The sequence below is a fragment of the Oryzias latipes genome, chromosome 19 (assembly GCF_002234675.1).
Source record: "Oryzias latipes chromosome 19, ASM223467v1".
In the NCBI taxonomy this organism is placed as follows: Eukaryota; Metazoa; Chordata; class Actinopteri; order Beloniformes; family Adrianichthyidae; genus Oryzias; species Oryzias latipes.
Window position 1 is genome coordinate 23,395,083 of NC_019877.2, and position 69,617 is coordinate 23,464,699.

Below are 69,617 nucleotides of genomic sequence, written 5' to 3' on the forward strand. Positions count from 1 at the left end.
GTCTACAAGCACAAGTCAGTATTTTAGTCGCTAAGTTGAATTTCTTTTGTCTTTTAGCAGATGTTCGTGTGCTTCTGGGTCTCTATTTTTTTCTTTTTTGACCCCATTAGGCCAACAGAAATGTAAAGACCCTCTCCAACTTAAATTGTGTTTTTGGTGTTTTTAACATGTTTTTGTGTCATTATTCCAATGATGGAGGAGATATGTAAAGAAAGATTAAGACTAAAACTGCATTTCTGTGTGTTTCTTTGATCAAATTATTGTGGATTATGAGCGGATAAAAAAATGCAGTTGGAAAAACATCATATTTGTGACGTAGAAAACACATTGGGCGGGGCCACAACCTCCCTGCTCCATTCTGATCATCCACTGTCAGACAAATAGATCCGTGAACGTCTTTGTTTTCCTGGTCTGAGCTGGAGTCTGGATCAGAACTGGACGGCTGGATTAATCTGATATTGATCGCCTTTTCTGCTGCTTTGCTAATGTTAAGGTTGGGGGGGTGAAGGGCTGTAAGCTAGAGGAAGACAGCATAAACAGCGAGCTCTCAGCAACAGGGAGGGGAAGAGGGACGGGGTTGCTCTGCAAGTCCCACCCTCAACTCAGAGGTGACAGCACTTTGAAAATAGATGTAAAGATGATCGGAGTGGGAATTTAAATACTGTGTGTTTTTATTGGATGTTCAATGGGATCTCTTGATTCGAAAAGGTGTGTTTTTTTCTATGTCTGAAAGTGACAAACCTGATTTCATGACCAATTAGTCTTTACTCTTTGGGTAAAAGTACATTAGCCACACACAAAAAAAAACAAAAACTGGCAAGCTGGTGGCCAACATGAGAGTAACAAGTATAAGACGAGAGAGTAAAAGACGTTCCGGGTTTTTTAAGAAAAAAGTTGAGGAAAGTCTAGATCCATTGGGAGGGGTTTTTCTGACAACAGTCAAACAAAACCAGCAGCTGAAGAACAAACAATGACTGATGATAATGAGATTGTACGATTAAAAAAGCTTCATCATGGATTAACCAGTTTATGATCAAAGTCCTCTCAGAAAGAAGCACAGAAAGAACAAAAAAAAACTAGATGTTTTAAGGCAAAGACTCAATCAAATCCATTCCAATCCTGCTGAATCATTCCAAGACTCAAACAGATTCAGAGTGACAAAAGAGGAAGACAAACACACACAAAAACACAAAAATAGTGTCACTACAATCACATCCAAGGGAAATGGAAGGAATGACTCTCAACTACGACGTTTGTTTTCATGCTAACTTTTAGTTAATCAACCAACTACAGGGTCCCTCTTAGAAAAGTTAGGACTATATATGCAAATACAAGCTGCTGCTTTGGGTTTAAACTAAACGAGCGCTGCAGGCTGATACGGTTTCTGAAACTTCTCAAAAGTTGAATTCCAGCCTTTAGAGGCACGTTAACGTTGTGTGTGGGGTCATCTGGACCCCACATTATAGCACAAGGGTTAATTGTTCCGAATTGTGTTTGTCTTCTTTAGAATTTTGGCTTGAACTAAAGCAATGAAACCAATAAAGTGCTGAGGACTCGTGGCAGAGCGGACCGGGCATCAGCTTTGACCCGCTGTAGAGAAGCTTCTGCTGCAGAAACGGATGCAGCCTCAGCACCGCTTTCAGTCGGCAACATCTTTTTGCACCGAAATCTGCGAATCCTCATAAAGATTCAGAGATCCCATCTGGGAGGGGGGGCTCCCGAGGGGGGGCTCCCAGTTTTGTGACTCCTAAAGGTGACAGGAGACTGGCTTCAGCAGATCCTAGGAATACTGGAAGTGTTGAGCAACCTGTTTTTGTTTGCTACAGATTCACGATTTAAATGAAGAAATGATCAGAAATGGATTTTTAAGATTAAATTTTTTTATCTGTCCCCCATCATCAGAAAAATGCTACAACAACATGTTTAAAACACCGTTTTTCATCGTGTGTGGGTCTCTAAATGCGGCAACATTTACCTTTTTCATTGAAAATTGATTTTTCTTCTTTTTTTTTATCATTCTAGTTTAAATCTTAAACCATTGCACTGTGTAAACTCTTGTTCACAACATAAACGTATTGCACAGACAGCTGGGACACAGAACGTTGATTCTCCCTCCGCTTACACACAGCTAATAGTTTCCATCAACGTGGCTGAGGAATGAAGAACGACCCGGTTCTGCTCCATTGTTTTCCTCTTCGCCGCGGCTCATCTGAACCGTGATGGATAGAGATGCACTTTTATCATCAGCTTTCAGTTTTCCTCCCTGGATTTCTGGTCAAACAAACCCAAGGAGCATCCAGCACCAAGACGCAGGTTAAAGAAGAGTAATGGACCATCATCAAGTCCTGCAGCTCAAACTGAGCAGAGGTCGCTGAAGGAGAACGCCAAAGCATTTACCAAAGACTTTGACCCTCCTTAACTTTGAGATTGAGACGTGTTCCACACAACTCTTACTTCCAGACTGTAATACATCATAGATACCTCTATTACTGTTAAGATAAAGCAGTTCTTTGCCTTGCAGTGTTCCTGCCACAGAACTGCAATGAGTTCCAAGACGTCTGGATTACTTTTGAGTTCCTCCATTCTGAAATGACGCGTACCGCAGAACAGCTCAGATTTAGGAGGAGGCGGTTTGGTTCAATGATGACTTTGGCAGTTCAGCCTTCAACAGACAAAGGCCAAGATGACACTTTCAATCATACATGTCCGCCAAACTTTATCCAAATTCTAGAAATGTTGACAAAACACAATTTTGCTATTTGACATTTTCTATTCAATCCTAATAATGCGAATAAACACAAACCGACCTCACGCGATAAGTCGTTCAAAAACACGGCGACGGATGTGAACAAGACTTTGATTGACAGCAGAGACATTTAAAATTCTGCCACGACACTGGCGCTCATCATCATCTATCCATGGAGACGTTGGCGTCTGATTCTGACTGTGGAGCGGCGAGTTCCTTACACGTGGGAGGGGCTAAAGGAAGAAGGCATTTTGTGTTGTGTTAGTGACTACTATCAGACTGCTGCATCACAGGAAGACAGGTTACTCTGGAACTGCTCCCAACACTGAAACCTGTTATCAATATTCAAAGTAACAGAGAACTGCAGAGATCTCACATTTTGAGAAGAATTAAACGCTTTGGGTTTTAGTTTGACCATCGTCCTTTTTGGACGCCAACCAGTATCTGAACCTCCATCTGTCCATTTACCAGAACTGTTTGGTTCCGTTCAGGGCCGGGCTAAGGCGGGTACTTTTTGGACCAGGGTTCTGCGTCCTTGTGGCCCTTAGGCTTTAAAGAAAAATGCAAACAATTTAAAGAAACGATGAATTTGTCTATTTGTTTAAAGTTTATTGCTGTTTTTGCTTTAATATAATTTGTCATGTTGACAATGTTTAAATGGATGCTTTAATGGTCACAAAACAAAAAGAAAGATGGTTTTTCCAAACAATAAAGTGGAACTTTGTGGGTCTCGCCGGGTTCAGTGGGAGACGGACCCAAACAGTTTGTTTAGCATCAAAGGTTTAGACCCCGTCTGGACGGTTCACCAGTGCATCAAGCAAACCCCTCAAGATGCCTTTGAGGCCAAAACGTTCCGGGAGTTGTGGGTTTCTGGTAGATCACTGCAGTGTGCTAACCTGCTGGGGCAGATGTGAGCTCTGTTCAGCAGTGATGTGAATGTGGACAGGTTCAAAGGTGAGTTTGACCCAGTCAGTCCGTGTGTCAGCCAAGTTCCAGGTCGTTTCTGGATGAAGACTGCTGGGCTCCCTGAAAAGAGGGATTCCTCAGACAGAGCTTCCGCTTTCCTCCTTTCTGGTTCTGCTAAACCACAGTCGCTTGAGAAATGACCTCGGCGGAGGGAGGAAAAGCTGCAGCTCCAATGCCAAAGTTCTGAGACAAAAAGTCACTGCGCTTCACACGAGGGGAATCCACACAACAAAAAGAAGGATGTGAAAGCAGATGATCCACAGGTCACAGGCTGTTGACAAGCTCACTTTAGGTGTTGAAATTTCTACCACTAGACGTATCTGCTGATTCAATTTTTCCATGACATGTTGGAACAATCAGCCTTCCAGATTTGTCATTTTTCTGGAGGCTTTTTATGCAAAAAAGCACCTAATGAAAGTTCATGAGACAGACAGACAGATTCAAGTGACATTAAAACCTTTAAAAGACTGAAGCGAGTATTTTGGGTTCAGATGGAAATGACATTCACATTTGGATTCCTTCCACACCCAAACACAATCAAAAGATCCACTCTGAGGATGGAGGACATTTATGAGGAAAATTCAGCTGGAAATTACCTTTGTGAGTGTTTTTATTCAAATTGTTGTGACTTAGGGGCAGATGCAAAAATTGCTGTTTTAAAAAACTGTCTTTGTGACTTAGAAAACACGCTGGGCGGGTCCTTAGCTCCCTGCCAGGGGCTGTAAGCCAGCAGGAGAGCGTGTAAACAGACAACTCTCAGATTTGGGGACAGGAAGAGGCGGAGTTAGTCCCGCCCACAACCCAGCCTAAAAGGGTGCGGTAAAGGTGATTCTAACGACCCGGACTGAGAGGGGGTCCACAGAGGTGATGAAATGACAGAAAAAAATCATTTCAGTGAGTCAATAACCAATACATCATTACAAATAGTTGTGATTGTCATGGTAAGTATTTTAGTTTGTTTTGGGAACATCAACGCCCCCTTTCACACCCCATTTTTATTTAAAAATGGTTCAGTCCAATTGGATTGAACTTCCGCTGGAAGCAGACAGGTGGTTTGTGACACTGGTCACTTTTCTCACCACGTTAGCCCAAGAAAAATGGATTTTTACATTTCACTATTACATTAGTTCAATGATCAAATGATCAATCCATTCCAACATTTATCACGCTGTTCTTATTCAATAATAATTCACATCCCCTCCGTCAAAATTATTTTTATAAAAAAATCTGAACAGAATGACCATAAACAAATGATGATAAACCATATATGCCGTTTTAGCTGAGGTTTTTAAAAAAATCTTACATGAAAAAGTTTATTTCTTATTTAAGAATGAGTTTTGCTGAGAATATATGAAACAAAATAAAGTCTATTGCATTCAGGGAGCTCAGTTCTTCCCATACTGTACATGCCATGTTATTTAGCATAATTATAGTGAATAATACCATCATTATGCAGAATTGTATGTAAAACAGCATCATAAAAACTAGGGGCCCTGTAAAAATGTTCAGTTGTGGGCTGATGGATTTCTCCTGCCGCTCTGCAGAAACTATGTCCTAGAAAACGACACGGGTATTTAAATTTGAGCTAAAAACGGCATCACCATAACTAAAAGACCATTGGGAAGGCTTTGAAAATAGATCAAAAGATGATTGAGTGGGAGTTTGGACTTTTGCAGCGGTATAAAAAGTCGTGCAGCAAACCGAAAACATACCAATAAAACAAATCCAGACATGAACCTCAAAATCCTTCTGAGTTTTTAACAGTAATGTGAGATTCTCACAGACTCACTTCATTCATGTGTCAGTTCTGCGTCGGTTTTGTGTTTTCTGCTGGTTTTCTTTTTGCTTTTTTTGGCAAAGAAAGAAGGAAGTCATAGGATGTCCCAGACCGTTCGTGCGGCGCACTCCCACCCCCCTTCCCATCACCCACAACTGAAAGCTTTCTGTTCACATGCTCTCCCACTAGCGTACAGCCCCTCACAACCTCAACCTGACGTCACTGATGCAACACAAATGGCAGCAATATCGTAGCCATCCATCCGTCCAGTTCTGATCCAGATTCCAGCTCAGACCGGGAAAACAAAGACGTTCATGGATCTGTTGGTCTGACAGTGGATGATCAGAATGGAGCAGAGCAGGAAGACTTTGAATAAAGAAAAACTCAGAAATGATGGGGCAAAGGCAGCGTTTGAGTTGTTTCTGTTTTCAGGTTTCCATTGTGAGAACATCTCAGAGTTTAGCGCTCCTCTGAGACTCCGTGCTAAGACGCAGTCATCAAGTTTTATGGATCTGCTTCAAAGTTTATGATGCTGCTAGAAAAGGTCAGGACGTTTGTGTACACTTCTCTGACCTAAGCATGTTGTGTTGTCGTTCCACTAAAAGGCTTTACAGTTTCCTTTGTAGACTAAAAATAAATGTCAACGCTCCTGCGTGTTTCCGGTTTGTTGTGTGACATTCCTCTGTCATCGTGTTGGCACCGCAGCCCGTGTTAAGGTCCTAGCAGGAACCAAGGCCCGGTTCTGCTCCAGACGACTTCCCAGGTTTGGGTTGGATTGATGGCTGTGTAAACACGTCCGTGTGCGATCGCAGGACTGAGTCCCCGACGCATGTGCAGCATCTGCAGCCGGACGCTTTTGTTACCCAAATCCTTGCAGTGCAGAAAAGGAAACAAACAGCTTTGAGTGAACTATATGCCCCTCCCCACCCCCCCAGCACTTTATAAAAACTGTTACTTCATTGTGGTTAGCCAAATTACATTTTCCCATTCATCATGGCACTACCAGAGGAGACGTGCTATCTACGACATGCTAACTGTGGATAAACGGTGTAAAACCTGACGAATTGAAGGGATTTTGGTTCAAACGTTTAGATGTCTTTGCTGTAATTGGTTGGCCCTCACACATTTCCACCTCACCTCTGCTCTGGACTGTCACGCTTTCATTTTTAGAGGACATTATTGAGAGCGAGGGCCACACGCTGGTTTTGCCTCACAGTGAGAAGGCGACGGTTCGAATCCCAGCTGGGTCTTGTCTGAGTGGAGTTTGCATGTTCTCCCCGTGCAGGGGCGGGTTTTCTCCAGGTCCGGCTTCCTCCCACAGTCCAAAAACATGCTTCATAGGTTGATTGATTACTTTACGTTGTACTGAGGTCGGACTGTGTGACAGACTGGTAACCGGTAACCAGGTTAGGCCTTGGCAGCCCAAAAGGGATAAAGCAGGTTAAGAAAAGCTCATTATTAAAAGAATTATTTTATCATTCCAGCTGCTTATTGTGAAATAAACATTCAACCCAAATAAATCTCTTCTTCCAGGTTGATTATTGAGGATTTGGGCTCAGATCATCTCAGAATGTTGTCATTTATTGAACAAAGAACTGAACGGCGGTGGCGTTTAATTATCCTGAGCAGTCGTCCACCTGAAACTACTTTCCTGAGTGGATCAGCTGCTCCAGAGCGGATCACATGTTAAGACGGAGGTGAAAATGGATCATTGAAAGGACAAGAAGCTCTTCAGATGTAAGTGTGCACGTTCAAAGGGAGCTGGGATTTTTTTCAGAGCGCTCTGCAAATGATGCGACGGTGGAGGAGAGGATGACGTGGGAGTTTGGATTGGGGTGGGGCTCATCCCACAGAGGGCAGGAAGGATGATGGTCCTCGGCCTCTTGTTGGCTTTTCGCTCCTCCGTCTCTGCACAGCAGCAGGAACAGCTCTGTGCAGAGTTTGCTGCCATCAAGTGTTCAAACGTGAATTCTGCTGATGTGACGACAGAATCCTTTTGGGCTATATCAGTTTCAGAAACACTTTTAGAAACTATTCTTTGATTTTTCTTTGTATTTATCTTTTTTTCTTTTTAAAAAAGATATGTGCAACTTTCCCCCTTTTAAATATTTTTGTGAAAGATTTTTTTTAAAATGCTGTTTAAATTGTTAATCATAGGGTTTTATTTGTCTTTTTGTCTCTTTTTTCCATCTCTATGATTTTTCTGTAAGTATTTTTTGTCTTCTGTAAAGCAGTTTAAATCCTTCACTGCATGAATTGTGTTCTCCAAGCACACTTGCATGCTAAAAATCTGCTAAAATCAGACAGAAAGTTGAGTACTTTCCTTCTCCTGAGGATGATGGGCTCATGTCAAGGATGAGCTTTTTCTTAGAGCATGAGATGTTCGGTCTGATGCAGCTGAGGAGCCACAGCAGCAAATAAAGACCGGCTTCACTCCACATTACATCTCTGAGCCGATGTCCATCTTTAAAAGAGCTTCACAGTCACAGAATGAACACAAAAGCAGTTTCTCTTTAAAGTACCGCTGCTGACTTTGTTATCCTTTAAAAGTTTACGTGTGCGGAACATTACAGCAGTTGGGCTCCGCTTTTGCTGATTCAAACAAGAAGCTGTCTTCCCAAAACTCATGGAATTAGGTCAAATGAACATGTTTTCAGAGATCTTCAGAACTTGCTGAACCCCTTCCAGGGTCGTGGTGTTGCCGGAGCCTATCCTAGCTGCTGTTGGGCGAAGGCGGGGTTCTCCCTGAACAGGTCGCCAGTCTGTTGCAGGGTCACACACTCACCCACACGTGTGGACCTAGGGGCAGTTTAGAGACACCCGTTAGCCAATGAAACTTGTACGAGGAGCTTAGAACTCGTGTGAGGTGAGAGTGCTGACCGCTGCACACCGAGCAGCTCAGCTTCAAAGACGTTATATGAGAGAAAAATAGTTATAGATCTTGTCAGCCAAAAACGTTTTCTTGTTGATATTTTCTGCTGACAAGTTCTACACTGGTTTGTTGGATAAAATAGGGACAAAATGTGAAAAATGTTGACACAATGTTCTGAAAGACTCACTCTAATATTAATGTTGTTTTTTTTTAGCATGTAGCCTTTTCCTCACGATGGAGGACACATACAAAAGAATTTAAGATTAAAATTGTGTTTCTGAATGTTCCTTTTCTCAACTCAATGCATTTTGAAAAAGCCTGAAGTTGTTACGTATAAACTGCCATCAGTGGGCCACAGTGTTCCTGCTCTGCTCCATTCTGATCATCCACCGGCAGACCAACAGATCCATGAACGTCTTTTTCCTGGTCTGAGCTGGAATCTGGATCAGAACTGAACGGATGGATAGCCACGATATTCTTCACCATTTTTGTTCCACCTGTAATGTTGGATTGGGGGTGTGAGGGGCTGCAAACCAGCAGGAGAGTGTAAACAAAGGGATGATGGGATATCAGCGAAGGGTTGAAAACAGATAAAAATATGGTGGGAGTGGGATTTTAAATTAGTTTATCGAAACCAACAACCAATATCTAATATCCAACATAAAATGTTATTAATGTTTGCATCTGTCATTGAAGCATAACATCACATGTGTGTATATATATCTTGAGTTGCTGAGATGCCCTAACAGACAGCCTAATGCTAGGAAATTATTGACACCTTTTATAGATTGTCTATATTGTGCATATGCAGAACCAATGGCACTTTGGTTACATCAACATTATCTGATTTTATACGCCTGGGCCTCATATTAGCTGCACAAATATTTATGTAGTTTCTCCTCTTATTTTTTTCTCTAGGACCTCTCTTTTTTAAACTTTTTTTAAGGAGGATTCAAACCACTAACTTGACGGTTCTTTGGAGAGCAGTCCTCTCCAAAGTGACTGGCAAATGAGGAACAGTAGCATGCAAGTGTTGGCCAAGAACCCACACTAGATGCTGGTAATTGCTTGTGTTCTATTTCACTCTGGTCTTTTCGGTCTAGTTTGGTGCTTTACCAAATGAGCTGTCCTCCAGCCAAGTATTCAAACCCAAACCCTCCACAGCTCAAATGCTTTTCTTCCCCTTCAGTAATTCGAAGGTAATTACACTCCCCTCCGGTAGGGGGCGGTAGGGCGCCAGGAGAGGAAAAAATACTTTGGGTATTTTGAAAGAATAAAGAAGAACTTCCGGGTGAGCCTTTCATGCACACGTGAGCTGTGAACAAACTAGAATTTTACAGGTGGAAGACCGGCTGGACCTTTCCGCCAGGTATGAACCCATATTTTCTCTCAAGTCTGCGTGTTTCTGCTGCCTTTCTCCACGGAGGTCTGCGCAGGCGCAGCTGCATTCATCACTCCTCTCACTGTGTTAGCATCCGAACAAACTCAGATCGGTAGCTTGAAGACAACCGGCACAAGACCAGGACGTATTAGATTATCTAGAGGCAAAGACGCGTTCAGAGTCACCGGGAGGCTGGAGTTAAAACCAGCAGATGGTTCCGAAAACTGATCCAGATCAGAGTCAGAATCCGCGCTAGAACCGCAGAAGAACCGCCTCATGTGGAAACAAAAGACTGAAGCAGCGATTTAGGAGTTCAATTATAAAGATTTCCTTCATGTGGCTTGATAAACTTGTGGAGTTTCTGAAGACTTTTGGATTAAAAACAAACACCAGACATGGAGTGGATTCTTTTTGATGATCAGCTGATTTCACGTCTTCCTCTGTTAGAAAATAAAAGCACGTACTTCCGGTTGCTTCAGGCATTTAGCTGTGTGTGTGAGTGTGTGGTTGGGCCCTGGTGCCCAATGTGGGGCCCCTGGAGGTTGGGGTCATGGCAGATGGGGTCATTACAACCTGCCCCATTGTTGTTTTACATTCCAGATGGAAATTTCAGATTTCCTGTGGAATCCTAAAAAATAGACATTTAGAATGGTTGAGTCTGGTTTTCTGGAAGGAGTTGTGGGCTTGTACATTTGAAATGAGCTGGTTCTGGTTTGCTCCTCCCACCAGGATGGAGGAGAAAGTTCAGAAACAGAGGAAGCACCAGCAGAAGCACAGCGGACCGAAGGCACAGAAGAAGAAGCTGAGGAAGCAGGCCGGGGCGGCAGACGGAGATGAGCGGAAACGCAACCCCAAAGCCTTCGCCGTGCAGTCGGCCGTCCGCATGGCCAAGACCTTCCACAGGTTCTCACGGACGCCGCTCACATCTGACGGGTTCGCCGTTCTCCGACCACAGCTTTACCGTTGGTGGGATTTTGTTTTTGCAGGGCCCAGGACATAAAAGCGAAAAAACATCACATCCCTGTCGTGGACCGCACTCCGCTGGAACCCCCACCTGTTGTGATTGTGGTCATGGGGCCCCCCAAGGTGGGGAAAAGTACCCTAATCCGCTGCCTAATCAAGAACTTCACTCGGCAGAAGCTCGGGGATATTTGTGGTCCTGTGACGATCGTCTCTGGTGAGTGCAGCTGCAGAAATGAAGATCCACCGATAAAACACACTCCGCTGTCCCACACTGAGCTCTGCTTTCAGTCTAACGCTCTCCAGCTAGCATACGGCCCCTCACACCCCCAACCTAACATGACAGGGAGACTTTGACACAACTCACAACTGCGAGCTCGTTCAAACCAGACGTTTCTATCTGCTCCTGGTCCATCAGGATTAGAATACAGAAATCCTCAGAGATTTTTGGAGTTTTTCTTCTTGAAATTATTTCATACCTGGCCTCCACCATGAGAAAAATGCTGCAAGGACACCAAAAGCACTGTTTTGGGAGGATCAGCCGCATGCCTGAGCCCTCCTGCCGATGTTCTTAGTGGAGTCAGAGGTGGAGTCGGGGTCAGTTGGCCTCCGCTTCATTCTGGTGATGGAGTCAGAACCAAACATCCTGTTGTTCTGCCACTGAGAAGGTTTTGGCTTCAAGTCCGTCAGTCTGGACACAACAGACTGAGAGGCACAAAGCCAAAGCAGAATCGGATGTCCTTGTTCTGCCTGTGATTGTCAGGCTGGCTCCTCTAAGCTGCTGAAGCTCCTTGGTTCTGGCATTACAGTGACGGGTCGGTCTTATGTTACATTTTCAGTACATTTGCATCACAAGACGGTAAATACCCAGAAGACCTGGAGACATCACTGACTGAGAGCTTCCTCTTGGTGCTCAGGAAGTGTTTTCTCTTTGTTTGAAAACGATGTTGTGCTTCAGGAAAGAAACGCCGTCTGACCTTCATGGAGTGCAACAACGACATCAACACCATGATCGATCTGGCAAAGGTCGCCGACCTCGTAAGTTTGACTCGGGATGATGCAGACATTCCCGCCGAGCTTCTCCGCTCAGACGCCTGTGGATGGCTGTGTGCAGGTCCTGATGCTGATCGACGCCAGCTTTGGCTTCGAAATGGAGACGTTCGAGTTCCTCAACATTTGTCAGGTACACGGCTTCCCTCGGATCATGGGCGTTCTCACTCACCTGGACTCCTTCAAGAACAACAAGACTCTGAGAAAGACCAAGAAGAACCTGAAGCATCGCTTCTGGACGGAGGTGTACCAGGTGACTGCGGCGTCTGTTCCGCCGCCGCGCTCCGCCACGCCGGCTCCTCCGTGTCTCACCTGTGGGTTTGGGTTTTCAGGGAGCCAAACTCTTCTACCTGTCGGGGATGGTGTACGGGGAGTACCAGACTCAGGAGGTGAAGAATCTGGGCCGTTTCATCTCGGTCATGAAGTTCCGCCCCTTGGTGTGGCAGACCTCCCACCCCTACGTCCTGGTTGACCGGTGAGTCGCAGCGAGCGCGTTTCCACGCCGCCTTCCAGAGACATCAGAGCATGGACGTTTGTGCAAAGATGAGAGCCATAACTGTTCTAATGATGTGATAGATTTAGATTTGGTTTGATGAAAGTGTTTCTGCATTCAATGTTCGAAGAACCAGTTTGAACTGAAAAGGATGACACTGCTGAGAAATTGATAAAGGAGAAAAGACGACTCATCATTTGCCGCCTGAACTGTATGGAGTCTTATAATGTTAATGTTTTGTTTTACTGCCGTCAGTGTGGGATTTCCAGGAAACATTAATAAAACCTAAAAAGCTACATTTATTTACAATTGACAGCATCAACTTCAAATTAAATATTCACATTTGTGTCTCTACTGCTAAATATCATGAAATGTGATTTTTCACAGTTCAATGAATATTTGTTTACATCAAACTTCTTGGAAGTATTTCTTTCATGTGTTTTAAATTATCACCTGAACAGAAAAAAAGTAGTGTCGTCTGAAAATAAGATTAGATTCGCTGACCATATAATTTATGTAAAGACAGAAAGGTTTTGGGCCGAGGACTGAGCCCTGGGGTACCCCACATATTATATTACCATTATAATGGCTACTTAATATCATTTATTTGTGCGCTCTGTTTATTATGTAAATAACTTACGGTCCATAAAAGAGCCACCGATTTTTGAGTCAAGTATTATGAATTATCGTGTCTATTTTATCAAACCACTCCTATATTTTCAGTTTTCTGCAAACAATGTCCTTTTTTTAACCCTCTTCTACTGTAGCTTATGTCATTTTTCCACCCGATTTTTGTGACTTTCACCTGAAACGGCAGCAGTCTAGTTTGGTTTTGATGATCTGGAGGCCGTAGCTCCATGAAGTGGCTAAAATCAGCTCATTTCAAAATAAAAGCCTGGCAAGCATCTGCTGAATTCAGCATCTGACCTTAATCTGGAATTCTGTGAGGATGAACGGACGGTTTTTAACTTCTTCAACTCGAGTTTCGGCTGGAGTGCAGTAAGTCTGCGTTTCTTCTCCAACTCCCTCTGCAGCATGGAGGACCTGACCGACCCCGAGAAGATCCGCACAGAGCCAAAGTGCGATCGCACCGTGTCGCTCTACGGATACCTGCGAGGGACACACTTGAAAAACAAGGGCCAGGTCCACGTTCCAGGTGAGGGGGCAGTACGGAGGAGCTGCAGCTGGGACCCTGAGCGCTGGGCTGTGATTGGCTGTTTTTGCCCACAGGGGTGGGAGACTTTGAGGTGAGTGACGTGGACTTCCTGCCGGACCCGTGCCCCCTGCCGGACGCTCAGAAGAAGCGAGCGCTGAACGAGAAGGAGCGCCTGCTCTACGCCCCCATGGCTGGCGTTGGGGGGGTGGTGTATGACAAAGACGCCGTGTACATTGACCTCCCTGCCAGCCACGTCCACCAGCAGCAGGTATTGTGCCCCCCCCAGCTCCTTCTGCTCCCTCCCTTTTACCAGCTTTGAAATCCAGACGTGCTCCTCTGCAGGAGGAGATGAGACCCACCACGGAGCTGGTCCAGTCCCTCATCGACACGCACGCCACTCTGGACGCCAAGATGGCTGCCAGCAAGGTGTCGCTCTTCAGCGGCTCCGGGACCATGGGCCCCGAAGGCGCCGGAGAGCAGAGCGGGTGAGCGGCGGCAAAGGATTCATGAACAGGGTTTAAACCACTTTCATTTAATTTGGCCTCATGCAGCAGCCGGTCAGTGGACTTCATTTGTTCTCATCAGCGTGATGTGACTTCCCGCCACTAAAAAAACATTTCCAGGATGCGTCGTACGGCCGTGAGTCGTTGAACCTCAGCTAGTGAAGTAGCTCATTCAGTCAATGTGGGAAAATGGGAGAAATGGATTAGTCGTGGTTAAAACGTGTTAAAACTGCATGGTTTGTAAAAAACAAAGAGTCGCTGAGAGGCGGATGCTGGGTCCAAGTGACCCGCTCAAAACCAGGAACCTTAACGAAGTTCGTATTTTGAATTTCTAAACATGTGACCCACCAGCTGATTACTGACTCAATGACCGCCAATAGTACTATCATCAAAACGCAAACTAATGAAAACCACAGTGAATTCATGGCGCATAATTATGAAGTTAATATACATAATAATTCCATACATTTATATAAATAGGGGACATGAATCATTAAGAAAACCTAGCATATAAAGCTCATAAGTGAACATCTTCTTTTCTTCTCTTTGTGTCAAACTCAAGTCCATCAGGCAAAATACTGCAGGGTGAAGCAGTCATGATGGAGATCGTGGTGATGGAGGAAGACATGGCCGACTCTGACTGTTTGTTTTATTTTCTTTGCACAGAACTCAGATTTAAGGAGCTTTAAAAAAACGTTTGAAACGTCCTTAAATGTTACTTCTTTAAGTCTGTTGAAGCAGATGACGCCGTCTTCTTCTGTCTGGGCTCTGGCTGGTTCTCTATTCATTCGGATCAAATTCTCCTGGGATTCATCAAATGTGGACGAAGCCGACCACAGAAAGGGCAACGACCACACAGGCAGACCTTCTCCTCCTCCTCTTTGTGTCTTCAGGGGTCAGGATGGACTGCAGGAGGAGAGCGTCTGGGATTCCAACACCAACCGACAGAGGAGGAGGGTGCTCTTCCCTGGAGATGAAGATGACGGCAGCGCGTCAAGCAGCGAGGACGAGGAGGAGGAAGAGGAGGAGGAGAGCGACCACGATGAAGAGAGTGGCAAAGATCTGTCTGCCTTCCTCAAAGAGGCTCGAGGACAGTCTGAGAAGACGACTGCGGGCGGCGCTCCTCTGAGGAAGAGGCAGAGGCTGGAGGAGACGGCAGCGACGGCCGAGGTGCCGGCATTTGCCGACAGCGAGGACGAGCTGGAGGTGAGCGAGGAAGAGGAGGATGAGGGTCAGGGGGCAGGAGACTCTGGAAACTGTTCTGAGGAGGATGAAGAAACGGAGGATGACGATTCAGAAGAGGAAGATGCAGCTGAAGATGAGGGAAAAAGAGCAAAAGAAAAAGAGATGAATGAGGAAGAGGAGGAGGGTGAGTGTCCAGTTATTCCTTAAAGGCTCACTGTTTTTAGTGTTTTAACACCTTTTTCCTGATTTCGGAGGACATTGCATTCCTAAATTCAAATTGCGAATCAGGAGCAGATGAAAAAAATGTGGTTTGAAAAAACTCCGAACTGTGACGTAGCTGCTGCCATCAGTGGGCCTCCAGCTTCCTGCTCTGCTCCATTCTGATCATCTGTCAGACACAGAGATCCATGAACGTCTCTGTTCTCCTGGTCTGAGCTACAATCTGGATCAGAACCGGACGGATGGATAGATCTGATATTATTGCCATTTTTGTTGCACCACTAATGTTAGGTTGTGAGGGGCTGTTAGCTAGAGGGAGTAAATGATGGGAATCATGGGAAGTCGGCAAGGCTTACTCTACTCTAACAGTCCCACAACTCAGAGGTCATTTTAAGTTTTTTTTGTTTTTTACTTGTCTTGTCCAACAGCTGAGCAGACAGATGGGAGCTGAAAGCTCCAACAGGGGTTATGAATCTTCTGACACACCAGATGTATATTTGAATAAACCCCTTTTGGAATTTAGGCTCAACTTTATTCATATTAATTATATTTGTAACCGTTTTTTTGTTGGATCGGACGGAAAAGAAAAGGGGGAAGAAGAGAGGGGGGGGGGGGGGGTAGGAGGGTGATTAGAGAAGGGGGGTGACTGGGAACACTTTGACACCAGATGGACTTGTGGTGCTGCATGATGGGATTGCACCAAAAGAAGCAGCTTTTCTCCATCTGAGACATTTTCTATATTCTATATGAATTTCCCCGAAACGCCCACATTTCTCTGCGTTCAGCGTGGATTTGACAGGAGAACCAGGTTTCTGAAGCTGATGCTGCTGTAGGAGAAGACGAGGATCGGGGAATGTTATTCAGATTCCCCAGGAAAAATCAAACACTAAGAAAAGCAGTTTCACTTAAATAACACAATTCTGATCAAGACAAAAGAAGTAGACATTCACAAATCACAGATGTAGACGGGGGATTATTACTCTACTGGCTTTTTCACAGCATCCTCTCCTCGGTAGGGGTTTTGCGATGGAAGGACGGTTTGCAGCAGAAGGCGGCGGAGGCGTTTCTCCGACATCAGGAAGCTGCTCCCAATCTCCGAAAGCTGGTTTACGGCGCCGGTACGGCAGGAAGCAGTCAGAGCTTTTCTTTTTCTTTTTTTTTCTCGGTCAGTCCGTCTGAAAGGAGGCATCGTTTTCTTTTGCAGTCCTCGAGGCGGATAACTCTGAGGAGGACGAGGAGGAACTGGGGGGGCTGTTCCGCGTCAGCCGGCCACAGAAAAGCAGGAGGGTTCAGGCGAACGCCGTGGACTGCTCCCGTTTCCACCCGGACACCACCCACGACTGGGATCTGGAGGAGGTGAGGCTGCTGGAACTCCGCCCTGCTCTGATGGAGCTCTGCTGGGGAGGGATGAACCCATTCTCTGCGTCTTTCAGATGTTGGACACCATCAGAGACTGTTTTGTTACGGGGAAGTGGGACGACGGGCAGGACGCTGCCACCCTTCTGAAGCAGGACGGTGAGGAGAGCTGAAGCTGCTGCGGCTCACGGGACCTCCTGCCTGAACATCCGTCTCACATCCGGGTTCTGTGCTCTTCTGCGTTGTGTAGAGGAGCTGTACGGAGACTTTGAAGACCTGGAAACAGGAGAAGTCCACAAGAGCCAATCAGGACAAGAGGATGTGGCCGAGGTACCGTGTGTGATGAAGTGCTGCTTCGTCACAGAAACGTCTCTGATCTTAAATTTAAACGTGCCTAACGAATGGCTCAAATGTCGAGTCACATAATTAATGCAGCAAAAATATTACAGATGTATAAACATTCACAGTTTCTCTTTCTATATGTGGTTTTATTTATCCACAAGTTTGATTTTGTTTGCATTTCCATCTCATTTCTGACACACCTGTGAAGAATGTCCTTCATTCAGGATTGTTCCACAGCAGGAAGACTTTTTTTTCTATTTCCTGCTTTTATTTATGGTTTATTTATATTCAAACAGTTAGATTTAAAGGAGGATTGACGCTCCTCAGATGACAGGTCCTCCTTTCCAGATGTTTCATCCAGTCTGGGTCCTTTAGTTAGGACACTTCTGCAGCCCAAGTCGGGGTCTCCCTGTGCCGGTCCCCAGCCCGGATGAACTGCCGGCTTATGTCAGGAAGGATAATCCGGCGTCAAAAATCTCTCTGTGATGACCCCTGATGGGATGAAAAGTGAACGACCTCCAGATGCAGACAAACGCAAAGCTAAAAAAAAATAAAAGAACTAGAAATACTATTTGATTGACAGAATCACTCATCAAACAAACCCCCCACCCCCACCCCCCCGACTCCTAATATTCACAGTTTTCCTCAAATCATTGATCATGGTACACAAAAGCTGCAATAAAAAAATGCAAACATTTCAAACAAAAAATGAAGCAGGAAGTGTTTGTTTGTTTTTTGAGGCTGCATTTAAAAAAAGCAGTGAAAGTCTTTTCTCTGGAATCAAAAAAGAAACATTTTATAAAAACAAAAGACATTTCTATCTTTCTGATGGATCAAAAGGATTTTTTTTTCTGGATGACTTTTTTTCTGTACTTTTGTGTGTTTCCTGTTGGAGGAGAAAGCTTGGATTTATGATGTGGCCTTTTAATTCCCTCATTAGCCTTCATCCTGACACTCTTCGGTTTGGTCTTCGGTTTGGTTCGTGTCAGAAGTTCACAGATTGTTTGAAGACAGAAAACATCCACCAACAGATTATATGGAGGGGTTGTCGGTGCAATGCCCACGCTGAATCCTGACGTTCTCGTTTACCGTGTAACGGACAGAATACCGACAGTGATGAAGATGGGGAGGAGGAGGTGAAGGTGGAGGAAGAGGTGGTTCAGAGGAACAAGCGTTTGGAGAAGAAGCGGAGGCTGAAGGAGAGGTTTGACGCGGAGTACGATGACGGAGACGCCACCTACTTCGACGACCTGAAGGAGGAGATGCAGAAGCAGGCGGAGGTGAGGCCGTGGGGTGGGACGCGCCCCGCTGCGCCGCCCTGACCTCCCCCTCACGCCCTCCTTCCTGTCTGACCCTCAGCTGAACAGAGCGGAGTTCGAGGACGTGGACGATGAGACCAGAGTCCAGTACGAAGGTTTCCGGCCAGGGATGTACGTGAGGGTGGAGATCAGCTCCGTGCCCTGTGAGTTCGTCACCAACTTTGACCCCCACTATCCCATCATCCTCGGAGGCCTGGTGTCCAGCGAAGGAAACATAGGGTACCTGCAGGTGTGTGAAGCTCCGTTCTGGATTCATCCAGTTTCCCTTTGGTCATTCAGTGTGTAAACCAGAATTTCTGTCTCTCTTTAAACCTTTTGGGATCTCTTGATGACGACTGATCTGAATGTTGTGTTTGGATCAGATGAGACTGAAGAAACACCGATGGTACGACCGAATCCTGAAGACGAGGGACCCTCTGATCCTTTCCTTAGGCTGGCGGCGCTTCCAGACCATCCCCCTCTACCACATCGAAGACCACAACGGACGCCACCGCCTCCTCAAGTACACGCCACTGCACATGCACTGTGGAGCCTCCATCTGGGGTGAGTCTCCTGCTCGCTCGCTCGGGGGACACAAACTGAAACGCTCATGTCTGAGTGTTTCTGCTTATTCAAAAATAAAAAGCGTGTATTTTAGATCCAAAGGTTTATCCTGGACTTGATGGAATCTAGTGTTGCTGTTATCAAAGACGAGATTCCCCTCCTGAAGATTCGTATTCTGACCAGATTGAGCCGCAGCTCAGCAGGAACCGGCGCCGTCCCTTAACTAGGGTGTCAAATCATCCCGTTTTTTAATTTTAATGGCGTCAATGATCATTTTTGGTTTAAAACTATTATATAAGGGATCGTTCCTGGTGAGGCGTCCGTTATCATAAATAAAAGGACGAAGCGGAGGCCTGATGGCGTTTCTGGTAATGGACCGCCCCCAAAGTCCGTGGGCCCGCTTATACCGTGGTCACTTTCTTACTAAATAAATCAATAATTAGGACTGCTTCTTGTTGTATTAGGCTAGTTTTTGACAAAAAGACGGACTGCTTGATACCCAGTGCGACGCGTTGCCGTAGTAACGAGAGTAAGAAGAATGTTCCTACAGTTTTTTGATGTTACTCTGGACCTGATAATTTTTTTTAAATCAGATTAGAAGTCTGTTGTGATTTAAAAAAAACGCCTTTTTGGTTGTATTTTGATCTTTTAATGCACCACAATGTCGTACATTGAAATGGAAATGAGGCTTTTCACAGCAATCGCCAGGTTTGTTCAAATAGATGAATCTATTACAAGTGTTGATGAATTGATCGTCCTGGCTCTGCCCGGAGGTCTTCTATGTGTGGACGTAAACATTTCTGCTGGGTGTGGAAAGCATCCCGACCTCCAGCCGGCTCTTTAAGGGGAAGTGAAGCGACTGACCTCCATAAAGACAGGAAGCTTCGTTTGGCTCGGCTGGTTGTTTTTAATCTGAAAACTGTGTCAAAACGACACAAACACAGTTTAAATTCTGTATTTTGAAGTCAGGACGTGTTGAAAAGATGTTTTGCTGTCATATTTACGCGTGGTCACCGTTTAACCTTATCGTCCCAAAGGGCCCATCACCCCACAGGGGACCGGCTTCCTGGCTCTGCAGTCCGTGGCAGGAGTCAAAGTAAGTCGAGCTAAAAAGTGTTTCCCGCTCCGCAGGTGAAAGCTAAACTCTCTGACGGGGTCTTCGTCTCCTTTCTTTGTTTGTCTGCAGGCCAACTTTCGCATCGCGGCCACAGGAGTGGTCCTGGATCTTGATAAATCTGTGACCATAGTGAAGAAGCTCAAACTGATTGGTTATCCCTACAAGATCTTCAAGAACACTTCCTTTGTTAAGGTGAGAAAGCAGATGTTTGTCCATCCTCTGATGGAGGAGCAGTTCTGTGTCCGACCTGTGGATCTTTCCTCGAACTCAAAGGAGAAACCAGCTCTGAAAGATGAAAACTGAGGCTTTTTGCTTCATTGAGTCTAAATAAACGGGTCAGATTGGACCCGACTTGATGTGCAGCAGCGGCAGAAGACGCTGATGCTCCTCGTCTCCTCTGGTCTTCAGGGGATGTTCAACACGGTGCTGGAGGTGGCGAAATTTGAAGGAGCTTCGGTGCGGACGGTTTCGGGGGTCAGAGGTCAGATAAAGAAGGCCCTGTCCACACCTCCGGGGGCTTTCAGAGCTACGTTTGAGGACCGCCTGCTCATGAGTGGTGAGTTTCCTGAAAGCTGAGGATGTTGACTGCAGCAGGTGGGCTCAAAGGAGGGATTCTTTTTAGTGTTTGAGGCCTTTTGTGTGGCGTGCGCCATCAGTAAGTTATCAGGTTACCGGCTTCCTTGAGGAGACGGTTTCTCCCAATCAGGATGGAGGATTGGGGTAACCTGGTTGATCAGGGAGGTTTCTCTCTCGGGGTGTGAGAAACCGCTGCACCCCTACGGTCGCCATGTTTTCCCCAGAAAGCATTCGAACGAAGTCCGTCTTTGTGCATTTGTGGTGCAGACATTGTGTTCCTGCGTTCCTGGTATCCGGTGTCGGTTCCTCAGCTCTACAACCCCATCACCTCCCTGCTGCTGCCGGTCGGCCAGAAGGACGGCTGGTCGGGGATGAGGACGCTGGGGCAGCTGAAGCTTGACCTGGGCATCCACAACAAGCCCAACCAAGACTCTCTCTACAAGGTACAGCAAACTGAAGTGGGATGCACTTCTTTGTATAAACCTCAGAGGCTTGAAAGTGATTTTCTTTTCAGGTCATCCACGGCGTTTGTAACCTCTACAATCACTTTTGCCTCCCTTTCTAGCCCGTGGTACGAGCCCCGAGGCATTTCAACCCCCTGCACATCCCCAAGGAGCTGCAGAAAGCCCTGCCCTTCAAGAGCAAACCCAAACAGCAGCAGGCGAAGGGAAAGACGCCCAGAGACCTGCAGAGGCCCAAAGTGATACGAGAACCCCACGAGAGGAAGGTGAGAAAGCTCGAGCTCATGACTGCATCAGCAGCAGGAATGAAGGTTCACCGTCAGTCCCATGAAGGGAGGACGCCCTCCCCACAACGCTTTTCGAGAAAAAGACAATGTTGTCCTGTAAATGTGACGGTGTCCTCTGGCGGCCCAACAGGTGGCGGCTCTGCTTCACGCTCTGCGCACCGTCCACAACCACAAGAGGAAGAAAGCCCACTCAGTGCAGCACGCCCGGCACAAAGAGTTCCTCCAGCAGAAGGAGAAGGACGAGGAGGCGAAGATGAAGAGACAGAAGGAGGCCCGCAAGAGACTTTACAGAGTCATGGGACAGACGGAGCAGAAGAAGCAGAGGTCCAGTCTGAAAGGAGAGCAGAAGGACTCGTGACCCCAGAGTTGACCCGAGCCTGACGGCCTTTCTGTAAATGCTTTCATGGCAAATGTTTGTGATGGTTGCTCCCTCTTTTAATAAAACTCTAGGTAATAAAGCTGGTCTGACTTTTGAAACATGGAGTTTAAAGGGTTACCGGTTCTGGAAAACCTTTTTTCCTTAAAGTCCCACACCTGCAGTTCATTACAATTTCACCTCTGAGTTGTAGGCGGAGCTATTGGTGCAGAGTGACCCTCCCCTTCCCGTCACCCATAACCGAGAGCTCTTTATTTGCACGCTCACTCTCCTACTAGCTTTCCGTCCCTCACACCTCTGACACATGTCTGTCGCAGGGCTCTATGGATACATTTGGAAAAATATCTGAATTACGTTTGAAGAGCTTTTTTGGTCTGTTAATTCAAAGAGTAAAACTTGTCATGTGAACCAATAGTGCTGCATTTTTTTGGAGTTCATGAGACAAAGTTATTAAAATAATATATAGAGGCTTGGAATATTTCAGTTTGTGTAATGATTTCAAAATAAAATAAATACAGGCTTCACTATTTGAATTTACTGACTATAAACTTTGAACTTCTTAAAGATTTTCTGTTTGATCCACCTGCATGAAGAGCGACTTTTATTTTGAAGGCTGAAGCCGTCTATGGAATAAACTTACAAATAAAAGCGAATTCAGGTCGGATTCCAGCTTAAGGAAATCTTAAAATACATATGTTTGACTAATATTATCATTGAAATTACAAAAATGTGTAGATATTTCGGGCATAGCTCAATGAATGTAAAAGGGAAACTTTTTTTTTTTTTTTAAATACAACGGAGGCTCTTGTTTTTTCTGTTTCCGGTCTGGGGCTCAGCTAGCTTCACAGAGTCCCATCATCTCGGGGGTCGATCAGAGGAGTCCAGAGGGGTTCGTCTGTGTCATTCATTTATCTGCTGTGTAGTGTCGGCTCATTCGCGTCGCCCCCCGTAGAATAATGTCGTCTCAGCATCACAGCGGTCTGTTTTCATTTCCGGCTAACGGACCTGTCACCTGCGCGTCGAATCGGAACAAATAGCTTAGCTAATGCTAATGCTGCTAGCTTGATGGATTAGCTTGGCGCACAGCAGAATATCTGTCAAATGTCAGGGAAAAGTTCCTAAAGTTTGAGGCAAAAAAAACATCCTTAAAAACGTGGACTGGTTCTGTAGTTTGTTTAAATAAAATCGTGACTTGTGTTTGCAGATAAATCATCATTTGTTAAATTAAATCTGCAAGTTCTGACAGATTTATTTCCTCTGTTTCACAAAACCACAACAAGGGCAAATAATGTGGTAAAAAAAAACTGCATAACAGCAGCTGCCAGGCATCATATAAAGAAACAAGTCTGCTGTTAAAACCTTATTGTTTGATCTTTCTGTTCTATAAAATGGCTCTAAAGTTACCAAACCGATGATTTCATGTTTATTTGTTTTCAATCCAGTTCCATAGCAGAGTCGGATCAGAAACGACATGTCTGCAGTCAGAATCAGTTGTGTGCAGTTGTGTGTCTGACTTGACGCTCTTATTTGATGGTTTTAGGCGGATCCTCCTCCTGGGGGCAGAAACGGCATGGATGCCCTAAAGAAGGGTCATAAGATGAGCCTGAGCTCAGGAAAAGTGGTGGCTCTGGCAGCCGGGTTCTCTGTTGGACTCACCGTGGGTTACATCTTGTACCGCCGCATCAGCAGCAACCGTACGTTTCTGCCAAACGCTGAATCTGTGCCTTTTTCTTTTTTGCTGTTGCTACTTTGTTGAGTGTCTTCGTTTTTTTTTATGTTTACGACCAGCGGGTGAAGAAACGGACACGGAAGAACATAAAATGACCCTGCCTGGAGAAATCTACAGAAACATCTCCAGGTCTCAGACTGCATTTCTAGAAATGGTGAGTGACGCTCATGGATCTGTGTGTCTGACAGTGGATGCATCAGAATGGAGCAGAGCAGGAAGCTGGTGGCATTCCAGGTGGTTTTTACATCCCAGATACAATCTGTTTCATACTGCATATTTTTGTCACAACGATTTGAAAAAAAAAAAAATTCAGAAATGCAATTTGGAGCCTAATTTTCTTTATATGTCCTCCACCACCAGAAAAAGGCCTCAAGAACATGTTAAAAACAGCTTTTTGCATGTGATTGGGCCTTTAAGCGTGAAAAAGCAGCTCCTGATGATATCAGAATAAGATTCAGGATGGCAGACGTTAGCTGCAAACCTCCGTGTCTTTCTAGGAACCTTCTTGTCTCGATTCGTGTTTCCACATTTCATTCCAGCTAAATGGTTCTTGGGTTCGCCCAGGTCCACCAGTGGTGTGCGGTTAGATCAATGACAAAGACGCTGCCTTGCTCACAGGTTCTCCAAGTAGTAGTCCTTTGTGCTCTGCTATTTTCTAAGTGTGGTTAAAGTCCCACCAGATGTATGGCTCCTGGGTGTGTGGCCCTTGTTCTGTGACTCCCCCCCCCCCCCCCCCCCCCAATCCAACCCCTTTATGCTGACTGTCGGGCAGGGAGGCAATGGTTCCTGTTTAGAGTCTTTGCTATGACCTGACTCTGGATTGGAACCCATGACCTCCCAGTCACAGGGTGGGTGCAATACCTTTCTGCTTGCAGGTGGAATGTCAGACGTGGGATTTGAACCCGCGCCTCATTGCAGCACTGTGGCATTAACACAGCCTCTTGGTCCGGTCCTGACAATCGTTTTATGCTCTTATTTCAGCAGAGTTCTTCTGATGGTCTCTGTTTGGCTCTTAGGTGAACCACAAGAGCGGAGCCCGCGTGAGCGTCCTGTCCGAATCCGGAGAGCCTGGAAGCGAGGCGGGAGTGTGTTTCCTGCTCCAAGGCTCGAAGGAGCAGGTCCTGCTGGCCCACTGTGTCCTGAAGAATTTAATCAGCGACTATGAACCCGCCTCAGAGGTTCTGGAGGTTCCTCAGGTCTCTTTTGGCCGCATCATAGGTAATATATGTTGTTGGAGATGGAGCTGCCTGGCAGGAGGGCAAGAGGACGGCCAAAGAGGAGATACATGGATGTCTTAACAGAGGACATGAAGTTGGCTAATGTTAGGGTAGAAGATGTCCATGATAGAGTGAGGTGGAAAAGGATGATTCGCTGTGGCGACCCCTGATGGGAAAAGCCGAAAGAGGAAGAAGATTGGTAATATATGTTGTTATGTGGAGTCAAAACAAAATGTTTTGGTGTATGCCGGACGGCTGCATTTAGATTTAGATGATAAAATAGCAAATAACCGTCCTACAGGTGTGAGGACGAGTGGGATGGAAGCTACTTCCAAACTGCAGTACAGAACACGCTTCTTATTGTTTTCAAGGGATCCCTATCTTTTCCCTGTAAACATATAGGATGCAGAAGTGGCAGTATGCTGGGAAATGACACTGTATGATGATCAAATCAAATCGAATCAACCTTTATTTATATAGCACTTTTCAACAACATATGTCACTCAAAGTGCTGTGCATAAAATACAATAAAATTTAAAAACAAGATGACAAGACAAACCGTGGTGCAACCCCCCCACCCCCACCCCCCCGCAAAAACACACACACACACATCAAAAAATAAATTAATAAATAAATAAATAAGTGATAAAATGATAGAATGTAGAGACCAGGCTTTGTCCTGAAGTGGGGAAACGATATTTTGGGGACATGTCCACATCAGCGACCCCCCCCCAACCCAAGTTCACTGAGTACACTACCACAGGACCCCCCAGATCCGATCAAAAGAGTCAGACCCAGGAGATCCCACTGCAGCGACCCCGTTGACTGAGAAGGGTCAGTCACTGGAGTGTAATTAAATGTAAAAGGAATAAAATTAAAATATATATAAAACATGGACAAAAAACAAATAATTACATAAACCTTAATAGGCATATGAAATAGTAAGAGCGACTTAAAAATTCTGGAAGACCAGAAAGCAGGGCTTTTTTTTTTTTATTTGAAAAAAATCAAAAATACAATAATCTAATCTGCTGGTAATAAAAGCATGCATTAGCACCTCTGTACTGGCAAGAGAGAGAAACAGGCGGACTCTGGCTATATTTTTTAGATGATAAAATCCTGTTTTTGTGATATTTTTAATTTTTGGGATAAAATTCATCTCAGAGTCAAAAATGACACCCAGGTTTCTCACACACTGAGAAGTTTTGTAATTCTTTAGTTTAGATAAAACTATCTCTCTCTTGTCTTCAGAACCGATCACTAAAACCTGTTTTGTCCTGGTTTAGCTGTAGGAAGTTCTCCGCCATCCATGACTCAATGTCTAAAATGCATTTTAAGAGTGTGTTGACCGACTCTTCATCATCAGGAGACACAGCGATGTAGAGTTGAGTGTCATCAGCATAGCTGTGGAAACAAACGCCATGCCTCCTGATGACGTCCCCCAGTGGCAACATATATAGATTAAAAAGTAGTGGGCCTAAAATTGAACCTTGGGGGACCCCACAGTTGATGTCGAAGACCCTTGAGGAGCAAGTATCCATACTTACGTAAAAACTTCGATCTGTGAGATAGGAATAAAACCACTTTAGTACAGTACCAGAGATGCCCAAACCTCTCAGTCTGTTGAGTAAAATACTGTGATCTACAGTGTCGAAAGCAGCACTGAGATCCAGTAGTACCAGAACTGAGAGTTTCTGGCAATCTAGGTTACATCTAATATCATTTACTATTTTAAAAAGGGCCGTCTCTGTGCTGTGGTTTGTCCTAAAACCAGATTGATATTTTTCAAAGATGTTATTTCTAATTAAAAACTCATTAAATTGGATTAAAACAGTTTTTTCAATCATTTTACTTAAAAATGGCAAGTTGGATACTGGACCATAATTGTTATAATTGTTTGGATCTAAATGACTCTTCTTCAGAAGAGGCCTCACCACTGCCGTTTTAAAGGCAGCAGGGAAGACACCTGTCTGAAGAGAGTAATTTACTATATTTAAAAGCTCAGACTCAAAGAAGTCGTAAAATGTTTTCAACAACGATGTGGGGATTGGGTCTAAAAGGCAGGTGGTTGGCTTTAACTGGGAGAAAACCTGACCAAGTCCCACAGCATCAACCAGGACAAAACTTTCCAGTGTTTCCTCTGATAAATACAATGCTATAGATTCATTAAAAGCAACACCTTTTTGAGTTAAGAGTAGATCTAATAGCATTGATTTTACTCCAGAAGTGGTCTGCAAAACTCTCACATACAGCATCTGAGGCTGCTATGGAGGACCTTTGAGAGTCTCTTTTAGTTAAACTGTCTATTGTTTTAAAGAGAACTCTAGGATCGTTTTTGTTTTGTAAAATTACGTTGGAGAAGTGGAGGGTTCTGGCTTTTTTTATTGCATGACTGTACCTCGTTAGCTGTTCTTTAAAAATTTTTCAATATACAGTTAACTTCGTTTTTCTCCACTTCCTCTCCGCTCTCCTGCATTCACGTTTCATGGCTCTGATTGGTTCGTTCCTCCACGGTGCTGTAGCTTTAGTTTTCAACGTTTTAGTTTTAAGTGGAGCTACAGCATCAATGGCTGACTGTAGTTTGTTGTTAAAATGTTCAACTATAAAATCACATGATGCAGGTAAAATATGAGTGGGAGTTTGATGTAAAATATTGATAACATTTGCAGCCACAGCAGGAGTTATGTATAGTTTCCTCACAGTTCTCGCTGGAGCTTCCTGTCGAGTAAAACTGGTGATATTAAAAAATATCACCATGTAATGTGGAAGTGGCAGACAAATTAGAGAAGCAGCCCTCAGTCATAGTCGCTTTAGTTTAGTCCATTTGGATAAAACAGTAGTTAAAAAAGAGGAAACGGAGAAGCAGAGACTGGTGCAAAACAAGGCTAACCGATGATCTACATCAGGGGTCGGCACCCTGGGAGGGAAAGACATTGGAAAAGCATTTGATCTGTCGTCTGTTTTTATTTCACGGATTTGGAAGGGAAAATAATCGTGTTTGAGTGACAAAAGAATAGGGTCCATTCACGCAGCGCTGTTACTGTGACCCCGCCCACTTCTATCAATACAGCCGCTTGTTTTCAATAAACCTTTATAGTTTCACACAACATGACTTTCTGCGTCAGGCTTAGCGAAAAGGAAGTTTCAGGCCTGCCCACCGTCCCCGTTGCTAAAGGTTTCCTGTTTACGTTCTCTCCCCACTAGCTTACAGCCAACACTAGCGGTGCAACAAAAATGGCAGCAACATCAGATCCATCCAGCCGTCCAGTTTAGATCTAGATTCTAGCTCAGACAAGGAAAACAAAGACGTGCATGGATCTGTTTGTCTGCAGGTGGATGATCAGAATGGGGCAGAGGACTTGTGGCCCCGCCCAGCCTATTTCCTACTTTGTATGTCTTTTTGCTGGATTTATAGAAATGGAAATAATATTTATTCAAAAACTATTATTTATTCTTTTTTTTTTTGTTTTTTTTTGGATCAAGAGATCAGAATTGACAAAATATAACCATTAAAACACAAAGACTTAGAAAGAAATGATATTTATGACTCTAAACAACGTCACACTCAAAGGTTTTCTGTCAACTTCCTGGTTAACTCCACCAGGAAACCAAACAGAAACATCACTGCTTTGGATCTTTTAACAAGAAGATCTAAAAATGTTCTCCACAGTTTTTTATCCACAAAGTTTCGCTGACTGCAGTTCTAGTAGAAGATCGTAAACCAAGACGATAGAAATAGAACAACTAGAAACTTTTCATCTTGACTGACAAGTCTAGAAGAACATTTTGACGGCGGCTTCTCCGCTATGCTAGCAGTCACGTGGCGTCGCACATCCTGCATTTCTTTTTCACTATTAGTTGTCATTCAAATTGTCGACACAATTGAAAAATTGTTTTTCAGAACTTATTTCCCAAAAACTGAACTTCAGTCTCTTTTTTTTTTTTTTTTACATCTACGAACACTCGACGGTTTTATTTTGAAAATGTATTTACTTCCTGTGACAGGAGCTCATGCGGTTTGTTTAGTTTATGTACTCAAAATAAAAAAATATTTAGCAATTTTAGAGCAATAACTACTTTGCCTGAAGTGTATTTTTACTGTACTATAGAGTACAAATCAGCCATCTTGAACGTCATAAATATTCCTACTTTGTGGAACAGGAACAGAAATATCTGAGAATTCATTGCAGCCTGATGTTAACCCTTTGATATGCATCAAACCACTTTGGTTCCAAAACTACCCTAGTTTAGCATCTACATGAAAGCAAAAATATACTTTTTTGTCATAGCTGTAAAGAAATTCCGGTTAACTTTTACCTGAGTGGTGCTGACAGACACCCCCAGCGATGATGCGGGGGTTTGAACGGGTGTAACCAAAGGACACGCCGCCATCCATGTGTCTGTGTGCGTAAGGGCGTGGTGGTGAAAGCCTGAAGCTGATCACCAGGACCACAGGAGCCAAAGTGACCTGTTCCAAAGAGAAAACGCCCACCCCAGGGGCAAAAGGCTGTGTGACCATCACAGGCACCAGGCAGGAGGTGAAGCACGCCAAGGTAACGTTTGCAGAGCTCTGTGCCTTAACAAAAGCTTTTAGTCAGCTTAACTGCAGCCACCTTGATTTGTTTCCAGGACTTGATTCTGGATAAAGTCAGACAAGACACTTTGGTGAGGTCTAAGATCTCACAGTCATCCGCTCTGCGCCAGAAACGTCATGGAAGTCAAAAGCCGGACCCTGCAGCGCCGGAGGCCCCCCTGGGTTTGAACAACAACGGCCCTGTTTTCCAGCCGGAGAAGACCTTACCTCTTCATGATTGTAGGGACACGCAAGAACCAGAGGAGCAGAAAGTCACAGACGGTGAGGTGGAGAGTCTCTCCACCGAGTCTCTTAATGAAATATCCACCTTTGAAAGTCAGTTCCCTCCCTAAAACCCTGTTGGATCCACACGGGCTTCCCTCTGGGGATTGACGGGACTTTCTCTTGGTTGTTTTCTAGTTCCCAGCCCAGACCTTAGCTTCCAGCCGGATGAACACCTGGAGGTTTTTGTTTCTGCATCGGAGAACCCAAACCACTTCTGGATCCAGATCCTGGGGGTTCGCTCCTTCCAGCTGGACAAGCTGACCGAGGAGATGAGCCGCTTCTACAGCAGTGCTAACCCCACGGTACGGATGTGTCCAGCTACCCGAGCGTGATGATGATGATGATGAAGCACGCGTTCAAGCCGCCATCTACAATGAAAGGTCGCCCATGTGTGCATTCTGGGCTCTGTGCAGCCATCAAACCCGCGTTCAAAGTTCAGCTTTGACTAATCAGGGACTCTGATTTGGTAGTCACATGGGGGGGGGGGGGGTCCTTTTTAGTTCACGGAAGGACCGACCGTCTGAATATTGATCATGGAGGAGAAATGAATGATTGCAGTTTGTGTTCTACGACTCCAAGAGAGCTGTGACAGAAAAAACCTGGATTCATGAGTTTTGCATGTTCTTGAGCGTGCAACACACGCGGGGGGGGGGCTCTAATGGCGTTCTTTTACATTCACGGCTACGACTTTTCCACTAAACATCAGCCTGTTCCTCCTGTTTATTACATATAAACTATTTGTTCTGAAAGTTAACTATTTGAGGAGTTACATTTATGAAGACATGAAGAAGTAAATATTGAGTTTTTTTTTTATGTAACTAAAGTTTTTGTATGTGTGGGAAGCAGTTTTGAGGACCGCATGGGGGCTACGCGTGTAAATGTACACATTTGTTCCATACAGGTTTACAGACTAAATATAGAAAAGATTGAGGAATTATATAAAGTAAAAACCTCATCAGAAGTAAAAAAAAATGTTCATTAGTGTCTTGAGTAGTTTTCAAAAGTACTTTTATCCAGTACACATTCTCAGTACTGGCTCCACCTCTGGTGAAATGAAAATCCGTTCTATAAGGTTTTCAAAAGTTCTACGTATAATTGATAGAAACCTGGAGGAAAGCAGTACTTTGCAGTCGGTACTGATTTCAGTACTGGTTTGAACCAAACACTGTGTGTGCGTGTGTACGTGTGCGTGTGTGCGTGTGCGTGCACAGGAGCAGAAGGTGGAGACTGTTCTGGTGGGCGACATTGTGGCGGCGCCGTACCGAGACCACTCAACGTGGAACAGAGCCAGAGTGCTGGGAGTCCTGGGTTCTGGACTGGTGGACCTCTACTATGTAGACTTCGGGGACAACGCAGAGCTGCCCAGAGACCGGCTGCGCCGCATGAGGTAAGCGGCTGTCTGCGCAGGAACAGCAACAACAAACGGCGGCAGAGTTTTGAGCGATCAGCAGAATGAGATGCCGTTTGTGTGTGGAAACAGCAGCATGTTCTCATGTTCGGTTTTCATCAGCCAACTTTCTGCATCCGGGCTTAGGGGCGTGGCCAGGAGGAGCATTGAAGATCTTTGGGGCATTTGTTTGGTTTTGAAGGAGGCGGTGTTCTCCTCTGCTCATGGAACAGACCGCGTCTCCTCCTCTGCTCCTGCTGCTCCTCCGGGGGCGAAGTTCTCCCCGTCCTCATGCAGCACGGCCTCCACACACTGGCATGCCTCTGAAAAGGATGCAGCTCATTTACTAACAGCTTCTGCATTTTCTGCATTAAAATTTCAGGAGCGACTTCCTCAGCTTACCGTTCCAAGCTATTGAGTGTACCTTAGCAGGAGTGAAGCCAAAAGGTAAAGGCTTTGGCTAAATATCCATTTGATGGCAAACATGTTTGTCTGGGAGCGAAGCACAGATGTCCAGATTCTGTTTTTGCCTGAAGCTTCGGTCTAACGTGATTTGATTGTGGTCCCAGCCTCTTTCCCATTCTGTCTGCGTGATCGAAGCTCATCTGCTGCTTTTTCAGGGGAGGTGTGGACTGAGGAGGCTCTGGACGTCTTTGAACAGCTGACACACTGTGCCTCCTGGAGGCCCCTGCAGGCCAAACTCTGCAGTTATTCCCACTCTGAGATCTCCTCCTGGCCCAGTGTTAAGCTCTACGACAGCAGGGATGGACAAGTGAGACTTTTTCTTCTTTTTACAGCGAGCGCGTGCTTTCAGAAACACTCCCAAACGTGTGCTCCGCAGGCTTTGGACGTCGGTGAGGAGCTGATACGTCTGGGTCATGCAGTCGGCCACCAGGAGGTGCTGAACACCAGTGCTGAAGGGGGCAACCGTGGCTCTTTGCAGCAGATGTTGGTGGGTCCCTTCAACTTCCTGAGTTTAACTGGAGGCGTCTGAGGTGAGGGTTGGAGGACGGCAGGCCTGCACTGCCTTTGTGCACAAAGAAGTGCCGGCTGCCATGGTTACTGTTGTGGACAGGATTGACACATGTAGCCAACCCGTGGCGGCCGTCACAGGGCTACATTGCATGGTTGGAGAGGGGTGTGCATCATTATAAGGGGACGCATCTGCAGGCTGCGGCAAAAGGGACTCTGTCCAAAACTAAATTACAAAATGTGCAAGCAGTGTTTGGAAAAAAGCTGTTACAATCAAGGCTTGTTGAGTTTAAAGAGCCACAAGTGGTGACATACGCACGTTTAAAAGTCTAAATGAAATGGAGAAATCTTCGTTTGCAACGGGGTTACAGAACCTCAGAAGAATTTCCATGAATGTGACTCTTCAAGAAATTTAGAAAAATGCTCCGTGATTTTAAAAAGGCAACAAATGAGAAAGCATCCGTGTAAAATTCACCAAAAAAGACCTGAAATACGATTCAGACTTTGACTCCCTGACACTTGGATCTGATAGAATTGATAGAATTAGTATTATTTTTCCTGACTTTTTTTCTGAGAGTTATTTTTTATTCCATAAATAGTGTTATTTGATTAGAAGGATTATGAACGAATGAAACTTTATTCATGGAACCCTTTACAACTCCTTCAGGGTACCAGAGGGCTTCACAATGAAAGACAGACGCCTAAAGTTTAAAATTGTGGCCCTCACAAGAAAACGGGCCACATGCTAAACTACTGATATGTTAAATAGCTTATATGCTTAACTACTTAATATGGCTCGCCAAACTGGAATTTTTCTAGGATTGTGCTTTGCAAATAGTGGAAATGGCTTTAAAATTAGAACAAAAGCTGAAGTTAAAACTTAAAAATGTTCCATTTTAAAATACATAAATTCATTTTAAAGCAAAATTAAAGCAAGTTTTATCTGGATTTGATCGGGAAACCCTCCACACATCTGGTCTGGCCTTATTTTTATTGAACTTTAGACCCCTCTGTGGCCCAAAGGTTTGCCCACCCCTGATGTAGAGAATAGTGGTGAAAAATCGAGTTTTAGATTTAGCTTGCTACAACCAGCACAGACGTCAGACGTTTCCATGCATTAAGGAGAAACTGCTAACTCAGCAGCCACACATTTGATGGGCTTTGTTACAAATACGCTGGAATACCAAACTATTCATTTTCTCAGCTGTTTTAAAAGTGAATCAACACAGAGCAGGTTAAGAACTAGTGATGGACAGCAGACCTTCTGTGACTGCAACACCCGACTCCAATGACTCGAAGCCATGGAACCGATGGACACATTAAAACATTTTAGGCGGCCTGAATCAAAGCTGTAGGATGTCGCTCGTCGGTTTACCTGGGAGAAATGCTACTTTGATCTCAGATGCCCCCCCACCCCCCGTCTGTTGCATCATCGACTGATCAAAAGCTCTGGTTCTGCTTCTTGCAGGATGACGTCATCGGAGCCTCGTCGGAGCTCAGCATGTCTTGCATTAGTTTATCAGGTGAGAGCGAGTGCGTTGCTAAGCTTCTGAAGGAACGTGTTACCATGGAAACCACTGAGTAATCGGAGGAGGCTAACTCATTCACTTAACAGGAACTGCTGCATGCAAATCCTTCTCTGTTCTGTGTGCATCCATGCTTGATAGTAAAGTAGGACATCAAGTCAGCAAAGACGTTTCTGCATGACTGTGGCCTCAAATGGCACAGACAAGCAATAAGTTAGATTGTTAGTGGTTTTAAAAAGTGTTCAGGGGTTTTAGGAACAATATTTGCATGTTTCTGTGTTTTACCTTGGTTTATGATTAGGAATGGTGTTTGCCAGCTAAAATGTATCCCCGTTCTAGAACCGAAATAAACGTCTTTTCCCAGTAATTGTAGTTTTTTTGTGCTGTTCCCTCGTGTTCCGATTGTTCAGAGCTCATGCTAATCTTTTAACTATTTGCACTGAAATGGACAAACGGAGAGTATACGTATTTAAGACGCTGCAGTTCTAAACCTGGTCTCGTCTGCCCTCAGAAGCTGCCTCAAACTCAGGAAGTGTTGATGTTCTAGACGATGAGCTGCTTTACGACCAAACCGACAAATAATGGGGAGAGGGGAAAAATACATCAATGTAAGTTGAATGCATTTTGATTAGCATCTTCCAACATATTGACCCCACCTTTCCTCCCATCCAAACAGCAACTGTGCTGTCATTCCAGACTGGATGAAGGCGTTTCCCTGTCTCTACGCCTGAACCCTCACATGGAACCAACCGCACCTACCTGATGAATGCCCCACCGTTCTTCCAGCCGCCTTCCTTTTTGAGTTATGCCTTTCTCCCTGTTGAAAATGCAAAAGCATACGTTTTTTGTTGCGTTAAGTTTTGAGGGAAGACTAAAGGCTCGGATTTTCGGAAGTCATAGCGGCAAGAATGCAAATGTTTTGGTTTTTTTTCCTGCTGAATAGACAATGTTCTGAGCTGTTATTTTTGTGATAATATATTATAAAGAATATAATATTTATGAATGTGGTCGACAGATTGTCATCAATATGAAAAAAGCAGCGTTTACTGAACCGCTCGAAGAGAAGACAAATCTTTCCATAAAGTGTAAGAAGAAACGTGTACATGAAAATAAATAGTTTATTTATTTCCAGTGCTGTTGGTATCCGTGTCGTGTATGTGCAGACGTGGGCGTCAGAGTGCTGCTCCGCTTCTTGTTGCAGCGTTTCTCCTCTGCAGAACCCACTGTTATTGTTTCTCTGTCAATCGATGACCTCCATTTAGGACTGGCCAATCACGTGAAAGTAGGTTACGCTCGCACATGCGCAGAAGCGGGTTAGTAAATTTGTTGATATCCTGCTTGGTAGTATTCAATTGTACTTTAGTGTTTGCAGCCAGAATCAACCCCCCCAGCCAGGGGCTTTTATTTGCATCGGGTAACAGAGAGAGCTAAAAACGTCAGGTTTATGACGGGCTGATGGAAGACACACGGGATTTGGTGAGTAAAATACGTTTGTGTCGCGATGTTCCGACTGCTGTTCCTCCTTTTGTTGTTATCTATTTATGGTAGCTAGCTAGTGTTCATTCAGCTTAAATATTAAGAGAACTAGATAAAGGAAATAGAAGAACAAAGTGCTAGGAACGTAAATACCGCGCGTTTAATTTATTTTCGATCAGAGTACGCATGTGTGTTGCGCATGTGATGTGAAAAATGTCTTTTGTAGATATCTGGATAAACTGGTTCCGCTAGCCTGCTAATGCTAGCTAGCTTAACTAGCATCCGAGCTATTTCTCCCACGGCCGCCCCTCATTTTCGCCAGGTTTTTTTATTTCTTCTTTTTGTTCAAATTAGTTTGGAATATCCACGTGTAGGCGCATTATTTTTCTGAATTTTTTTTAAGATGTCTGTTTTTCCAATTAAAAAATAAACGCTAGCACAGGTGTGTGTAGCTCTTTTTAAATTGGAGCTGTGAGCTGATCGTGGAGGTAAACAGATTTTGACAGCACCAAACACTGCTCCATATTCTGAATCTTCTTGGTCTGGTGCATATACCCCCCCCCCCCACGCTAGAAATATTTTTAATGCATGTTTACGGTCACTATTCACAGATCTCACTTCCAGAAATCCGTAAACAGAGTGGCTGATGGGAAAAAGTCTGTCGGCTACCTGTAGCGCTTTAATTTGATTTAAAATGCATTTGAATGCATCCATCGAGGTATCTCTGCACAAACCTGTTTACAATTAAAAAAAAAAATACAAATTCCCTATTCAGAACTTTTACTTGAGAAATCAAAATAAGATAATTTTGCTTTCTTTTATTTATTTATTTATTTGAATAAAATCCACCTTACATGAGTTTTTTTCTTTTGCTACTTGAAGCTTAAAAAGTACAACTATGCAGAGACCAGGACTACTTTGATACAAACTACATGATTCTGTACATGTTTTTTTTCTCAGTTCTTGGTGTTGACCTGTTTGTGAGGCCCACAGTAAAGCCGTTAACAACAGAAGTCCATTGAAAAAGTTGAAAGCCAAACAGTATTTACTGCTTTTGTTTATAGTTTTATCACTATTTATGTATGTACAAAATGAAATGTATTATATTTGTATCAGAATAACAAAATAATGTGAGTTTTAGAAATTAAATGTGTTTGAATAGGTTTGCTACCCCAGTTGTGTTCCTTTCCAAGAGTATATGATCAATGTTAATCCAGTTTTGACAGAATATTATTGTAATCACAGCAGTTTAAATCCTTTCTCATTTTCCTGCTAGAATATTCTTTCACTGAACCCTGAGCTGAAAGCTTCCATGGGGTTTGTGTTAATCAATATTTATTGAAGCGAAATTTGGAAGTCTGGACAGATTATTAAAAATAAAGATGGCAAAGCATCTTATATATTATATATGCACACCTACATGTCTGTCTGTCCCGGTTATGACTGAGGCTTAAGTGAAGAGACACGTTTTTCTTTTGTGAAGGCTGAACGCACCCCACGTTCAGAGAGGAAGAGGAGAGACTCGTTCGGGATGTTTGATGGCTACGACAGTTGCAGCGAGGACTCCACCAGCAGCTCCAGCTCAGAGGACAGTGAGGATGAGGTGGTGCCCTCCATGCCTGCAAGCCTGCCCATCATCAAGAACAATGGGCAGGTTTATACTTACCCCGATGGCAAAGCTGGAATGGGTCAGTACAAGAACCATGTATTGTTGGATTTGTCACAAATGTAACTTTTTGACCAAACGGTGGAAAGTTTTTCTACTCCTCTGATGCTGATCTCTGCCCTTCACAGCAACATGTGAAATGTGTGGAATGATCGGGGTGCGAGATGCTTTTTATTCCAAAACCAAGCGCTTCTGCAGCGTGTCGTGTTCCAGGAGTTACTCCTCAAATTCTAAAAAAGCTAGCATTCTGGCAAGACTCCAGGTGAATATACTGAACACTGTTGCAGTAATGGAGAGAAGGCTCATGTGTGGTTACATCAATCTTTATCTTTCACAAGGGTAAGCCTCCAACAAAAAAGGCTAAAGTCTTGCAGAAACAGCCTTTAATGGCCAAGCTGGCAGCTTATGCTCAGTACCAAGCAAGTCAACAGAACCAAGCCAAGTCGAAAGCCGGTAGGTGGTCAAAAATCAGTGCTTGGAGGGAATGCAAACAGTCAGTAATGATGCCGTTTTGTTTTTTGATTCCTGTTCTGGTCAGTTGTCACTGCAGAGAGTTTTGACTGGGGGAAGTACATCTGCAGCAACAATGTAGTGGGAGCTCCTGTCAGCTGTTTCAAGCATGTAAGTAGAGGTTAGAGGACATGAGGGGGGGATCCGGATGTTGTGGATGCTGAAACTTTTTCCCTGCCTCAGGCTCCTATGGGAACATCCTGGGGAGACATAGAAGAGGGGGTGAGGATCGAAGTCCCCAACTCTGACATCAGCCTTCCGACCAAAGTGTACTGGATAGCAGAGATCGTGAAGCTCGCGGGTAGGACATGTCAATGCTTGAACGTTCAACTGCTTGAGGCCAGAAAAGTCCATGTTTTCTGAGGATAAATGATGAAACTAGTTGTCCTGATGGTGGACATTTATCCATTAGTGACCATTTGTTTGCTGTCAAGTGACCAAAGCAAACATGGTCTGTAATTCTCTGACTTTTTCTTTTTTAACAAACATTACATCTATAAATTGACATCAATCAGCACATCTGCAGACCTGAGAGTCTTTGTGAGCAGAACAAGTTAAAAGTCTCATCTAGTTGTTGCTTTTGGTATCTACTTTTGTCTTTGATGGATCCACTCTCCCCAGGTCTGGAGGATTTCCATCTTTCATAACTGTTTAGTTTGTTTTATGGCCAAATCCTTTATTAAAATATAATAAACACTTCAGACATATTAGTCAGTCACATTGTCTGCAATTTGTTTCACTTTAAACGCTGAGTTTGGTCTGTACTTAGCATAGATGGAGCCAGAGTGTAACATGAAAAGGAGTTTATTTGTATAAAGATAAATTCTGTCCTTCACAGATCTGTTATCTGTTAAGGAAGCTCTGCTATTCTCTCTGGGTTATCTGTGTTTAAACTGCTGTTCTTGGAAACATTGCTCTGTAATTTAATGTGATTCTTTTAAACACCAATCTTTCTACTTATTTTTGAGTCTTATTGAGGAAAAAAAGCCAGATCCTAATCATACATTTTAGTGAGCACAGCGTGAATCCTTCCGTTTTTTTGACTGGTAGTAAAAATGTAAACAATATAAATCAATACATACAGAAAGTCGCCATAAACCTATAAGTGCAGCATTAACAAAGGGTGTTTTTGCCGGCTGACAGTCAAGTCTTGAATTTAAACTCCTGACTTTGGAGCTGTCCACTCCACCCACTGAGCTTCACAAAAACGCATCACCTTTTATCGTGGCTAAAGGGTTTAGCGTAAGACAGAAGTTTGTAGCCACTAAACCAGTTGGTTCTGTCTACAGGGTTCAAGGCCCTCCTGCGTTATGAGGGCTTCGACAACGACACGAGTAAAGACTTCTGGTGTAACCTCTGCATCCCAGAGGTTCACCCGGTGGGTTGGTGTGCTTCCAACGGAAAACCCCTCGTACCTCCAAAAAGTGAGTCTTGGTGCCGACGGTGCTTCTGCGCTGTCCCGGACGTTGAGGGTCATTGTTGCTGTTGTGTGCTTTTCAGGCATCCAACACAAGTATTCAAACTGGATCGTCTTTCTTGTGAAGCGCCTGACCGGAGCAAAAACCCTGCCCACTGATTTCAATACCAAGGTAAGTGGTGTGGAGAGGTTCGTAGAGAGCCGGCTTTTAGACCACATGTGCCGTGGGCCTAACCCAAAGGAAACACCAGCCTCTTGGATAGTTCGGTTGTGGAAGAAATGCTCCATATATTTAAGGTTTATATCTCGACATATTGGTGTGCCGTCTGCTCTGCCTCTGCACTTTTAAAAGGAGGCATTGTCTATCATTATGGAGCAAGCAAAGGTAATGAGGCTGCAGGAGATATGAAAGTCAGTTTATTGTGGAAAAAAACGATTAAATAGAGTGTTTTTGTGTCCATTACTTATAATTCCCTGTTTTATCCTCCTAAATATCGTTTTTTAGTCATTTATTTGTTAACGCTGTGTTAACTAATCATGGATATTTGCTGTCCAAACCCTGTAACTTTTGTTGAAGCTCTCCTGCACTGCTACACAGTCAGTATCAAACAAAACCCAACACAAAATCAGGTCGAAAACTGTTGTAAATATTTATTGAAAGAACATTTTACGACCGAGGATGCATCATTCCCTTTAATAATGGATGTGAAAGCAGCTGCAGAGGTACCTGCCGTCACCTTTTCACACAGAACAGGAATCGCATCAGGAAAAGTGTTTTATTTCTGCAGTGGTAATGATGCCAATGGAGGCATTTGGAGTTTGACATTTATAATTATCATTATCATCTGCCACCTCTCACGCATCACTGTCCTGCCTGCAGGTACACGAGAACATGCAGTTTCCCTTTAAGAAGCTGATGCGAGTGGAGGTGGTGGATAAGAACTACTTGTGCCGGACGCGGGTGGCGCTGGTGGAGCAGGTGATCGGGGGTCGCCTCAGGCTGGTCTATGAGGAGAGCCAGGACAGCTCTGATGACTTCTGGTGCCACATGTACAGCCCCCTCATTCATAATATCGGCTGGTCCAGAAGCATCGGTCACCGCTTCAAACGCTCAGGTTGGTTGAGAAACGCTTCCCATGATGCTCTGCAAGCAGCAGCATGTATCTGCAATGACCTTAAGCCTTTGGTAAACGGGCTGCACCCTGTGAAACTTCAGGCACTGCAAGAGCTCTGAAGCTCTGAAGCAGCCACTTCCAATGACAAATCTATGTAAACGCGCTTTTCGGGCTGCGGCACTCAAACTCTCATGTTCATGTGCAGCTACGGCAGTTTCTACAAATGTTACATGCAAAACGCACGACCAATGAACGCGCTTTGCCAGCTAAACCGGGCTGGACTTTGACCAGTCGGGGACTTGGATCTGGTAGTGACGCATGGATGGCGTCCCCTTTAATTCACGGAAGTACCAGCCTTTAAAAAAAAAAAAAAATTGATCATGGAGGAGAAATTAATGATTGTTTTGTGTCCGGCTAGAATTTTTACGATACAAAGGCCTTCATGTATTAAAATAGAAAAATCCTCCAGGTTTTCATCGCTTTGACATCTTGCGAGACTCTTCCAACTGCAGGTGACGGACAAACTGTGTAAAAAGAAGCAGCCCCTCCCTGCTTGTCCAGTTCTTGAACGCTTGTCAAAGGCCGGTGTGAACGCAGCCAGACGCTTTTCCTCTAAATTGTGGCTCCAAAGTGTTTTCTCTAGATCAGTGTTTTATTGAACAGGAGAAAGGGATATTTGATGAGATCAAAGCTAATCCATCTTTTTTTGGATGGATTAATGTCACTCTGATTCCACCTGTGTTGGTTACATTTCCACAGGTATTCTTAAATACCCTCTAGCTGAGGGGGGGTCTGCAACCTGAGCCTCCAGGGCCACACTTGGCTCTTTTTACCCCTCCATTGTGGCTCTCTGATTAAAATAAAATAAAGACTTAAATGTAAGTAAAAATTGAGTTAGTAGTAAAGTACATAACAAGTAAAGTAACCCAAACTTCCTTCCACTCATTCACAAAGAGTTAGAACAGTTCGTGGCACTCCACGAGGCTCCTGACTACACTACCCACAATGCTTCAACAATCCATCAAGCAGCTCAGCTTGATATTTACTAAAGTTGAACTAAAGCATATTTAAAGATTTTTGTGCCCCGTTTACCGCAGAAAAGGTCAGTTAGCTCACCCAGATTTTATACTCAAAGCACTCTTTTGAACAAATTGAAGGATTTTTAAACCAAATGTGGTTCAAAAAAATATGATAAGGGGTCCCTAATTTAAACTGTGGTTAATCTGCTTTAATAACAGAAATACAAATCAGTGTCTGAATTTTCTAAAGGGAGACTTTTTGCCTCGTGTTCGGTGAGAAACCAACCCAAACGGCTCTTGGAGTGTGGAAGGTTGCGGCCCCCCGGCCCCAGCTCGTGTCATGCTCCACAGCTTCAGTTTATCCTTTTGTTTTCAGACTTTACCAAGAGGACGGAGGGTCAGGTGGATGCTCCTGAACAGCTCTTCCAGAAGGTAATGCAAGATGATGGTTATTTTACCTTAGCAGATGGGGCAATCAAAGGGGAAACTGTTCTGGTTCTCGCCAGGAGCTACAATAAAAAAAAAAAAACAGCAGCTACGCTCCTATGTTCTCCCTGCAGACATACAGGGATATAAATGTTTCCTCTGTCATGTTTATAACCACTAAGTGACGTCAAAAGTTCACACCTACAGTCAAAGAGAGCAAAGGAGCCCATCACAGCATCTTTTGCTCACCTGTGGCCATGACTAGTAATGAACAGGTTCATCCCCATGGAAAAGCTCCTGGCTGCAGGCTTTCCAACACGATCCCCCCCCTGACCCCAGACCCTGAGGACGCAGCCCCTTCTCCTCTGAATGAGTCACCACAGGAAGTTTCCCCTCAAACATCTGTCTGTGATCCTTTTCACATTTCAGGTTAAAGATGTGGACCAGACTGGGGACTGGTTCAAAGACGGGATGAAGTTGGAAGCCATCGATCCCCTAAACCTCTCAGCAATATGTGTAGCTACTGTAAAAAAGGTCTGAGACGACGATCTTCCCTCTTGGTTGATGTCTTCCCCGTTCCAGAGGACTGCAGGCTTACCAGAGACCTTGTTTTTCCCCCATATAGGTTCTAGCAGACGGGTACCTCATGATCGGGATTGACGGCTCGGAGGCCGTGGACGGATCGGACTGGTTTTGTTACCATGCCACCTCCCCCTCCATCTTCCCTGTTGGCTTCTGTGAAATCAACAGCATTGAACTCACTCCCCCCAGAGGTAGCAGAGTCCCCGCCTGTGTCCGAACCTCATTGGACTCCTGACGCTTGGGTTGGTTCTGATGATTGAATTTGCTCCACAGGGTACACTAAACTGCCATTTAAATGGTTTGACTACCTCAGAGAAACAAGCTCAGTGGCTGCTCCCGTCAGGCTCTTTAACAAGGTAGGCTTTAAAGTCCCCCTCCAAAGAAAGTCCTGCTTTTTAAGAGCTTTCCACCTTTCTGGTTAAGTACGCCATCAACAGAGTGGAGGAAAAGGGGGCGGGGCTTAAAATGTTTAGATTTTTGGACTGGTTTTAGCTTAGTGATCACAGGTGAGCTGTTAGGGGACTTTGAATCTGAGTGTGCCGTCGTTTCCTTTTTGCTGGGATGAAAGTTTCCATATTAATTCCCTCTGATTTACTTACGTGTGTCGTCTTTTTTCTCTCTCTCTCTTTCTGTCCGTGTTTTCTTCCAGGAAGTTCCTAATCACGGCTTCCGGCAAGGCATGAAGCTGGAAGCCGTGGATTTAATGGAGCCACGGCTGGTGTGTGTTGCCACGGTGACGAGGATTGTGCACCGGCTACTGCGGATCCACTTTGACGGCTGGGAAGACGAGTACGATCAGTGGGTGGATTGTGAATCCCCTGACCTGTACCCGGTGGGCTGGTGTCAGCTGACGGGCTACCAGCTCCAACCCCCCGCCTCGCAGAGTAAGCCTGCTTTCACGACGGGACGGTCCCGTGGACTCGAGCGGGACCAACGGGTTCTGTTTTTTTATACGCCCTGGTCTCACACGACGGCGGCCTCACAGTCTGGTGATGTGTGTTTTTCACGCCAGGCTTTGTTCCTGTCGTAAAACCAAGTGTTGTCGTGACTTTGTAGGTTCTTCTGTTATCGGACACATTTCTGCCACATACCTGACATGTTTCGAAACATGTCAGGTATGTGGCAAAAACACAACCGTGTCTGATGACAGAAGAACCTACAAAGTCAGTTAATAACAACTAAGTGTTGCAGAACATCTTCGTAGGGAACGTTGAACGGATACGTCTGCCTTTTTTGTTGTTGTTGAGCTTCAAAGCGGACGCTCTTCTCAGCAGAACTGTTCCTCTTCCTCGTTTTCATTCATTTCCTTAAGCTGGGAAGGATTCGAACGCCACGCCAAAGGTGTTCTCACACATGTAGGCGCCCGGGTCAGCACGCGTTGGTTTCAACATCCACGCTACAGGAGCCGCTGCCGTTGGGTCCACGCGTTCATACATGGGCGCCGTCACGAAACGACGGCGCTGCAAGGCCAGAGACCGGTGCAGGGGGAAGACGTTGGGCGGTTCTGGTGAAAGGATCGGGCGTCCGTCCTGAGCTCGTCCTGTCTTTGTGTTTCAGACAGCAGAGAGATGTCCCACTCTCTGCCCAAGCAGAAGAAGAAGGCCCAGCAGTACAAAGGCCAAAAGAAAAGTGAGTGGCGGCTCTGCTGCACGTTTTCTCTCCTCTGTCTTCTCCGGACGCGTTTCCTCTTCTGGTGGCGTTGAAAAGCGGGATCATGTTGGGGTTTGGTCAGTGGTGGAGGAGGCATGTTGTCAGTTCTTGACTGGAGATTGCAAACACACAACGTTGACTACAACATATATGCAGGAGTTTGAGCAAACATCATTCTCTTAATCCTTGCAGCCTCATAAAGAATAGTCAAATGAAAGTCTCGTCTTTATAAGTTCTTGTAGTTTAGGCTGGCTGGACTTTGTTTTTTGTTCTTTTTTGTCAGAGCAGATCTAGTGTTGCTTCATCTATGTCCTCACCGTAAATATGGCGGTTCACTTTCAAAAAAATTCTATTTTATTTCTTATTTTTGTTCTCATCCTGACCTCTGAGCCAGATCACCCTTTAAAAGATCTCCGTCTTGATGATTATGTCTTTGGTGGAATATTTTTTCTGGGAGTCTGCTGAGGTGCACCGTCCCTCACCTCACGCTGACCGACGCAGACCATCATTTTGACGTCGTTGACCGCTGTTAGGCTGCAGCAGCTACAGAAACCACATCAAAATACTGGCTGATGGCTGCGTGTCGTTTTCATTTCTGCTTAATGCCTGGAAAAACCCAACGTGGGCCTTTAAACACGTGTGATTCTAAAGCTCAGGAGAATTAAAAAAAAAAAGCCTTAAAATTGTATCATTAGTCTGAGGATACGACGCGTCCACGCAACCATTTAGTCCATTTAGAAGAATTTTCACACCACATTCTTCTGAGTCGTGATGTTTTCCATAAATCCCGTCGGTGTTGTCATGTGATCACTTGTTTGGGTGATTGACGGACTCCTCGCCGGGCTTTGCCCCTTACATCATAGATTAAAAACCAGATTAATGACCTGGAGTTGATTCATCTATTTTTAAACCCAATAATTGCTTTGAAAAGCTCACTTTTGAGGAATTTGGATCATTTTGAAGGCTGGACAGGCGGCAGCAGAACAGAATCTGAGGCGTTGAACTATCTCCATTTGGGTCAAAAACGAAGAACGAAGAGGTGAAGTTTTAACTCGCCTTTATAGCCGTTACCATGACAACCTCGTTGTAATAGCCAGCCTTTTGTGGAAAACATGTCAAAGTACAAATTAGGGATTTTCTTTGTTTGCTTTTTGGTGAGTGACCGTGGAAAAAGCGGGGTGGTTCCCCTTCGACGTGTCCTGTATCAGAAATGAACAGACGTAACAGCCATGTGGATTTAATTTATAACGGACGCATCGTCAGGCTTTGTCCCTCACATTAAAAAAAACAATAGTTGTAGAGAAAAAACAAGATTTAGGCAATAAAAAATACACTAATTTGTCTGTCAAACAATTGAACAAGTCCCTACCTTTAATACGCAGACATTTCCATACGTGTGTCTCACACTAACCTCTGGGATCTGATATCTCCATTATTATAAAAAAAAGGGTTGTTCCAACAATGAAGGTTAGGATTTCTTTAACCCTGCATCAGAAGGGAAACGTGCCACCAGACTCCTGCAGGTTGGGGCGTGGCTGCTTTTGTCCCATCTTGGGTTGGGGGGTCTGACTCCAGCTCAAACCCAGAGCAGCCGGAGCTGCTCGTGGTTTTTGAAGAACGTTCCCTTCTCATCTGAAGGCTTCATCCGTTCTAGCAGGCTGGTGGGGAGTCTCTGCTAGGAAAAGCATAAACCTTCTAGATGAAGCTCTTTGGGTGACCTTAAGTCGCCATCAGCGTACCGTACCGGGGGCTTATTCAAACGCGCGTTTTAGTGCAGCTGAGGCTGAACGTGAGGTTTCACCTGAAGCTCCAACCTTCTAACTTCTAACTCTTCTGGGTGTGAAATGGACCCTCTCCAGTTGAACTGAAAGCCTGTGAGAAATGAGCCCCTGGTAGCTCACCTGAGTCTGGCTTGGTGTTTAGAGAGGAGGATTCCAGTTGGTCGGCGGCCCTTCAGTCAGGCAGGGAGGAGGAGCAGCTTCTCGGGGGATGAAGAGCACAGTCCACCCCTTTACCGTGCCCAGGGGCCCAGTCGGCCCAGAACCTTCCGTCGCCAAAACTACAACTCAGGTAACACCACACTGTAGACCAAAGTCACGGCCACGGAGGCTCTGCGGCATTGACACAGGCAGTCCGTTCCAGCACTCAGGCGCTGGTGGAAGGAGTGGATTGACTGTTTCTTCTTCTGCATTCTGAAGTTGTCCACTCGCCATGGCAACCACCCGTGGCTCCTGTCAGCCATATTTGTTATATCGGGACAGGAAAATCTGTGGCAGTGACAAAAAAAGTGTTCCCATTCTTTCAGGTGTGCCGTTCTCAACCGGCCCGCATCCACTTGTTGCCACGGCAACGGGCTGACGAGGGACCAGCCAGGCCAGCAGCCCGTTTTTTTGAATGTGCCTGAGTGGCGAAAGGCTCACGCGTGCTGCTGTTGTCTCCCTGCAGAGTCGCTCCTGCGGATGAAGGAGGAGACGGCGGAGGCGGACGAGTTCACCTTCTCACAGGGCACCTCAGACCAAGAGAGCAACGGCTCGGGCAGCTACTGCATCAAACAGGAGCCCTGAGGTCCAACGGACACGGAGGATGAGGAGGAGCCGGTCCACAAGAAGCTCACGGGAAAACCCAATCAAGGATCAGGACCACGGACGGGCCACATCAGCCCGGACCGTCCCGCGGAGAGAGAGAGAGGAGCCTGGTGTGTGTGAAACTCACCGGGAGGAGCTCCCTTTCCACAGTCTCCTCGCCGTGTCGATGGAGATGCTCCTGTCAGGCCTTTTCTCTCCAAGCCTTCCTGAGCTTCATTCTCGGTTCCACATGAGACGAATAAAGGTGGGAAGAGACTTCAGCCCATCCTCCCTCTGTCCTGGTGTGGTCCACACACAGAGACCCCTACAAACTGTGAGAAGCATTTTTTGAGCCAGTTCTCGTTTTTTTTTCTTTCTTCTCCTTTCGTTGGTTTCAGGTTTTGTTGAGAACAGTCGGCCTCTAAACGGGCTGACGAGGGAACAGCTGCTGGCAGAGAGGAGCCAGACGGTGTACATTTGATTCTTTCCTTTAGAACAGAAATGCCAGGTGGACTTTGTTTATAGTACTTGAAGCTTCTATTTTATTTTGTCCGACTTCTTCTTTTGTCCTGTCTTAAAGCTTTTTTCGGTGGCTGTGTGGGAAACGTCATGTGCATTTGTCCGGTAGCGTGGTGATCCTGACAGGCAGAAAACGTCCCAGACGGAGGCAGGAGTCGGTGCGGTGCTGCCTTGCTCTCATTTCCACAGCTGCATCATGCTGGCCTAACAGAAATCTTTGAGTTGGACTCCTAAATATGCGTAGCAGCGAGGTTTTCATTCGGACGAGTTTCTTCCTTTTTCCCTCCCACAGCAGTCTACTCTGATTGGTCCAGAGTGGGGCATCTATTGTCAGGTTTGAATTTTCCCAGAAAAGCCCGCTGCCTTTGGGTTTTGACCGTCACCCTTTCCCCTCTGCCTCGGTGTTTGGACCGAGAATTGGAAGAAGGTCTGGGCTGAAAAAGCTCAGATACGACCGACAAACTGAAGATTACCCAGCATCCCTCCCTCCCCGCGTGCTGCATTTCCTGCTGCGTGGTTGAACCATCAGCTAAAACACTCCAGCGTTCAGCTTTTCCCGACGTTCCGGCTGTGGAAATGAGAAGCATCTGGTTTGGAGAGCAGCAGGCGAACGAGGATCTGCAGTTCTGTCTGAGTCTGTGTCCTCTATATTTATATGCATATAAGGACGAAGGCTCTTCTCTCTGAGCTTTTTAAAATTCAGATTTTTAAAACAATAAAGCTATTGTCATTTTCTGAAGTGCATTAAGATCTCAGTCATAAAAAATCAGAATTCAATTGAGAGAGATCTGGTTGTGGAATAGAATGAAACACTGTACATGTGGCCTGCAGTCGGCTTTTGTAGCATTAGACGTGTTCTTTTTGGGGGGGGGGGGGGGTTGAAACTGGACTGCTGTCGTGTTCGGAGGTTCTGTCAGAACTGCGAGGTCTCGTATCCAAGCTATGACGTCTTATTTGGGCTTTATGCAAATGTGTGTGCGTGTGCTTACGCGGCTCTCGTGTGGGAGCCACATGGATGCAAAGACTCAGCTGAGCTGCAGGGCCGCCCCGTCCGCCAAGCAATGCACTGCTTTTCCTCTGGGGGGCAGCGTTTGTCCACATCCATAAATCGGTGTGTGCTGTCGAAGCCTCACCACTTAAAAAAAATGAAAATAATTCTTCAAGCTCGATTTTCTTTTCTTTTTTTTGCAGCCTTTTACTACCTCCTGAAGCTTGTGGCATTTGGTGTGAAACAGAGGGGGGGGGGGGGTCGGAATATGCAAACAAACAAACAAACATTAGACAGCAAACATGGAGAAATAATATGACAGTACAGCTAAATATTATGCAATAAAAGATCCCGTATTTTACCATACACCTGCAGATGTTCTGATCACTACATGAATACTCTAAAAAGATCATTTAACAGAAATCTATATATGAAAATAAATATATTTGTCCTTTTTTTTTGGTTCAGTGAGTTAAAATTCAGAGCAGACTAAACTTCTCAGCAACATCTAAAGACTTTTCTTTCTACTTTTAGGGCTCAGGAATTCTTTTTAAATAATTTAAAATATAACCTGGTGAAATGATTGTTTTCTGTTAAGCAAAGGTGAGCTTCTCACCTGTAAATAAGAGAAAGAAAAACGGCTTTTAAGCAGCTAAAACCACTGAACAAGCAAAGGGCAAAAACTCTTTTTGTCTGCGGTTTCACCTTTGACCTTTTTCAATGAAAGAGAAGAAAATGCTGTTCAGTTACATGAATTATTTCTAAATATTTACTGTATGAATTTATGGGGAAATAACACACAAAAATGTTTTTTAATGAAAGGAATGATTTTAAAGTCAACTTAAACTAAGGGTTTTCCAACATTTTAACTTTTTAAAGTCATATATTCAGAATAAATTACCATTTTTAACCTCTATTGTGGAAAAGTATGCTGTTGGCTTTGTTCTTGTGTATGTTTAAAGAAATCAACTTACCTGGAGATAGAATCAAGATGAACAATAAAAGAGAATATTAAAATGTCTGTCAATCACATAATTATAGTGAAATCTCACAAAAGGGGGGGGGGTGTTTTTTTTTCTAAACCTACTAAAATTACATTTTAATTGAACATATATATTTAGCCTTTTTTACGATTTTAGATCACATCCTGTGTTCAGTTTGATTAAAAAAGATTTTACTGATTAAAGAAAATCCATAGAATTATTATTTTTTGCTTCAATTCAGTTCTATTCAGAGATCTGGGAGTTTTTCTTGATAAGAAATGTCAACAAGCACAACCATCACCGTCTGTGGTGGTGCAGAATTCTCGTGTTGGGAAGGTCTCACTAAACCAGGGGGGCCCAAATCCAGGCCTGGAGGGACGCCCTCCTGCTGGTTTTCCAGAATCCCTGCTTTACCTGCTGCTGGTTACCTGGATCAGGTGTGTTTAGCCCTTGTGCTATCCTATGGGGTCCAGATGACCCCCCACCCTTCCATTGACATGTTCTCCCTACCATGACAAAGGTGGATAAAGGTGGAAAGATTTCATGTAATCCATGGACACCAGTGAAGATCACAAATAATTGAAGAAAAAAGGTTCAGAGCACTGTCTAGTGGGTCTAGATGACCCCACTCCCAATGTTAAAGTGCCTAGGATAGCACAAGGGTTACGCAGTAAGGAGCTTCAAAGGCAGGCCCGGATTTGGGCCCCCCTGGACTAAATACTAGGGTGGGGGGGGGTACAGGTTCCTCCCGATTGGCCACAGAAAGCGAGCAATAATAGGCTGCGTCTCCGAATCCTCACTGGAGGTTGATGTGGCGGCTCTTTCAGAAGCGGACTTCACCGCATCCACACCTTTGTACAGAGCAGAGCTAGAAGTGACTGTTATGCAGAGAAAGTCCCAAGTGGTTGTAGATGTTCCCCCTCCCTAAGAGGGTGGGGCCGTGACCGGATCAGTTGGGTGCATGTACCTGAGGTCGTTGTGCTGTGCTCACCCCCACCCCCAAGCTGGCGCTGTCGTAGTGGTTTTTGATCGTTCAGTCTGTCCCCGTTTCCTGTCAGCTGTGGTCAGGAGTGTATGGAAATCCATTTCTGCCCCAAAAGAATTTAAAAAGGACTTCAGATGACGTCAGGAAACGAGTGTGCAAGCAGCACAGACTGTGATGAAAGCAGAGGGCCCCCCAGCGTCCCCCTAAAACATTACCGTCGAATCCTGAGGTTAGGAACTGAACCTTTTCTCTGATTTGTAAGAAGAATTTGACCTTTTTTTGGTTTTGAAGCACTGATGGGTTTCCATATCCTTGCACACATAATGTGCTAGATTTGAAAATTCTGCCCTTTTACTCATGTTTTTCTGTACGTGATAGCCCTCACTTATAATGAACTATTTCATAGTGGTGCTATATATATATATATATATATATAAATATAAATATATATTTGATATAAATAACTTAATGTAGTGGGATTACTATTGTCTGAACATAAGTGTGACAAAAGAAAAATTCGAAAATATATTTTGGTTACAGATAAAAAAAAAAAGAAATCTATCATGATTCTATGGACTAACCCATGAGGTTCAATAGACAGCAGTTCAAAGTTTGTAACTCTTTTTGATAGTGTATAAAAATTCCTTTGATATGGTCAATTTGTGCTGTGATCAAGCTTTGATAGACTTTGTAAATAAAGGCAAATATTTGGATCATACTGGTTGTAAATGGGTATCTTCATTGTTTACAATTGTTGCAGTTTATCGCATGGCTGTGAAAGTTTATCCAGTGATTTTCTTTTTCTTTTTTTTTGTAAAAACTAAATTTTACACTGAATAAAAAGCCTATGACTACAAAATACTTTGACAATCTTTGTTTGTTCTGAGCCAAGAATGAAACCAGGAAGAGGCCCAACCAGGGTCAGGCCGGTCCGTTTACCAGACTGCATTTCACCCACGCTCACGGTTCACACAGGAATTAAAACAGTAAACATGCTGGATACGTATATAGTGCTTTACTACGACCCCAAGTGTTTTACCCATAAACACAAGGACACTTTGACACATGGGCAGGTGTGGCAGCCAGGAGCCACACTCAACCAAATATCTTTGAACTGCTAATATTTTTTACAGAAAATGTAATTTTGTTCCACTTCTATGCTGATGACACTCGGCTCTACCTGACCACCATTACCATTTCTGCATTCCCCACACCCTTTTCCAGTCTTCCTTTAGTGTGATGGGACCAAAACTTCCTGTTTGCCTGTTGGCTCTAAATTCCTTTTTTCCAAAACTGACAAGATTTTATAAACAATGGAATACTCCACTGTCCTCACGGGTTAAGTTGGTCTCTGCCTTATGTGGCTTCGTCAATCATCTTACTAAACAGTGACTTTAGTGGAGTTTGCTCATTTTGGTTCGTCCTCTGCTGGAAGGTTTCAACACGCCATGACAATAGTTATTTTTAGTTGACAGACACATTAACGTTTATGCCATTTCATTGACATTTTCAAGTGCTGAACTGTTAATTATTTTCTGAATAAGAAGCACCGCCATTTTGGTTCAATTTTATGGATGTTTTTTTTTTTAATTGACTAAATGTTGAGAAATTAGACTGATGGAAAAAAACTAGATTCATGTTCCAGGAATGAGTGCTACGTTTAGACGATACGGGGATTCATTAAGATGGACCAACTCGTACTAAGATCCCATTTTGTTCTAAAATGAGTCATTTCCAGTAACGACACTTGGTCGTTTAATCAAAACGAACTACAATGACGTCTATAAAAACAAAAAATATCTTTGCTTTTAACTAGTAAAAAAAACAACGAAGGTTTGGCTCTATAACATTAACTTGAAGTAATTCTAACAGCTTTTTTAGCTTATTTTGAATTCTTGTGTGGAACTTCCTGTTAAATGACTTGACGCTTGGACAGATCCCTTTCCTACTTTCTAGTAATTTTCTCCATGGGATTAGTGTTGTTTTCCTGTTTTTAGGTCACCTCTTACCAGTGGAACCTACCTCAGTCCATCCATTACTCTCCCGTCCACATCATTTCCTGAACCCTCTTCACCAATCATCACTTCTGTTCTGAAGCAGCTGCACCGGCTGCCATCTGCTCCATCATCATCAGATCTCTGCCGTTTGAACTCCACCCTGTAAAACCGGGTAAACTCACCTTTTTAGCTTGGCTTTCATCATGAAAGGGTCCCACAGGGCGCTGTGCTCGGTCCACTTTCATTTAGTCTTGGCATTAGTCACCAGAACACGGTTCATGTTCATTGTTTTGCTGATGATCCTGAACTTCACATTTAAATTGGTTTCCAAGAAAAAGCTTACCGACTGAAGACTTGGATGACTTCAGGCTTTTTAAACTGAACTCCAATAAAACAGCAGTTTTTTTTATTTTTTTTAACAGACCTGAACACTTCAAGGGTTTACTCTGCATTTTCTGTAAAATCACACTGGATGACATTCATTGGTCTTCAGTTCCACAGTGAGAAACCTAGGAAGTATTTTACGAAGATTTGACTTATAGCTCACATAAATCAAGTCTTTCCTCTGCATTATTTCCACCATAAACATCTCGTCTCAGAGCGACAGACTTATCAGTTTTGGACAATTTTGTTTCTTCTTCCTGTCGGGAAGGAAAACTCTGTCCCAAACTTAACCAACCTTAGATCGTGTTTTCATTTTTTTCCCTCAACTGGTCTATCCATGAAAGGGATTTTTACGTATAATATTGGCAAGATAATTTATGCCCAAAAATGTACAAAAGATATTAAGTAAAGTAAGAAGCAGCAATTTGGTTAAAATGTTTGGGATGATTTATAAAGGTGACTTTCAAAAAACCAAACTCAATTGCAACACTTGCAACCAATCTGAAGTTTTTAGGTGTGACTCAAAAATAATTCATTTTATTTTTAACAATTTCATTTTAGAGAAATTTTTAAATTATGTTCTTTGCAAGAAGCTACATTTTTGTATTTCAAAGCAACCTCATGCTTTTTTTTAAAATCCCTCTAAAAATAAGCTATAAAACTCTTGAATCGTTTATCAGTTTATATCCATCTTTATTATTGGCTGCTTAGACTTTGTTCCAGGTCTTTATTTGTAAGAAACGACACCGTTTCTTCCTCCTTCACCTGGGTGTACTTCATGGATTGAACAGCAGGTTGAGCTGTTCTTAAACGGTGCATTCTAAAAGCAGAATACTATAATGATCAAAAATGACAGCAGAACCTCTGGGCTGACAGCGACGCGCCGATCCGGCGTGGAATGACGCTGCAGAGCATAAGCAGCTTTGGCCGTGAACGCCGATGACATCACTAAAGTTAACCGGGAAATCCCTCTTCACCTTGGCGTCGACCGGCGGGATGGATGGAGAAGCGTTGGAGCGTTCACGAGGCGGGACACCACTGGATTTGTGTGCATTTATTGGAAAGCAGCTCCCTTAACAAAAACGGGAAACCTCACCTCATCGATCACACAGTCAAGCACTGGATGGAATGTTTCTACAGGAATGAGATGGGGAATGACAGCGGCCCACAGTATGACGATGCAAACATGCCAGGAGGATTGTGGGCCATGAACAGCTGTTCTCCAGCTTGTCTTGAGGCAAGAGTTTGGTCGCCTGAGACCAACAGGAGGAAGTGCTGCAGGACCGAGCGGCTCAGTAGAGCCAGCTGAAGGCACAGCTGGTGTAGCTGACCAGCTCCTCCGGCTGGAACCACAGGGAGATCTCCGTGTTGGCACTCTCCACAGAGTCGCTGCCGTGGATGATGTTCCTGGGGGAGGAAGACGGTCAGTCCACCACAGGGACAGACGAGGACTAGAGACGCTCACGCTCTAGGAACGTGGAGAGAGACGCTTACTTGCTGACGTCGATGCAGAAGTCCCCTCTGATGGTCCCGGGTTTGGAATCGGCGGGGTTGGTCTCCCCCAGCATCACCCTGCCCGTCTTCACAACACCTTTACCCTCCCACACCTGGAACAAGGACAGAGGTGAGGCGGCGCTCTGTGGTTCCACAGAACCACCCACCTCTGACCAGTTCTTACCATGGCGACCACTGGACCGGAGCTCATGTAGTTGACGAGGGTGGGAAAGAAGGGCCTGTCCTTCAGGTCAATGTAATGCTTCATGAGGAGGTCCTCGGACGCCTGCGGAGCAAACCAGAGCGCCATGAACGCCACAACAGGTCAGTTTAACACAACCAAGGGACTCACAACCATCACAACAGCTGACACGACGATTCAGGGAAGGCTCATTCATTTAAAGTTGTGATGTAGGTTCAGAAACGTCCCAAATCATCGTCTGAGCTACAATCTAGATGAAAACTCTACAGCGCCGATACCCCATCAATTGTTGCATTACTACTATTGGGTAAGGAGTAGGACGCTGCTCAGAGAAATGTGGAATCATCGTGAGCTCATTTACTTCCCATCATACTCTTCACATAACAGATACACTGAAGGAATACGATGGAATAAGCTAATAAGCATGACTACGTTTACGAAAAATGAACACTCAACACTTGGCGGCCAACCCTCCAACGTTTACTCCTCAAACCGGCGAGTCCTCATTTCAGACCCCTCCAAATAAAAGTCTATAGCGATACTCCTGTCGAGAAACGGTTATATTGCGATTCATTACTTTCTCGTTTTATCCTTCTGATGAAGGCCGTGGTGCGGCCGTGGTGCAGCGGTAGGGCGATCGACCCATGATCATAAGATTGCAGGTTCGATTCCCGCCTTGCACGCCCATGAGTCGAAGTGTCCTTGGGCAAGACACTGAACCCCACCTTGCCTCTGGTGGTAGGCGGGCGCCTGTGTTTGGCAGCGGAGCCGCCACCAGTGTGTGAATGTGTGTGTGTGTGTGTGACTGTAAAGCGCTTTGTCCTTGTAGGAAGAAAGGCGCTATACAAGTATACGCCATTTACCATTTACCAAGTCCTGCCGCTCTGCAGAAGCGACTTTTTGCTTAAACAAAAACTGCATCATCATAATTAAAAAAAGACGACTGGGAAACTGCTGGAAATGGATCAGAAGAAGACCGGCGTTGGATTTTAACACAAAACCTGAAACATTTATTTACCCCTTGAATGAAAACAAATCCAGTTTTACTGAATTCAGTTTGATTGAAAATAATGCAGAGAGCAACAAACTCAAACTTTCAAGTAACCGTGCTTACACGAGAACAAGGCCGTAAATAACGGATCCCAGCCCACCGGTTACGCTGAAGTCCCAGAATACAGCGGATCAATGTCAGCCAGCATGTTGACCGGCCACGGCTCTTTAGCATTTTATCTAAACTGGTTACCACGTTTCAGTGTGACCATCAAAGAGCACAAACCGTCCACCTTCCAGCTGATCAGGGAAGCTTAAGCCAAGAATAGGTCAGAAAGCCAATCAGCTCTCTTTCACCCGCCGCTCATTCAAGACCACGTGTGGCTTAAAAGTACAGAATGAACTCTTTAGAAGGGTTTGATAGAAAAGAATAGCCTCCTTACCTGGACCATCTTCATCCCCACTAGCTTGAAGCCCTTCATCTCAAAGCGCTTGATGATCTCCCCGATGATCCCCCTCTGGACGCCATCGGGCTTGATGGCGATGAAGGTGCGTTCCTGCAGCTCACTCATGGTTCTGAAACAGAAGCAGACGCCCACACGGTGACTTAGATGCGTTTGAGTCCCGGGGCGCTCTCAGAGCCAACACTCACTCACACCACTTTGCTGCTTTTGGGAGGGGGAGCGGCGGGGCCGGCCGCCGAGGGAGCCGACCCCATCACAAAGCAGCCGGCAGCCTGTGGTCCAGGTCCGTGTGCACCAACCGGCAGGACAGGACTGCAGCGCTGAAGAGCCCCGCCCCTCTCGGCAGCCACCTCATCCTCACACTGCTGCACACCTGACCGTTAGCCAACCCCCCCCCCCCGCACTATAAATACAAACTCATTTAGAGACTCGGGAGAACGACCAGCACAAAGGACACCAGGTCCGTGTTCTTTTGGTCACATGATTAGATATGAAAACCTCCTGCTTTGCTGCAAACTGAACCCAATCAGGTTTCCAATAGCTGTGTTTCCATCACACACACACACGCACACACATGCACACAAAACTATCAAAATTCTAGAAAAGTTGAAAAACACGATTTTGCAATGAGTTCCCATTAAATCGTTATTAAGCGAATAAACAAACCTAACGCGGTAAATCATTCAAAAACATGGATGTGAACATTACTCTGACAGCAGATTCGTTCACATTTCTGCCACGGCGCTAACGCTCATCATCATCGGTTAAAGGAGATGTCGGCGTCTTCTTCAGGCCATGGAGGGGCGAGCTCCTTACATGTGGGAGGGGCTACAGATGAAGCCATTTTGGGAAATTTCCCAGAGGAGCTGTGGATCCAACGATTCCACATGACACACCCAGCTTTGGATGATCGGTGTGACGCTGTGGGGCTTCTGGTGGCGCCGCTGTGCAACACCCAAGGCCACCAGTTCCTACCAAGAAGCGCATCGCCATCCGGTTGTTGGTCACGTGACTTAATATAAAAACAGTGTTTTCATTGCAATTTTTGGGAAACATGCGACTTAATACGCCTCAAAAACCAACATCCTCCAAGCAGGAAAAGTTTCTCTTCAAAAAAAATGCGCAGTTTCAAAATTGTTTTCTCTCTCTCGCTCTGACGAATTTATTACCGCTAGGTCTGCACAAGAAATCGCAAATTTACCAGTATCGTCAAAGCAAGCTGTGCGTATCGCAAAAGGCGACAAAAATTGCGACAAATGGTAACCTTAAATGTGATTAAACAATCTTATGGCAGCTTGGAGTATTTAACCAATCAAATAGATCCCTTTATGCAATTCACCAATCAGACGAGGGTCATTTGGAGCATAATTTAAGTTTTGAAATGAAACTGTTGCGGTTCGGTTGTTTTGCCATTCGTTTATGTATTGCAAGTTATATCGTCATTGCAATATTGATCACTAATATAAATCGTGAGTTTTCCTCATATCCCGCAGCCCTAATTATTGCAAATCCGATTTGCGTCATTTCATAGTCAATGGAAACGCAGCCACTGAAAGCCTTCATCCAGAACAGAGTTCAACATCCAGAACTCTAAACACATCCGGCTTCTCATGAGTTCTCTGACATTAGAAGAAACCAGATGATTTTCCAGCAGCAGCAGCTGCCACCACCTCCTTGGTAGCTCCACAGACAGGCCTGTATGCTTACAAAGGTGAAAGTATAATGCATGCAATAATGCAGCCTGGAAACTGCGGGGCAAATGGGCAACAAACATCTCATCCTGTTGACACCCAATGCATTCCATTGGAAAACAATTTTTTTAAATAGTAAATCAAAATAGAACAAAGTGGATGTTTGTCATCGGTGACTGCAGACATTTCAAGGAAGCATTTATCAGCATTTAAAAAAACAAGTTCTTGATTATTCAGCATAGCATCATTTGCACAGCAGTTTGAATATGCAAAGAGAAACAAGATCTCTGCTGCTAGCTAACATAATGCTTAACGCACAAACATTACTTCACTTTACTCATTCAAAACATACAAGATAAATTCATTTCATATAAAAAAGCCCCAATTATTTATTTTTTCAAGTATGATCTTCAGATGCGTTTGCTCACAGATAATATAGACCAGTGTTTCCTTTGGCTTCTTTGTTGATAAAGGAAAACTGACTTTTAAACTTATCAAAAAGGATTTTTTCAATAACTAAAGTCAAGGACTCCTAAAATCACAGGCTGCTGCAGTGTTTCTTTAAGCCAGTTTGTGTAAAATCAACCTTCACGTTGACTCCCTGCTTGGTTCGCTTCACGTCGGACGGTTGCTTTAACGAAGTCCGTTAATTCTGATAATGCACTATTGGGACGCCATTAAGCCGCTTAAACATGGACACTTACAAAGGAATATTCAACCAGAGTTTAATTCTTTATTCTGATTTTGTTTGGATCACTTTTTTCAGAAAGCAGACCGTTTTATCAGCCGGCACCGACCTCGACTGCAGCAGCAAAGGAAAGCGACATCTATGCTGATGATCAGGATGTGTTAAAGCATCGGTTCAGAGAGAAAGTTCACCTCTTCCCGCTTGTTTTTGTCCAGATGATGTCTGTTTTACAGAAGCCAGGGCAGGGATACAGAACATTTATGCTATGTAACTTCTTTTTTAGGCCTGTGGGTGGCATATCACTTAACGCACACCCAGCAGCCAATCAGAATGGAGAATTCACCCGGACCGTGGTATACTGTTAGATTTAGAAGATGAATTAGAATAGTTTGAGCATCGCAGGCCACAGCTTCATTTTAACTACCTGCCAAAGTTCTGCTGTGGAACGGTCACCATTTTGACAGAAATCCTGCTGCATCAGCAGAAAAAAGAAAAAAAGTGCTGGAGATCCAAAAAAAAGCCCCTTTAGAAAGGAAAGGAGAGGAGCAGCGACTGCAGAAAATCAGACATAAATCAATGGAAGCCTTAGCTTTAAATACTCTTCTTTTAGCTACACACAGAAAAGATAAACATTTTTAGTGTGTATTGTTTTAAATGTCATCCGTAGAACCACATTGGTCCATTTTCATCCAAACATTAAGTTCAATAGCTGTAGGTTTAAATAACAGTTAACTCTGCAGTGAGACTGAAGTGAATAAATGTGTTTAAATTCTTTACGGCGCTTTACGTCAGACGTGCCTGACAGTGACGTGGCATTAGCGGATTGGTGTCTTGACTGCATTGGCTCCGGTCCCGCCATCTGCTCACATTACAGCTGACATTTGATCAGCCGGCTGCATTATCACTAATCCTCTTCAGCCTCATCACAGAGATGAACAGTCTTTGCTAAAACCCGCTCTACCCGTCTGGATGAAGGCCTCCTCGAGGAGCCCTTCATCCAGACGAGTTCCGGTAGAAGTTACCGGGCAGGCCGGGGCCTACACGGACCGCCACATGGTCTTTTGTTCGCGCTGCTGCATTCCAGCAGACTGCGTGACAGACAGTCACCCCGACCGGCGGCTCACTTCGAGAGAGCGCCGCAGGAAATAGACCGCACCAGGTCCACAACACGCGAATGCAGAAAAACGAAACGTTCCAGGAATTAGACAAATCCGGAAGTTTCTCTGAGTTCCTACACATGCCACAGCCACTGACAAAAAAAGGATTACAGTTTACCTAAATCACAGCCAATCAATAAACGTCGATAAGAGCAAACAAGGACAAATATACGACAGTAGATACCGAGGAAAGTGGAAAACTATGCTTACATTAGACTGAAAACGAGACTCGACGGCACACGACAGCTCTTGCCAGTTGAAAGAGAAGACCGGACAGCGCATGCCCACCATCTTTATAGCAAATGGGCGTGGACCACAACGACGGAAAGCCGTTAGAGTCAAAATAGCCATCATGACACTCCTATCTTTTTTTATGGACAAAATTCAAAATTACAAAGCATTTTTCCACTTGGTAGATTCAAATCCAAAAATATGAGGAACTATAGGACTTTACAAATAGAAAACTACAACAAAGTCTAAGTAGCAGATGAAGACAATGTAAAAAAAAAACCAGAGAAATAATTAATAAAAATAAATAAAACATAGAAATGTAAAACCAGACTAAAAGAAACACTAAACAAAATGTATTTAAAAAACAAAACAAACCAAAACAAAGGCATTAATCCAGATAAACCGATAAACAGTTTGAGAGTTTTATAGCTTTTTAAAGCAGGAGATCGCTTTGAAATAGAAAAAATTGGGCTTGTCTTTCATAAAATGACATTTATGAATAAACAATGTACCTAAAATAACACAGTTATTAAAAATAAACTGAATATTTTCTGACAGGCCCAAATCGAATGTTATATGAAAATGCAGTGATTGAGTTTTTGTTGAAAGCCACCTAAATAGATCCAGAACATTTTAACCAAACTGCAATCCCAAAATTGAAAGACCACTGAAAACAGACAGAAGACGATCAGAGCCATGAAGAGTGTGAGGTTTTTTTTTTTTCGTAGAGACCGGCTCAGATGTTTCTCAGAGAGGTGAACATGTTTTTGCTTCATGACTCGCTAACATGCAGTTTATCCACAAATGCTCGATCATTTTCACACTGTGTGTAGAAATGCCATCATAAAAGGTCAAAGGTCTCATGTCCTCTCTTGCACTTTCGTTTAGCACTTTGCAGAACAATCTGAGAGTTAATCCTTTGGCCTAATCTGCTGTGTTCCACTGATGGTTCTTTTTTTACCGGCCTTTAAAGCCAGGATTAAAACCATCGTTTTACCCTCTCAACCGAGTCATTCAGGAGGATGAAACTATTAATGGCTAAGTGCTGCTCGCATCACACTGGACCCTCTGAGCAAACAAGCTGTGTTTTTGACACATTCTTAGTTTTTATGATGCACGTTTTTCTGCCTAATACATCATGGCTTTGAATTCAGCGCTGGGGGTTTGTCCTGGGTTAGGGTTAGGGTTATTATACTACCTTGTCGTTTGCATTTATGCAACATTTTCTTTGTTCTTATTTTTTTAATATTATTCTTAGTCTTTTTATTTCCCCCTCCGCTGTCAGTTGCTATGGTGACAAACAAATTTCCTACGTGTGGGATCAATAAAGTATTTCTGATTCTGAATCATCTGCCTCCATCTATCTGCCTCTTTTCACATTTTCATAACATTTTTGCTTTAGTCAGTTATCTAATTCTTGGTCTTTCTTGATGCCTTGTTCATTATCCCCCTTTAAACACACGAAACAATCTAAAACATCTAACATGAGCTGTCGATCTGATGAAGACTTCTACATCCGCACCTCTAGCCTATTTTCACATGCCTTGTTCCTCTGGATTGATCTTAGAACAGAACTTAAAGTTGAGGTTTGGCATTCCTGTCACGTGCTGTCACTGAGTTTTATCAACTATCTCCTTGAAAAAGCTTAATTTTTCTTATTTTTTTAAAACTTGTCCTGTCCAACAGCTGGGCAAACAGATGAGAGCTGAAGGCCTCTTGTGTTGAACATATTTTACCTTAACAACAGGGGTTATGAATCTTCAGACACGTTAGGAGTATTTTTTAAATAAACCCCTTTTGGAATTGAGGCCAAACTTTATTCATCTTAATTATATTTGTCACAGTTTTTGTTAGACCGAACGGAAAAGAAAAGGAGGGAAGAAGAGAGAGGGATGTTGGGGGGGGATTAAAACCATGAAGCAGCATAAAGCAACAAGTTGCTGGATGATTTTAATCATTACGTTTAGGTGCAGATGTAATACAAATCTATAAAAAATTTAAAAACAAGATGACAAGACAAACCGTGCGACAACCCCCCCCCCAAAAAACACACACACACACACACACACACACACACACACACACACACACACACACACACACACACACACACACACACACACACACACACACACACACACACACAAATAGATAGTGATAAAATGATAGAATGTAGAGACCAGGCTTTGTCCTGAAGTGGGGAAACGATATTTTGGGGACATGTCCACATCAGCGACCCCCCAACCCAAGTTCACGGAGAACACTACCACAGAACCCCCCAGATCTGATCAAAAGAGTCAGACCCAGGAGATCCCACTGCAGTTTCACCGCTCACTGAGGAGGGTCAGTCACTGATGTGGAGGATCCCTCAGAGGAAAACACTGGAGTGTAATAAAATGTAAAAGGAATAAAATTAAAATATATATAAAACATAGTAACACTGAGTCTAACAATAGGCTATGTCAGTGAGCACCAGCTTACGTGAAAAGAATGAAGAACTCTCCAGCAACAAGAAGGGACGGCAAAATCACTGGAACTTCTATTACGAGAGATTTTAGCATTAAATGATTTGAATAAACATGTTCAGGTATTAGTTAAATGCCAACAGCTTTCAGAAAAAGTGTGAGAGGAACAGACTTTAGGTAAAGGGGCAGCCTCTAGCTTTCATAATACTATGAAAACCCATCTTTTTTTTTTTTTTTTGCAAGCAGTGTTAGCATGAGTCCACTGTAAACAGAATCACAATTGAGTTGTTGGTATTCATGACGGTGCACGTCCGTGTAAGATGGCGTCCACGGCGGCTTGGAGATCACTGGAGGATCTCATCTATTGTTCAGGAAGCAGCGGCAGATTGACAGAGACTGCTGGTGAGACTTGGTGTTTCTTCTGCGGTTCTCTTCCAAGCTCTCCGCCTTGCACTTCTACAGCTCTCTAATGCTCCTCAAACACGCTCTTGTTTACCTGACCCAACCAGGCACCCCGCAGACAAAACGAGGTGTTTGCACAACGATGAAGCGCCTGTTGTCTTGTGTTGGAAGCCAGTTGATTTCTGCTGCTTTGTAACACGTGTCAGTTCCCACACAGAGAGCGCAGACACACTGTGTCTGACCCCCACATGCCCCTGCATGCATGCGGCCTTTAAAGCTTCATACGGCCAAAGGCGGCCCGCTGGAGCACAGTGATCCCCTCCCCTCCTGCACACATCCAGATCGTCTGTTTTCCTTCGCGTCGGAAGCAACCCGCGGTTTTTATAAACCAACGTGAGCTCACACTCCATGTTCCTGTGCTCCCTCTCAAACACATCCGACTGTTTCTAGTGACTCCAAAAATGAAATGTGAAAAAAAGAAGTTATTTTTTTAACACCACAAGGTAGACTAGTTAGTTAGTTAGACAGTTTATTTTTCCACAATGTGTCACAAACAACAAATCACCTTACAATACGAACATGGAAAAAATGGACCCCCCCGAAGCAGATGCTTATTATGAGTGGTCCGACATTTTAGCCAAGCATTAAAGAATGAAAATGAGAGGCAGAAAAGAAAAATATAATAATAAATAAAATGATAATATAAGAATTTTATGGTAATATTAGTAGAAAGTGTTGGTATAGAAGTCAAGAATCTTGAACAACACAACAGACACATGAATTAGTGGTTTTGGCCGCAGCAACATTATATACAATATGTTGACATTAATTGCCATTTCAGTTTCTTTTATACTGCAGCAGACTGTTTGGTATTTTTGTCTAAATTGTTTCAAATTTGTGGACCTCTAGTGTAGACAGAAAAGCTGGTACATTGTAGCTTCCTTATTTTGCCCTTTTAGCATCTGCTTTCCTCTGGTGTCATGGTGATGAGAGGGATGAGGTCACACAAACGATTCTTTAATTTACTAACAACACTGTACGTTGTGCATGCTTTATGACATGCACTGAGTTTCCGTGTCTGAAGGAGGCTGTGTCTGTGGAAGAGAGGATCTGTTGGCATGGACCGGGTCTCATGGCTTTCTTTTGTGTAGTCTGAAGTTTTGGAGTGTAGGTAGAATATGTGTCGTCATTGTTTCAATCAAAGAAACCATTCACTCTTAGCTTCAAGAATTCATTTAGCTATTTTGATTCAAGGAGATGATGAAAGACAGGTGATGATGATGATGATGATGATGATGCCTTTTCTCATGTTGACTTTGAAGCCAAACACAGTTTTTTAAGATTAAACATAAGAAGAGGATCTTTGACTTCATCAGAAACCACAGAACATCATGAGGCTGAAGATGCTTCTCTCACACTGAAAGGCTGAAGTCTTACACTGGAAAATCAAAAACCTTTAAAAATAACAGTGGGATGCGGTTCTCTGAATGTGGATATTAAACATTTCATCTATCCTAAATATTAAACTCTGAGCTGTGATCATCCAAGTAAAGAGCAGTGATAAGGTTTGAAAAAACAGTTTTCTGTTCATCTGTAATCCTGTGATTCAATAAAAACAACAAAGAGATTTTTTTTAAATAAATCATGAATTTTAGCTTTTTAAACGTCAAGATGTCTTTATATTTTTATACATTTTAACTCACACTATACTGATTTATTAAATCTTTTTTGACGATAAGCTCATGACAGTTTTTTTAGGTGGTGTTTGGTGATGCTGACAGCAGAGGGCGCTGTTGTCCTTTGATCCTGGCCAGTCACACTGAAAACAGTCTTTTGTGGTTCCACCCTTTACAAATGAAACAACTCGTAGAACAGATAACAATTTAAAAATGTGTTTGTTTTTAACGACACTTAAGAAAATTGATGCAGTGCGACAGTTGATTGATGTTTTTTTTAGCCCAGCACAACCATGACAAACAACCAGAAGATTCCAGTTATTGATTATGATGCAAGATTACAAGTGCAGGTCTCGCTTTTTGTTTGTACCCTCATCCCCACATCCCACTCTCGTTCTCTCTTCCTTTTTGTCCAGCAAGAATGTTTTCAAAAATAATTCTTATAAGTAAATTTAGCTTCAAATACAAAGGGGGGTTTATACACATATACACCTCTTGTGCCAGAAGACAATTGATCTTTTTTCCTTGGATGTATTTATGGTTCAAAATCCCTGTTCTTGTCAGAAATTACCTATTTTTTTTTAAATTAGTGTGACCTTCATTCATTTGCAGATTTCTCTTTGCTGCTGTGTCTTCCATTCACCACAGACAACCTTCAGACAGACCGTGGTGAATGACCTTCGTCTTCACCGCCACAGCTGGAATCATGCTTGAAAACTAAAAATGGATCTTTTTAACGCAGTCACAAGAAGACACAGGTTGGTAGTTTGCGTCGTTCATTGATGGCTCTGGTAAAGAAGGTTATTCCCTGCTTCTTCTTTGTACTTTGACTGAAATGTGCTACCTTTCGTCAACGCCAGTGCCATCCCACCCCCCCAACAATGTGGCCTGTGTCTGTGTGTGCTGCATGTTCTCTTGTGTGAAGGTTGGAAGTGGGAGGTGAGCGAGCATGGCTGTTTGAAGACCCATGAATAAGTGATGATTCAGAGCCTTTCTGGGACTTCCTCTGCAGTGAGACAGAAGCAGGTCGATTTGTTGAAACTGGTGGTCAGAACAGGGAGGATGAAGATGAGAGCGGCACCACAGCGGGTCTAAAAACACAAAGGATCTTCATCACAGTAAATCACGGTCATGTAAGAAGAGCAACCGTCTTCTGTTATCTCCTGTTTCATAAAGTTTGTTCTCCTGAACCGTAAAAACTCTTTCTAAATGCTTTTCACCAAAATCAAAAAACAGTTGTTATAAAGAATGAAAAGTGTACTTTAGTGCATAATGCTGCACAGTGGTTGGCGCTCTCACCTCGCCGCGTGGAGTTTGCATGTTCTCCTCACGCGTTTGTGTGGGTTTTCTCTGTTTTCTCCCACAGTTCAAACATGCTGCATAGGTGAATGGGTGTCTCTAATGTGTCCCTAGGTGAGTGTGTGTCGACTTCTGCGACAGGCTGGTGACCTGTCCAGGGCCGCCTTTGCCCAACAGTCAGGCTGTGGTGACCCCGTGACCCCAAATGGGATCCAGCGGCCTCAGTGGATGGCTGATGTATGAAACGAATTACAACAACTGAACATTTACAGGAGTTTAGAGATAACATAAAATACTATTTGTATTTAGCTTAATGTAAAGGGAATCAGCTTCATTAACAGCAGACGTGCAGCATTTGTGATGTCTGGGAAGCTCCATGACGCCACTCTGACTGATTACAGTGGTCTGACACAACATGGCTGTAAGCCGCTTCACGTGAATAAAGGTCATTTTAGAAAGTACCAACTCACACCTGAGGTCGTCTCGCAAAGGTTCACAAAAAACAAAGAGAAGCCCCTCAATTCATGTGCTTCGCTCCTTTACCGCGCTGCGACCTAAAGTAATTTATTCAGCAAAATTAGCAGGTGGCCGTGCAGCGGCATTTGAAATAAGGAGGCGGCAGTCACATCTTTACACGCTGCGTGGTGGCTGCAGAGGTTTTAACATAAAGTAGAAAATTTTACCGGACGATTTTTTTGACATCAATCATGGACGCCCAGCAAAGATCATTGACATTGACTGATAGGAGGGTCTCTAAGGTCCCTAAAATGGTCTGATGATTCCCACCCCCTTGCCCCTGCGCTGCCGTCCCTCTTCCACCATCCCATTGTTAGAAATCATGCGGTAGCAGGCCGGCACTCCACAACGGCTGCTGACATGGGCCAGGGGTCTGGGAGTGTGAGCTTGGCGATCCCTGCCATCGTGGGTCCTGCTTGGGAATCCTGCTGTGGTTGGACCCCTTGGACCTTCGTTCTGGGCGCTGGGGCTTTGCCCTGGCTGGGTTTCTTGGGAGGCATGTTTTCTAAAAATTTATAACGTGTGCCTCTTTTTATATACCCCCATTATACCAGGCGGCTGCTAGCCAGTGACACGGAGCCCGCCACCTTGAGACATTTATACGTTGTCCAATCAGAGCTGCTGCCACCCGGTGATCTGGCTGCCACTACCCTGTGGCCGCCCCGTCAGTCATCCCCGCCTGACTGACTGATATCTGACTGACGCCATCCGCATTCATGACCACGGCAACATTTTTCCTGCAGATTCTGCCGATGGCTCCCCATCACGCTGTGGCAGTTGTATTTGTGACCATTGCATGAATTAGTGAGTATGGAGGACAGGACTACACCCCACATCCTGGGACTTAATGGAAACAAAGTTGACGTGCTTTAAAAAAAGTAAAATATGTTTCCTTCATCTTCTGTTATACATAAATATTCCCACAAGCAAGCAGCCACTGTGAGAAGGAAGTGACTGTTGCTGGAATGAGGTTACAGTAGAGGAACTGCAGCAGAACTTGTTCTTACAGTGAACTGGAAGTTTCTGGGAAACTACAAAAGGACAAGAGACAAAGATAAAGAGGTCAATTACTGCTGGTGATAAAAACAATATATAGAAGGAACACAGAGGGGAGGGAGTGGGGGCAGAGGGAAAAGGGGGGGAAGCAATGAAAAATGGAATCGACATCGACTTTCAATGTAGCGGGGCCAGAGTCAGCAAGGGCACAATAACCCAAAGTAAAGCAAAGATCTTTGATAACTCCTCTGAAAGTAACTTGGTGAAATGGATGTGAGTTAGGCTGTGTTTGAAGCAACACATGGCGCGCCTGGAATGCCTGTGAAAACCCCCAGGCTTATCAGAAATGACACTTCAGAGGGCCGAAGAGCTTAAATGCAGCCCAACGCCTCTGCTGCACTTAAAAGGCCGCACAGCCTAAATAATGGACACTCCAGCATCTCTGCTGTTCATAGCTTTACTTTTGAAAAAAAATCCAACTGTGACATTTTAAAATCTCTTCTTTCTGCATGTTTTCCTTTCCAGTAAGGGAGTAAAAAGTTGATCTGGTTCCAGCATTAATAGTCAGCAAAATGGAGGACAAAACAAACTGGCCCAGAATCTCTGAAGCTTGTTGTGTTTATGAGATTTAACTGATGTCAGAAAACGTCACGGTTTCTCAGCGTACTTTCTTACTGCTTTTTCGTCTTACTGCCTTTTTTTGCATATAAACAGAGCTATGATCATGCACGGTTCATGCACGACTCTCGTCTTGTGCCATGGGAATAAAAACTGTCCGATCTTTCCCCCCTCCAACAGTCAATACCAAGTAGGGGTCTCCGCTACCCCGTCTGGGCGGGGGGGTGTTCGGCACCGCGCAGAAGGCGGGCCGTGGAAGCAACCCTGGAGGCGCGGGGGGCCCTTCTTGTGCATCTCCCCAGATGCAGCCTCTGCCGGGGGGGTCCCCCGTCTCGGTGAGGATCCCCTCCGGCGGGCCGGCACGGCTGGTGCATGGCAGCCGATTTAGAAATGGTGCAGACCAGGGGAATCTGACTGTTTAATTAAAATTAAAAGGGCCCGCGGCGGGCGCTGACCATGGTGCTGACGTGATGTGATGTCTGTCCAGAGCTCTGAATGTCAAAGTGAAGAAATTCAATGAAGTGAGGGTTCACGCGTTCTTTGTGTGGTTTATTCCCACTCTTTGGTGGAGAGGTGTGTTTGTTTAATTGATAGAAGTTTGTTTTAACTGTTTAATGGTGTGGACAGATGTTTTCTATACAGGTGACAGGAATGCAGGTAACCAGAGAAGGATACAAGAGCTGCTGAAGAAGTAGTAACAGGTCTGTAAGGGAAAACGTGGGTTTATGGGCATTTTCTTCATCATCTTTCAACTGTTTTTTTGGTTTTAATCAAACGACGGGATTTCCTGGAGTCTTTATTTACTTTCTACCTCTCACCGTTGAAGTGTTTTTATGATGAACATTACAGACCTCCTCCAGTGGAACAACAGAATCTGTGTATCTTCCCCGCTATAATTGCCCCTTCAGGTGGCAGACAAAGTGTGCTGCGTTCTGCAGACGTTTGCACCTCTTTTGACAACACTTGTGTCCTGAAACAGCTACCAGTGGTTCATTTCTGTTCACATACTTTAGTACTTTGGGTTAGAATTACTGCAGGTAAGTTCATCTTATTTTCCGCTGAGCTTTTTGAAATGAAGATCTTTTTTTTCTTTTAAAAAAGCCCCACTGGTCAGATTGGAGCACAGGCTGATAATTTCCTTTGAAGAGCAGGTCTCTCAGGTCTCTCAGGTCATCCATGAAAAGATTAGGAAAAAATGTCATAAAATGGTTCTAAAAAGTTATTGGTTTTTGTTCTAAATTCATTCTAGTTGCTAAGGTCTGAGAAAAGTTTGGTACCATATTAAACTGAGATTAATATTGAAACAGACTTCGTACAAATCTTACACTTCATTTAAAATTGAAGATAACATCAGTGTTTAGCATACTGAGGTTTTCAGTTATTGATGAACTGCAGGCTCCTCTGTAAATGCACCTCATTCTTCATTCAGACACGCCTGAGAAAGTGATGGAAAGTCTCACTGGTGGTTGACATTTAGATTCGCTTTGGGTTGGACAGTCCATCGAGTGTGGAACCGAAGTGTGGACCGCATGAAATCAACTGAAAATACTGATGCATCAAATTTAAACACGAATATAACTAGTCTTAGTTTCCTTCATGGGTTTAGATGAAAAAAAAAAAGATTTCAGGACAAAATCAATAGTCTCTAAAAATAATGTTAATACTGTTAGTACAAACAATTAATGGTAAACCACACTTCCTGTCTTCCATGACTTGGTGATGAAGATGAAGCTGTCAAAGTACATGGTGACAAATGGATGGTCTCTTCAGCCGCACCCGACTTTTAAGGTGTGATGGATAAATAGAGCAAAAATAAAATGACAAACGTTGTAAAACTGTTTTTTTTTTTAACTTGTCCTGTCCATCAGCTGGGCAAACAGATGAGAGCTGAGGGCCTCTTGTGTTGGACATATTTTACTTTAACCCTTGTTCTATCCTAGGCACTTTACCATTGTGAGTTGGGTCATCTAGACCCACTAGACAGTGCTCTGGACCTTTTTTCTTCAATGATTTGTTATCTTCACTGGTGTCCATGGATTACATGAAATCTTTCCACCTTTATCCACCTTTGTCATGGTAGGGAGAACACGTCATTGGAAGGGTGGGGTCATCTAAGATAGCACAAGGGTTAAAAACAGGGGTTATAAATCTTCAGACAAACCAGAGGTATCTTGGTATTTCCTCCAACTGTCTTTAAGAATAGCATGCAAGACCTGCAGGTGATCCTGTTTCCATTTGCGCTCTGCTCTACGGCACAGACGCCGAGCGTCCCGCGTGATTTCATTGAGCCATGGCTCCTGCTTCAGTTTCTGGCAAGTGGCTTTTAATGGAGCAACGGAGTCTAAGACTTTGCTGCAGGTTGAAATAAAAGAATTCATCAACTCTTCTGTGCCTCTGACTGCATGAGGACAATCGTGAGACAGCATTGATGCATTGAAGAGAGGAGGGAAAGTAGAAGCGGTCTCAGTCCTAATGGAGCGACTCAGACGAACGCGACCAGAGACTTTCACATTATGATGCATATTAAAAGTAAACACAACAGGACTTCTTCCACTTTCGGCTTCTCCCATCAGGGGTCGCCACAGCGAACGAGTCGCATGGTAAATTTGGCAATGTTTTACGCCGGATGCCCTTCCTGACGCAACCTTCTCAAACCGGGCTTGGAACCGGCAGAGGTAGAGAAGGGAACAGGGAGCAGCCCGGAGTCGAACCCTGGTTTCACGGACGGAAGGCGCCGCAAACCAGCACGAGCTAAACTGGCTCCCGGTACAACAGGACTATGGTCCGATAATACATTGGCCCCCACCGAGACATTGTCCACCGGAAAACCATATGATAGCACAAGGTCCAAAGTATGTCCACGTATATGAGTGGGAGCAGTGACATGCTGTGTTAAATTAAAAGCCTCGACTAAGTTTTGAAAGTATTTCACCATTGGCTTCAAAGGGCAACAAAAATGTACATTCAGGTCCCCGACAACCAACAATTTGTCATATTGAGTCAGCATATGGGCCAAGACGTTTGAAAATTCCTCACTAAAGTTCATGTTGGGCTTAGGTGGTCTGTACACGAC

General features: G+C 44.2%; 4 protein-coding genes across 8 annotated transcripts; 3 read left to right on the forward strand and 1 right to left on the reverse strand.

Moving 5' to 3' along the window:
* The first annotated feature begins 9,621 nt into the window (after positions 1-9,621).
* On the forward strand, positions 9,622-22,097 carry bms1 (BMS1, ribosome biogenesis factor). The gene is made up of 23 exons (XM_023949500.1): positions 9,622-9,730; positions 10,472-10,645; positions 10,729-10,919; positions 11,661-11,740; positions 11,817-12,005; positions 12,085-12,227; positions 13,280-13,401; positions 13,476-13,669; positions 13,744-13,886; positions 14,798-15,273; positions 16,325-16,426; positions 16,513-16,664; positions 16,742-16,823; positions 16,915-16,994; positions 18,110-18,286; positions 18,366-18,554; positions 18,688-18,868; positions 19,906-19,964; positions 20,055-20,177; positions 20,394-20,541; positions 20,829-21,004; positions 21,127-21,288; positions 21,440-22,097. Exons 2-23 carry the CDS (start codon positions 10,473-10,475, stop codon positions 21,665-21,667), a joined length of 3,570 nt encoding a protein of 1,189 aa, XP_023805268.1. The 5' UTR covers positions 9,622-9,730; position 10,472; the 3' UTR covers positions 21,668-22,097.
* Positions 22,098-22,472: 375 nt separating this feature from the next.
* Positions 22,473-34,509, forward strand: tdrkh (tudor and KH domain containing). Of its 4 annotated transcripts, none has more exons than XM_011488548.3 (14): positions 22,473-22,574; positions 23,226-23,379; positions 23,474-23,568; positions 24,431-24,632; positions 29,045-29,184; positions 29,261-29,540; positions 29,625-29,791; positions 30,701-30,876; positions 31,259-31,323; positions 31,497-31,648; positions 31,718-31,828; positions 33,317-33,371; positions 33,886-33,982; positions 34,051-34,509. In XM_011488548.3, the coding sequence occupies exons 2-13, from the start codon at positions 23,256-23,258 to the stop codon at positions 33,954-33,956; spliced, it is 1,638 nt and encodes a 545-aa protein (XP_011486850.1). In that variant the 5' UTR covers positions 22,473-22,574; positions 23,226-23,255; the 3' UTR covers positions 33,957-33,982; positions 34,051-34,509. The 4 variants fall into 4 exon arrangements, with proteins under 4 accessions (XP_011486850.1, XP_011486849.1, XP_020567751.1 ...); XM_011488547.3 differs by having other exon boundaries at positions 34,071-34,509; XM_020712092.2 differs by having other exon boundaries at positions 33,889-33,982; positions 34,071-34,509.
* Positions 34,510-34,670: 161 nt separating this feature from the next.
* Positions 34,671-48,411, forward strand: mbtd1 (mbt domain containing 1). Of its 2 annotated transcripts, XM_023949504.1 has the most exons (17): positions 34,671-34,850; positions 36,334-36,538; positions 36,645-36,778; positions 36,855-36,969; positions 37,055-37,137; positions 37,210-37,327; positions 38,316-38,450; positions 38,527-38,615; positions 39,324-39,558; positions 40,954-41,009; positions 41,433-41,537; positions 41,629-41,776; positions 41,859-41,941; positions 42,235-42,469; positions 43,143-43,214; positions 45,159-45,305; positions 45,681-48,411. In XM_023949504.1, the coding sequence occupies exons 1-17, from the start codon at positions 34,830-34,832 to the stop codon at positions 45,797-45,799; spliced, it is 2,100 nt and encodes a 699-aa protein (XP_023805272.1). In that variant the 5' UTR covers positions 34,671-34,829; the 3' UTR covers positions 45,800-48,411. The 2 variants fall into 2 exon arrangements, with proteins under 2 accessions (XP_023805272.1, XP_023805273.1); XM_023949505.1 differs by lacking the exon at positions 45,159-45,305 and having other exon boundaries at positions 34,672-34,850.
* Positions 48,412-52,694: 4,283 nt separating this feature from the next.
* On the reverse strand, positions 52,695-58,672 carry LOC101158485 (nucleoside diphosphate kinase A). Its single transcript, XM_011488552.2, has 5 exons — positions 58,552-58,672; positions 54,785-54,917; positions 53,334-53,435; positions 53,150-53,262; positions 52,695-53,062 (listed from the first exon to the last, which is right to left on the reverse strand). Exons 2-5 carry the CDS (start codon positions 54,911-54,913, stop codon positions 52,948-52,950), a joined length of 459 nt encoding a protein of 152 aa, XP_011486854.1. The 5' UTR covers positions 54,914-54,917; positions 58,552-58,672; the 3' UTR covers positions 52,695-52,947.
* Positions 58,673-69,617: the final 10,945 nt, after the last annotated feature.

What these genes read in the sequence shown, in the direction of transcription:
- tdrkh (XM_011488548.3), top strand. Translation starts at nt 23,256, where the DNA reads ATGGATGCCCTAAAGAAGGGTCATAAGATGAGCCTGAGCTCAGGAAAA. An exon ending in CTCTTTTGGCCGCATCATAG is followed by an intron (nt 24,633 to 29,044) that starts GTAATATATGTT and finishes TGTGTGCGTAAG; the next exon opens with GGCGTGGTGGTGAAAGCCTG. An exon ending in GTCTTGCATTAGTTTATCAG is followed by an intron (nt 33,372 to 33,885) that starts GTGAGAGCGAGT and finishes GTCTGCCCTCAG; the next exon opens with AAGCTGCCTCAAACTCAGGA.
- bms1 (XM_023949500.1), top strand. Translation starts at nt 10,473, where the DNA reads ATGGAGGAGAAAGTTCAGAAACAGAGGAAGCACCAGCAGAAGCACAGC. An exon ending in GACAAGAGGATGTGGCCGAG is followed by an intron (nt 16,995 to 18,109) that starts GTACCGTGTGTG and finishes TGTAACGGACAG; the next exon opens with AATACCGACAGTGATGAAGA. An exon ending in ACCAAGACTCTCTCTACAAG is followed by an intron (nt 21,005 to 21,126) that starts GTACAGCAAACT and finishes CTCCCTTTCTAG; the next exon opens with CCCGTGGTACGAGCCCCGAG.
- LOC101158485 (XM_011488552.2), bottom strand. Translation starts at nt 54,913, where the DNA reads ATGAGTGAGCTGCAGGAACGCACCTTCATCGCCATCAAGCCCGATGGC. An exon ending in TGGGGATGAAGATGGTCCAG is followed by an intron (nt 53,436 to 54,784) that starts GTAAGGAGGCTA and finishes TTTGCTCCGCAG; the next exon opens with GCGTCCGAGGACCTCCTCAT. An exon ending in TTCTGCATCGACGTCAGCAA is followed by an intron (nt 53,063 to 53,149) that starts GTAAGCGTCTCT and finishes TTCCTCCCCCAG; the next exon opens with GAACATCATCCACGGCAGCG.
- mbtd1 (XM_023949504.1), top strand. Translation starts at nt 34,830, where the DNA reads ATGGAAGACACACGGGATTTG. An exon ending in AGAGATCGTGAAGCTCGCGG is followed by an intron (nt 37,328 to 38,315) that starts GTAGGACATGTC and finishes TTCTGTCTACAG; the next exon opens with GGTTCAAGGCCCTCCTGCGT. An exon ending in CCGTCAGGCTCTTTAACAAG is followed by an intron (nt 41,942 to 42,234) that starts GTAGGCTTTAAA and finishes GTTTTCTTCCAG; the next exon opens with GAAGTTCCTAATCACGGCTT.